At 34.1% G+C, this 72,089-nt stretch overlaps 1 protein-coding gene across 1 annotated transcript; it reads left to right on the top strand.

Moving 5' to 3' along the window:
* The first annotated feature begins 53,690 nt into the window (after window positions 1-53,690).
* On the top strand, window positions 53,691-54,431 carry LOC126883700 (uncharacterized). Its single transcript, XM_050649361.1, has one exon. It carries the CDS (start codon window positions 53,691-53,693, stop codon window positions 54,429-54,431), a length of 741 nt encoding a protein of 246 aa, XP_050505318.1.
* The last annotated feature ends 17,658 nt before the right edge of the window (window positions 54,432-72,089 follow it).

The raw sequence follows: 72,089 nt of genomic DNA, 5'->3' as shown, positions 1-72,089 counted from the left end.
TCTCAAACATATAACAAATGATAGCAAACAAGCAAAACAAATAATAGTTAAAAAATTAACTTTAAATCGTATTTGGTCAAGACTGTAATACTGGAACCTCAAATAATTAAACTTATAAAAAATATGCTACTTAGGGGGGCTTGCGTAACGCTTCCTAAATCAATTTATGCCTAAACGCATTTAATAATGTCATTGAATCTTTTTCTAATCCAAACAGATGACGGAGAAACAATAATTGCATTTTAATGCATTTACCCATAAATTTATTTAGGAAATGTTACACAAGCCGACCGTATACTTTTTATTAATCAGCCTTAACACTTTGACTTCTTATACGTTATAACATCAAAATGAAAGCAACCACAAATTATAATATACTCGTAATACTAATATTAATAACATAATATCAAAACAAAACTGTAGCAAAAATAAATTAAAAATCGCAATCAGGATCTTCTACGTCTGATTCTGGTAACACATCTTTCATATTCGCATCCCGTGGAATGTTCAAATATTCATGATGAAAACAAGCTGGAATGACTTGGTCAGTACAAAGTTTCTGAAGATCGTGATATTTCTTTTGGAAATGGGCAGTAGTGATTTATAGCATGACATAAGTGGGACCCTACTCTTAGGCTGGACTTCAACATCGAATAATTTGGCCACAGAATTCATAGATGTTTTTATAGAAACAATGTGTTTGTCTTTCTTAAAAGTTGCAATCCGAACTTTACTTATTTTGCCAGTAAGATTTCCTTTAAAATATTTGTCTCCAATGTTATCCCATTTTTTAAATTGATCATAAGATATTCGCTCAACATTAAATGGCGATGGATTATTTCTAGCAGTTGAGAAAATGGTGAACCATTGGGAAGGTGCATAAACAGTTGTATGTTTAAGGTTATTTTCAATGATGGCGTGAGACGTATCCACTGGCATATAAGTGTGTCCAGTTAGTAGGAAATTCAACTGAATTGTTTCAAGATTATTACATTCCTGCAAAGTTTGATGAATCATTCTCATAACATTGCGGTTCCGGTTTTGCCCTGGACAACAATCGCAGTATAACAGCAATCGTTTAACATTTCCTCTGGCATCAACAGATTTAATGTATTTATGCAAAATTGTTGCTACTTCATTTGCACCTCGTTTACCATTAGATTTGTCCCAATAATAACAGAATACTTTACGAGTGCCATTCTCGTAGAAACATAGGTTATAAACAGCCAGTTTTCTACTATAGTATAATAGCATTGAAGGTGAATATGGCGTATTCAAGACCTTTTGAAGACCAAAGCTGACGCATAATGTAAAAGAATCATCTTTATGGATCTTTTTGTGACTTTTGAAACGGGCGTAACTTTCTTCTTTTTCTTTCTCATGCTGTTCTTTTTCTTTCAGTTTGTCAGGATCAGTGTTTTTTGCAAACATAAGGCATTTCTTGCACTTATCTTTCTTCGGTATATGAAAGCCGACGTTAAACTGCTCATGAAATATTTTGCGAAAAATTCTCTCACTCACAATATCCATACCTTGATTAATGACATTATTTTTATAACTTCCGTAAAGAGTTGGTATGTTCTTGAATTCTTCTGGTAAATAAACTTTACTGGAATCTTGGCGGCCATAGTGCGATGGTAAAGCAGGCAAACTTTATATAAAGTTTATAACGGCATCCAGAGTAGTTTGTTTGGTTTTATTTGACGGCTCCATCTTTCCTCTCATGTCTTCCTTGGCACATCCCCACTCTGCATTTTTAACAATACTATAAATAGTTTTATCTGAAACATTCATAGTGTTTCTTCACTTCTCCTTCATTTATAAAATATTTTATAGTACAGTTGCGTTTTTCAGACTCACTGCGCTTGCGCTTCACACCTACTCTTTGCGCCAATCATACCAACCAATCTCGTCGTCGAGTTGTATCCAGTTTCCAGAAATGGTTAAATATGCTTTCTCTTCTTTCTTCTGGGATAGATACACAGTTATTCCCACATTTTTTTCCTTGACATGGATTCGGGAGAACTTTCTTGGCTGGTACTGTCACTCCCTTCTTAGTTGTATATTCTTCCCCAGCTCTCTTCTTCTTAGATCTTTCTTTTCTTTCAATTTTTTTTCTTTCCCTCAATCCAGCGTCACCTACAGTTTCTTCTTCTATGCCCGATCCATTCGTTATTGGTTTTCTTCTTCTGAAATTCTATTTCTTTTTTCTTGTTTTACCCGTTGACTCTGCATCATCTGTTTCCTCGTCGCTTGCACTTGCGCTCGACTGACTCGTTCCGAATACGAATACAGTATGCAGTACGTTATGCATAACCGACATTCAAAACATGGTTGCGCCTCCTAAGCGCCTATTATTCGTTTTGAAATTCAGATAAAATTATCTAAGCGACATCAAGTTGGTATCGTTTTTTATGTAAAATTATCTAAGTTCTTTTTTATACCTATTTCGCAACAAGCAAAAATGTCTAAGCACAAATGATGTCAAATACATTTTTAGGAACAAATGTATAAGGACACGTTTGGATCATATTTCTGTTTGTAAAAAAATCGGTAAGCGACTATGATAGCAAAATCTAGAACAGGAAAAAATACCGTACTGCTTGGTGCATATGATTTTACTTTCAGTAAATTTATCTAAGTTAACGGTTAATATAATTTTAAGACAGGAACAAATTACTATTCGTTTTTTTTTATAACTTAAACTGTCCAACCAACCGATATATAGAAAATTAGGACATTTTTGTTGCTTAGTCAGTTGAAAATGTGAGAATACTTAAGATTCACGTACTTCCTAAGCGACAACAAATCTCAACGCAGCGCTACGAGACCCAGACCAATCGACGCGGATTTTTATGGCGAGTCGAATGATATGTATATGTCGTTTTACCAAATTTTGTCGGTTAGGGAGCTTTGCCTTTCATGCGTTGATATCAATAAAATCATCAACATTAAATATTCGTATTAACAAGGGTCTACACAACCCATCTCGATATTTGGCTAAATGGCGCTACATAATTTGTAGCGCCATGCCATAAGCACAATGTATATTCGAATGCAAAGATTGCATTTATCTCAAAACTTCGATTTTGGGGTTAGGCCACTGTTGTTCTGAGCGCCTCATGTAATCAAACTCTTCGGGTAATTTAATGATTAATATCATGTTTCTTTACATTAATTTTTCAAATTTATTGTTGGACAATTAACATTGAATGTTAAGAATATTTTGAGAATGGATTAATAATTTTCTCACCGGTGTTTCTCTTTTCTTTACAGGGTGTGTCCAAACTCAGGGCATCAAGTGACGAAGGGACGCAGAGACGGAGAATTCCAGCTATTCAAGAAAGATACAATCTATAAGCACCATGGTAGATAGAGAAGTGATTGATATGGATGCTATTGCAAGAATGACTGAAATAGCCATGCAGGATATACATCTTTTTGCATATCAAGGATTTGACCCAGCTAAAACAAGAGCGGCCATAACAAAGGTTGCTGGTTTCGCAACAGAGGATGTAATAGAGATGGTGCAACTATTTTTCACGCGAGGAACTAATTTAAGCTACATAAAAGCCAAAAGTTCTAGAAAAACACAGTTTTTATTAGATAAGCTAATAAAGAAATATGGCCTAACAACAAGAGTAAATGGATCGGTGGACAAAATTAGTCTCTCGAGAGTTGCGGCATCATTCCCGGAAATCTCTTTGAAGTTTTTACTCACAGTTGACATTGAAAAGTTTCATAGACCTATGCCACTTCAAAAGGTATACAATATGATCAACTGTACTTTCCCACCGGTTTTATCCACAAATATCCTCTTATCAGTCCTTCCTCCTACCATGTCTACTTCTGATAAAATCAAAATTTTCACAATAGTAGTATTTTATTCTGCTTTGGAACTTCCTGTATTGAACCCAAAATTAAGATGTCTTAGCTTAAATGAATGCATGAACCAAACCACAAAGTATGCTAGGGCTTCTTTTAAGTCAAAATTATTTAACGAAAATGAGAGAAAGGAAATCTGTTCTAAACTTTTGATATTTGAGGAAGGGAATGGAGAGATGAATTTGACACAATCAGTTGAATCACTTTATAATGCTGTTATGGAATACCTTAAGTCCGAGGGAGTGGACATTAACTTCAATTGGGTTTTCTGGTGTTAAACAAGAGCTTATTTTATTTTGCTTTATTATTTAGATTTAATTTATACAGTGCACTGGAACAGGTGTTATCCTCCGTATTAACTTATTTATTTTTAGCATATAATCAAAACGCTCGGACAGGTCGATTTTTAAAATAATCATAGTGTATTATAACATCAATGTTTCGAACTTTACGCGATCCCTCTTCAGGTGACAGACATAAATTTGATTTTTTTAAATAGGAGAGTACATAATGTGACACCTCATTAAATTTAAAAGCTTTTGATATACTGATTACAAAAATATATAACACTTAATCCTTTTTGAGAGCGTACGTGCAAAATTTCGATCGAATTATTTTTAAATGCATTCATTTTTTTAGAGTCCTGAGAAAGCTAACAAGTATTTCGGAAAAATTGAAAAACTCAGAATAAAATTTTACAATATTATCGAGGGTCAAATGCCCCTGAGAACTTCTACTATTATGTTTATTTTAATAAGTCACAGGGGTGAAAAAAAGAGAAAATTTAGTCTGATATTTAATTTCACATACATCATTCAAATGAAACTTTTTGTTTATTCTAATGGACTTTCAGCCCTCTGTAATAATGTAAGCTTTCATTCTGCATTTAAATTTTTTAAAAATAGTTTTTAGTTTTCTCAGGATTTGAAAAAAAAATTAATGCGTTTGAAAAGATTTCGATCGAAATTTTGCGCCTACGCTCTCAAATTGGATTAAAGGATTATACATTTTTGTAATCAGTATTTCAAAAGCTTTTAAATGAGGTATCATATGATGTACTTTCCCATTTAAAAAAATCAAAGTTATGCATGTCACCTGAAGAGGGATGGCGTAAAGGTCGAAACATTGATGCTATAATATACTATGATTATTTTAAAAAATCGACATGTTCGAGCGTTTTGCTTATGCGCTAAAAATTAATAAGTTAATAAGGGGGGCGGTAAGACTTATTACAGTGCACTGTATAATACTAGTACACTCTAAAAATCAACTAGTACCTTCGAATTCAGTGAACCTACATCGACTTTCATGAAAATTAACGGGAAAAACAATGCATTGTATAACATATACTTTCTAAAAATTTTTTCAAAAAAATATGTTTTTTTTCATTATCATTCATCAATCCACTATCAGCCATCTATTGACATACATTTAAACTACTGATACTCATGCATCCACATACATAAATTCCTATTAATTAACAATAATTTTTTTCACCCATATTCAATTATTTCCCCTTAATTCTCCATATGACCAACTTCACCCCATCTATTCAATCTGCCATTACCATATAACACAATAAAATTACATCACAACCTTCAGTGTTATTATTTTCTTTCAATGGTTCATTCTTGTACTTGGTATTTCGTATACGTTTTCTTTTCCACCCTCCTACCTCCTCTTTCAGCCGCCGCTTTTGAAGGTTTCTTGTCAAATCCTTGGGGTTCTCAGTTGTCTGGGTACTTAGGAATTAGTCGCCTAAGTATGAGTTTTGTTTTAATATCTGTTCTTCGGATTAACTGAGATAACTTTATGTATCCATCACCCTTGTTGTGTTTTACTCTTGTATTTTATATAAGTTTCAATATCGACCAACTTTTTCAAACAAATTCAACGACTAAGGAATTTACACCAACATAAAATACTTTCCCAATCCTAGGTGTGGCCAAACACAAACGGATTTATTATTAGCTTTCCTAGTTTATTGATTCTATAATCCATTACATTTCATTCACAACGAGTATTGTTGTGTGCCTACCCTTATCGTAGATAAACATCATGTTTGATCAACTTAATTTTACAACCTTTTTTAGGTTTCACCTTTAACAATCTGGGTATTTTTACTTTAATAAATTTTTAAATCACAGGAGAGTGGTGTTTGCTACTGTTGTCTTAACTTCAATAAGTCTTATATTGTTGGCTACATATTAAAGGACCAATAGGTACACATTGGTACTTCCGGTTGCACTGACAGTTTAGTTCTGACAGTTTTCACGATTTCCGTTACTATGATCAGATGCAATCGACCGTTCAAGGTATGAGGTAGCTAAACCTCTGAACGTGTCCAACTCAAGTGAGGGTCAACTGGTCCCCGGGGCCTAATCATGTAATATTTACAACATCCATGTTATTTAAAACAATTTTAGTCAATGTTTCCATGGCTGTATAACTTTAAAGGGTCTTTACCCACATATATTCTATTTTGGTGGCTTAGCATGTCAGCATCCTGTGAGTATAACCTAAACTTTTTTCAACCTTAGTCAACATTTAAAAGTTTTGCTCTAACTTATGAGGTTATACCTACCTATTTTAGGTTCAGCACTGATGATGATCTGTAATCAGATCGAAAACGTTCTGCATATGTGATGTAGCCCTTTTGAGGGAATTTTAATAAATTCTATACCTGTTGTAAACGATTTTACTTTAATTTTTTGTGATATATGGTATACAGCTACGGGAAAACCTTTTTCCTTGTGAATTATTGTTTTATTTCAGGTAACTCCGTTAATTTTTTAGAATCAGATTCATTCAAAAACCATTTTAAAGGTAATTTATGTCTAGTTGCACAAACATATCTTAAGCTTAAGACATAACTTAAGCTCAGCGTTTCAAAATATGCAATACTTTTGTCCGTGACTGTATATTATAAAATACATAATTTTCCCTTTATTACAGCTTTAATACTAGATTTGGGTACTCTCCGAAAGAAAATAATACATTATTCAATTATCAAGAACTCAATATCAATTAATACTAAAAGGTTTTTCAAATAAAACGTTTGTTCAGCTTGTTTATCAGCTTTAATTTTTATAATATTAACTTTTTTGTAATAATTTATAGTTTTTGAGTCATTTATGAAAAACTACTTTAAAACAGACATGCATATTTTTCGAGAAAAATTAAAATATTTGATCTATTGATTTATTTTAATAACCAGATATAACACATTTTGCTTAGAATTTGTCTATCTATCGTTTATGAGGCTGTTTTTAATAAAATAATTTTCATCTCGAGTAGGGGTGGCATCCAACTCCAGGATAAAAGCGCAAGTTGGCATCATGTTGGTTTTGTTTCTTTAGGTATCATATAATTTCTCACCAATTTTCATGAAAATAGATGGAGATTCAACGAAATCGGAGGTGAAAGCCTTTAGTGATTGAACTATGGGGTTAGTTTATTTGCTTTTTGTATTTTAATATTTCAACTTTGAAGTAAATTGCTTTGTTTTAAACGGATGTTTTTGTTTATTTTACTACCAACAAGTTTCCTGTGTAAATATTAAATTTGAACAATGTGATAGTTTTATATCGATCAGAAAGAAAGAACAGGCTGTGTAGGTAAGTCTTAGGAAATAGTATGAACATATTATATTTGTTATATTTATTTTTAGAGTGTATTGGAAACATTTAAATGAATGTAAGTTCCATATCTTTTAATTTTTGGTTTTATAACGCAGTTTGTTGGTATACAGGGTTAGTCACCACTAACGCGACGGAATATTACAGCGAAATGGTAAATGATTTGAAAAAAAAATTTAATTAGTGGTTTGTAAGTTGATAAAATATACATTTTAAAATTATTTTGAAATATACAGGGTGTCCCAATAAATGGCGGCGTATCAAAGTTATATTTTTTCTTACGGAACACACTATATTTTAGTGCATTTTTTAATTTTCCGCAGAAAATAAGGTATAGTTTCATAAGGCTTCCCTATACCTATGTACAGAGTGTTTTGAGTTATGTTGACTTTTCTTAAAATGTAAAGTTTTAAAAGAAGGCTTATTCTCAAGTTATTTAAGAAATTATAAAAAAATACTTTTACGTCTAAATAGTTGGATATTGGTTGAATGTATTCCATGATTGATTATTACACATTTATTTACAGGGTGTTCAACATTTACCGTTCCATTACTGGATTATTCAATGTGTCATATGATGCTTATTTTAAATTGAATACCATGTATGTTAATTATTAATTATATTAAACGAAGTCACCTCTTTCGAATGGTATATGTATGTCCTATACCTAGGTCTAATAGTTTTTGCGTAATTTACAATTATTTAAATTCTTAATCTGTAAATCGATTTTAAAATTTTAAAACAAAAGATTGTTACTGGTTAAAAGTCGCTAAGCAACTAGAAACGATTTTTATAAATCAGATTGTCATAAATTTTGGTTTATTATTACAAGTACAGGCCTAAATAATTATAAAAATCAAGCTTCTATATTGTTTTGAATATTAGCTGCTATCAAACCATTTTTCGTCCATCAAGTCCGAAATCATATAGGAAATCAGGCATGAAGTAGGCTTTAGGTATAAATTACTAACTGTCTAACTGTCTAGTAAGTGTCATCTCTTTGTCTTTACCTGTCTAGTGTCATATCTTGTTCACTTTTGATTTATACTTCATGAGGACAAGTGTTGTCCTATGAAACTCCTTGAGGATGTTTAATCAGAAGTCATCCAGATAATTAATTAAGGAATATTCAATTTTATGAAGTTGAAGATTGTCGTATTTAAAATTTCTGGATATTTAGGTCCTCAAGACCTTTCTTTTTGGCCACACGCTATCTTTAAGGTATGCTTTGTTTTTAACACCTGATTCGTGGTCTAAAGGGAAACCTTTAGTAATTTTAATTTATCCTTCTGCTCTTCTTGCATGCTGATGTATCTATTCATTTCAGGTCAACAATGTTTCTTTCTCTCCAATTCATTTTGATGTTGTGAGTTTTTTTTAAACACCCTTGTCCAGGGCCGATATATATACTTGGAAAAACTATTAAGTGCCCGGGCAAATAGATAATAAAGGAAATTAGAGAGTTGTGTGTTTTTCCCGTACGACATTGTCCACGTGTATAACATCGACAAAGAACATAAGGTAGGATCAAATCAATTCTTATCTTAAGAGAACGTTGTTTTTGCCTGTCTAAGCCACCACAGCATACAGCAGTCTGACAAATATCTTGGTTTTGTTTTTTTTTTTGTAAATAGTACCTAAATATATTACATAGTTTTAAGAATAATTATAATATGGGTGTACGCTGAAAAGAATATTCTTAGACACAAGCATAAACTTTATTTAAGCTTTTTACCTCTTTCTTTTGGTTTTTTTATATTTTCAATTATGATTAATATGAATTTTATAGTTTTATTTAATAAGAATAGTTTGTGATTCTCCGATTTTGATTTCTTATTATTATTTTTTTGTTTGTTAGAAAATAAAAGTATTTATTTACCTTCGCATACCTTCTATACAAACTGGTAACATCGGCGAAGATTAACATTTGGCGCTCCAACGTAAAATTTTTTGTTAAACTATTTCTTTATTTTATAAAGCATTGAGTTTTATTACATATTTAACAGATATTTTGATATATACTGCTGTACATAAATATTACTAGGCATAAAATTTTTGGTCTTTGATATGGCATAGTGGCATGATATTAATAGTCTGGGCTGATTATCGGAGAATAGGCCATTTTTGGGAAAAGTTATTTACCAGCAATTTTATTGTTGGAATCGAATTATAAGATACTATATATTAATAATATAGGTATGCAAAGTCCTCAGATAGTGTGCTACTTTTTTTATAAACAAAATAGCGCCCGAAAATCGTGTTTTTTTCAAATATTGCTCTATAACTCCGAAGATTTTAACTTTACAACAAAAACACTCAAATAAAAATTCACCGTGATTAAATTCTGCATAGAGACGTGTTTTTCCCAATCTGATCCGATGAAAATTTTCCTCGGAAAATGCGGGTTTTCCCAACAAAATCTTTAATTTTCAAATAAAGTTTTAGATAAGTAATTATCTACCAATATTTAAATAATTTGGTGACTTAAAATCCTTCTTGGTTTAGACTATAGTTCCAGAAGCTGATGAAAAGTAAACAAATATTTTAGCAACAATTCAATTGTTAATTAAGAGGATCGGTACGTATTTTCGGCTGCAATGCTATTCAAATAGGGATTCATTTTTTTCAAATCCTGAGAAAACTAATAAGTATTTTTGAAAAATTTCAACGCAGAATGAAAGATTACGTTATTAGCGAGGGCCGAAAGTCCCTGAGAACTTCTATAATGTTTATATTAATAAATTACAGGGGTGAAAAACTAAGAGAAAATTTAGTGTGATTTTTAATTTCAAATATCTCATTCAAAATAAACTTTTTATTTATTCTAAGGGACTTTCGGCCCTCGGTAATAATTTAGTCTTTCATTCTGCGTTTAAATTTTTCAAAAATATTTATTGGTTTTTTCAGGATTCGAAAAAAAATAAACATAATGCCGTGGTAATATTTTCCAAATCTATCTTTGTCTTACAACGCACTCAGCCGAATATAATATTGTCAGCATATATTGTCAGTCAGACACTGACAATCAGTGACAATTTTAAATATTTGACATTGCATCGGGAATATTTTGAGTTATTGATGAAATATTATTTATATATTATAGTGTATTTGATAAATTATTGATTTAAGACGTGAACTTAATAAAAAGTTATTTATTGTGTATTATTTGTGGAAGATCCAAGCAGAGAATATATCAGGATAATATATTCTGTGATCCAAGTATTTTGTTGTTAAAGATGTTCAAAATTGTAAGCGTTCCATAACAATATATTATTAAAAAATCACTTTAACACTTTTCCTCTTTTCTCGATTGAGTATTAGTTTTTGTTGTACAAATAAATTATTACAATCACTGAATACATAGTTAGTGAAAAAATTATCACATTTATTAACTGAATTAATAATTTGCAATTATAAAAATAACAGTTATCCAAGAAAATTCAAAAGCCGTCTCTTTAAATTAATGATGACATTTTCAAGTAGAATGACATTCTAGTAATGTTTACATATCCATATCAGTGTGAATTTTACTACACGTAATTGGCCGTGTAAAGACAAAAGAAGTAGGGATTCACGTAAAATATTTGCGAATTATGTACCCATAGCCTTAATAATTTACGGTCGCAATAATAACCAAAATAATTATGATACACTGATCAAACTTTGAAATCTTATAAAGATGAGATAGCTATTTAACATTTTGTCGACAAAATATAAATTTTTTATTTTTTTGCATAATCTTTAAATGTTTAAAAACATTAGTTATAAACAAATTAACGTTTTTCAGAAAGTTTCTATTATAATGTAATTTTAAAAATAGCTAAAATGCGCATTTCAAATATCTTGAAAATGAATGATTTAAAACTTTTTTGCAACCATTTGCAAAAAAGTTATGAAGAAGCAAAATAAACATACGATTACTAAGGTGTTTATAATTTTTCTTAATTCTTTCAAAGCGTAGAAGTGAGTTTAAAGTACAAGCTAATTATTTACAAAAAAATATCGATTATCATCTTAATAGTTATATTTTAATTAAAGGTTATAATTATATTTTTTTGTAATTTACACGCGCGAAAGTAGAATAATAGAGCACTGTAGCTAAAATTTTCACTCGGAGCAACGACCGGCCGCGCGAGACGTACACTTTTATAAATAATGTATGCCGCGTGTCAGTCGCTTCGAGTGAACATTTTAGCTCCGACTCTGTATCAGGCCTAATTTTGCGCTAAAAATTACAAAAAAAAGTATTTTTAATCTTCGATTAAAATATGTATAACCATTGCACTAATTTTTGACATTCTTTGTGAGTAATTAGATTGTACCATAGACTCACTTTTAAACTTTGAAACAATTAAAACAAATTATAAACAGCGGAGAATTCGTATATTTATTTTGCTGTTTCATAACTTTTTTGCAAATGGTTGGAAAATTTTTTTAAAGCATTCATTTTCAAGACCTATAAAATACGCATTTTAAGTATTTTATAAAATTAGAATATAATAAACGATTTCTGAGAAATGTTAATTTTTTTATAACAATTTTTTTAAACATTTAAAAATTATGCAAAAAAATTAAAAATTTATATTTTGTCGACAAAATATTAAATAGGCATCACACCTTTATAATCTTTCTAAGTTTGATCAATGTCTCATGTTTATTTTGGTTGTTATTGCGACTGTAAATTGTTAATTAACAATTGAACTGTTGCTAAAATATTCGTTTCATTTTCACCGGCTTCTGAATTTATAATCTAAACCAAGAAAGCTTTTATTTCACCAAGCTACATAATTATTGATAAATAATTATTGGCTCAAAAAATGTATTTGAAAATTCGAGATTTTGTTGGGAAAACCCACATTTTCCGAGGAAAATTTTCGTCGGAGCAAATCGGAAAAAACATGCTTCTATGTATAATTAAATTGGGGTGAATTTTTATTTGAGTATTTTTGGTGTAAAGTTAAAATCTTCGTAGTTATAGAGCAATAATTTAAAAAAATACGATTTGTCGGCGCCATTTTGTTTATAAAAAAAGTAGCACAATATTCGTTTAATTTTCACCGGCTTCTGGAATTACAATCTATACCAAGAAAGCTTTGATGTCACTAGGTTATTTAATTATTGATTAATAATTACTTACCTAAAACTTTATTTGAAAATTAGAGTTTTTGTTACGAAAACCCGCATTTTCCGAGGAAAATTTTTGTCGGAGCAAATCGTGAAAAATATATCTCTATGAAGAATTTAATTGCGGTGAATTTTTATTTGGGTGTTTTTGTTGTAAAGTTAACATCTTCGGAGTTATAGAGAAATAATTGAAAAAAATACGATTTGTCGGCGCCATTTTGTTTATAAAAAAAAGTAGCACACTATCTGCGGACTTTGCATACCTATATTATTAATATATAGGATCTTATAATTCGATTCCAGCAATAAAATTGCTGGTAAATAACTTTTCCATGAATTTTGCTAATTAGCCCAGATATTTCACAGATATTTTGATATACACTGCTGTATGTACATAAATATTATTAGGCATAATATTTTTGATTATTGTGATTTGTGGACACTTTCTAGATTTCTTGCAGAGAAATATTTAATTTTATTCCTTCATTTCCGATATACAGGGTGGCTCAAAATTTTTGTACATCATAAAATATATATTGCATAGTATTTTATTGGTTTTAGTGTTCGGATTTAACCCAATAATTGTGTATTGCCTTACTACATGCTTGCATAACTTAAAGTAGTAGTTGAAGTTATTTTTTTTTGTACCATTGGGTAAGGGTTGCGTGTTGCTATTCACGCAAAAATATTTAAGAATAGGATACTATAATATATTGTTAAGATTTTTTTGTCTTTACTTTATACTTCATCTCTTATTTTACCTTGTTTTTTTATCTCTAACCGAGATAGGGTTAATCCTATTTCTGTTTACTTAATATGGAGGTTAATAGACTTCTGGGTGATGAACTCAATTATGAGTTATCAATAAGGAGTTTACCAATTGATGCTAATGTACACACGAAAAGAGCTACGTTGAGAGAAGCTCTTAAAGCAGAAAGAGAGGGACAAAGAGATTCTTCGAAGGTGGTTAACATAGACCCATCTTTTAAGTTTTCGTTGTGCTCGGGGAAACTTAGCGATCTGGAAGAAGGTATAGAACATTTCAATGAACAGAACAGAACTAATGAATTTAAAAGAATTATTTCTCGTCTAACACATGTTAAACTTAGACTTAACAGACTTCAATGCAACGAAGAAGAGGAAGCTCAAAGGAATCAACTATTGGATTGGCACCAACGGTTACTATTAGAAGTCAACAGGATTTATGAGAGCTTTGGGAAAGATGATCAAGTAGAGCACATCTCACTTTTGGATACTTCAGTTCCATTATTGCCTGAAATTGTTCATTCCGGGTCTCATGAATGTCGTTTGGTAAATTCAGAATCCTTAGCTGAAGAGCATCCTATTGTAGCTCCACTGTTTGGAGCTACTAATAGTTCACCAACTGCAGGTAATAGAGTTTCATTCTTAAGGCAGGTTTTTGAAGAAAATCAACATGATACCACGATACAACCACAAGTACATTCTCAAAGACGTTCTAGTTCTCAGATGGTTTCAAGCAGAATATCAGATGAGAATAAAGATGCGAATCAAGATATTTCCAATGCTATAAATAGACCACTTAATTCAAATAGAGAAATGAATTCTTCTGAAAATCACAATAGGCATATGGAACCACAAACTTATACAAGATTATCACGTCACAATTTTAATAATGGAAGTTGTGCAACAGTACGTACAAGGGAGATTGATAATACTTTAGCTCGACATTTTAATTCACTAAGTCTGGAAACACCTTCATCTAACTTCAACAGTAAAATAATGGATTCGCTAGATTTCTTAAAGCATGATGTTCAGAACGTTGATATAAGTAGATGGAGATTACAATATGATGGAATCTCGAGCGTTACTAGTTTTCTAGAAAGATTGGAGGAACTCAGAGTTTTAAGAGGAGTATCTAAAAAGAGACTACTTCGTCCGGCTCCAGAACTTTTTACCAAAGACGCCTTACTCTGGTACAAAATCGGAAATTTTACGTCGTGGGATAATGTGGTCCAGGAACTTAGGTCTGCTTTCCAGCCCCATGACTATGAGAATTCCTTATGGGAGGAAATCCGAAGAAGAACACAGGGCTCACAGGAACGAGTTATAAACTATATTTCAGTCATGGAAAATCTATTCAACAAACTATTGATCCCTCCTAACGAAGAAGAAAGAGTAAATATCATTCGTAGGAATATGCTTCCTTACATTCAGCAGGGTTTAGCATTAACAAAAATTAGCAACATCAGTGATCTTTGTTCATTAACCAAGGCTATGGAAGCAATGGAAACAAGAGTTCGACAATTTTGCCCTCCTTCTTCAAGCACCAGACTTTTGGTAGAACCTGAATTAGCTTATAGAAAGCTGTCAACTCCTATTTTTACCAGTGCTGTTACACCTGTGTTTACAAAGGAAGTTGCAAACAGCGATAAATCTGAACATTTGAATAAGGGTACATGCTTTAATTGTGGGTCTGAGGGACACAAGTTTAAAAATTGTAACCAGCCTAAGAAGTTGTTTTGTTATAAATGTGGATGCAACAATGTATGTATTACACCGTTCTTAGGCGTCAACGCCCTTCGGTAGGGATCTATGGTGGAGTATCACCGAGCCGCAAGCCCTTATCCCTTGCCGTACTGCTCCCTCATAGGTCGATCAGATGCCCGCATATTCCAGTCTAAGCGCCAAATTCATATTTATAATTTTATACTGGCGCGTTAGCCTTTTTGTTTTTCCGATGGCCTGGGCTGGGGGCTTGAACTCACATACCTCAAGACGAAGTGAAGTGTGGGTCCGCCGCTAGTCGCACTGAGCTATCCGATCGACATGCAACAATGCGACAACAAAAAATGTCCCAGATGTTCAAAAAACGCAACTTCTCTCCCTCGGTAATTCGGACGAGTGGAGTGGAATGTAAATCAACTCCGACAACTGATAATACAGCGGTCCTCGAATACATTTTAGCTCATGCTGAAGGTGATCAACGACCATACCTGAGTGTCTCAATTCTTGGAAAAGATATACTTGTGTTGGGATGTGTTTAAAGACATTTGCCCATTAAATGAACATGACAAGAAATCACGTACAGTTGCTTCAGGCGATTCATGTGAAAGTATATGATCTATTACAGTAACTGTACCAGTACGGTTAAGAGATCGGGTTCGTATTTTGGATATTCTAGTTATCCCATCTCTTATTTCTTCACTTATTTTAGGAATTGACTTTTGGTCAGTTATGGGGATAGTCCCAGACCTTTTTAAGGGAGAATGGTTTTTTTAACCGTGAAGAAGAGTTAAACAGTGTATTAATTTTTGGAATTCAGGACTTTGATTCTTTAAATAAAGAACAATGTCATCAATTACAAAAGATTGTAGATAAAGCATTTTTAGGAATGAAATCTCAAGAGACAGGATGTATAAAGGGCGTGGAACATGTGATAGATACCAATTCACCACCCATTAAACAGAGGTACTACCCATTATCACCAGCTCTACAAAAGGTAGTTAATACCGAACTTGACCAAATGTTAGAAAAATGCATAGTAGAACCTTCAACTTCACCGTGGTCGTCACCCATAGTCATGGTACAAAATAATGACAAATGGAGATTTTGTGTTAACTATAGAAAGTTAAATGCGGTAAGCGTTCCGGATGCATATCCAATTCCTTATGTGTCATCTATTCTAGATAAACTTCGAGATGCGCCATATTTAACTACCTTGGATGTCAAATCAGCATATTGGCAAATAAATGTAGCTCTGGAATCTAGACCTTTAACTGCTTTCACAGTGCCTAATAGAGGTTTATTTCAGTTTCGTCGTATGCCTTTTGGGCTACATTCAGGTCCTGCTACATGGCAGCGTGCAATTGACATTATTTTAGGTCCAGAATTAGACAGTTATAGTTTTGTTTATCTTGATGATATAATAATTATTTGTCTATCAACTTAAACGTTTTAGAGACAGTATTTCAGCGTCTAACCGACGCTGGTGTTACTCTTAATAGGAAGAAGTGTTTAATATGTCGTTCAGAATTGAAGTATTTAGGCTACGTAGTAAATAAATCTGGATTACTTTTCGATCCAGAAAAGGTAGAAGCAATACTGGGAATACCGACACCGAAAACTGTTCAGGGTGTTCGTCGGATTGTAGGTATGGCATCATCATCATGGTATAGGAGATTTATTCCATAATTTAGTACTGTTGTCTTACCGCTCACTCAACTTACTCGAAAAAATGTACAATGCGTTTGAAATAAGACATGCGAGGTCGCCCTGAATAAGGTTAAAGAATATTTAGTTTCGGCACCCATTTTGGAGTGTCCAGATTTTTCTTTACCATTTATAGTAGAGACAGATGCAAGTAACTATCGATTGGGGGCTGTTCTTTCTCAAAAACATGGAGATGAAGAACACGTTATAGCTTACTTGAGTCGTCGATCACTGACTAAAAACCGAGAGGAAGTGTTCTACTACAGAAAAAGAATGTCTCACCGTTCTATTTTCTGTAGAGAAGCTAAGGCCATACTTAGAAGCTACTAAATTTGTGGTTATTACACACCATTTTAGTTTAAGGCCATGAGTACATAATTCGCAAATACCTTTTCTATCTTTACATGGCAAATTACGTGTAGTAAAATTCACACTGGTATGGATATGTACATATTACTAGAATGTCATTCTACTTGACAATGTCATAACTAGCTTAAAGAGATGGCTTTTGAATGTTCTTGGATAACTGTTATTTTTTGTATAATTGCAAATTATTAATTCAGTTAATAAATGTGATAATTTTTTCACTAGCTATGTATTCAGTGATTGTAATAATTTATATGTACCTACAACAAAAACTAATACTCAATCGAGAAAAGAGGAAAAGTGTTAAAGTGATTTATTGTTAACATATCAAAGACTGGCGTTGCCATATGGCAACGGAAAACACTATTTAAAATATTAATTCTTACACGAAAATTTGAGACCGAAAAATCGAGATGGCGCTACTAGTTAGTACGTTAACGTTGTTAAATTGGTTGTCTAATTAAGGTTGATATGAACCCTTAATTAATTTGTTTCTGATCCTAGAGATGGCTGTACTGTAGCATGTTACTGTGGTAACATTTTCAACTTAATTGTAGATTTCTACATGATGACTCGGTAATAATGTAGAAACCTGAACACTATTCTGTCCTTACACCCATTGGCTCAATTGGCCCTGTTGCCAAATTGTTTAGACAGTAATTTTATCAAGGCCTAATAACAATGTAATGTTAGCAAGAAACATTTAGTCCATGATGTGATGCCGCTCTCGTCTAAAAAAAATTATGGTTCGGTTTCTCTGCGGATTCCTATTCAGAAATGTTCTCTTTAAGGAAATATGAGGTGCGCAGGGCGAAATTTTTGGCCAGAAATTGTTTAAAAAATTTTTTTTAAGAAATTCAAAAGATCATCCTTTTTGCTCGGGAAAATATTTTTTTAGGTTTTTTGGGCCATTCTAACAAGAAAGGTATGTTGTCATTTTTCTCAAAAGTTGATAGATTTCGAGTTAAGGGCGATTTAAAATCTGAAAAATGCGATAATACGTATTTTCGAAGTTTAAAAACTTAGTTTTATGTATATTAATATATCTGAAATAGCCAAGTGCTTGAATTCAAGTTTAAACATTTTTTTTTTCAAAATTATGAAGAGTAGTCGGTTCTATCTTAAATTTAGACCGTTCTTTTTAAAATGTATCAAAGAATATATAGTGAGTAGAAGTTTACGGCCCTGTAACGTTTTAGCATAGGATTTTGCGTTCCAACTGAGTAGGTGCTATGGAGGTGCATAGATCTGACAACGTCCGTAGTCACCGTCATCTCACCACCGCCCGCTCTGCGGCCGTAACATCCCTCGTCAACAAGCCTCCTTATAAACGTGACCATCTGTTTTATATAAAAGCTTCCTCTATGAGCTATATTATATTCGTTCAATTCGTTGATGTTATTATGCGTCCATCCAATTTTAATGCCGATGCGGCAGGTTATATTTCAACAATCTTCTATTTTGCACGGGAAAATATTTTTTCAGGTTTTTCGGGTAATACTAAATAAAAAAGTTTGTTTTCATTTTTCTGACAAGTTTACAGTTTTTGAGTTATAAGCGATTTAAAATCTGAAAAATGCGAACATACGCATATTCGAGTTAGAGGCTTGAAAACTGATAATTATTATTATTTTTGTAGTTGATAAGTGCCTAAAATCGAATCTTAAACATTTAATTTTAAGATTTTGCTGGGTAACCGGGGCTTATTTCAAAAATAAATCGTTGTTTTTTACTTGTTAATTATGCGCGTTAAAAATAAAATTTAATAGTTATTTATGATATAAGTGTTAAAAGTTTAAAAGTACACGTTTAAGGCAGGCATGTGAAAGTTTGCAGAATCAGCGAAGCGAATTCTGCAATTCACATGAGTGCCTTAAAAATGTACTTTTTAACACGTATATCATACAATATTTTTTCTACAAACGTCTTATAATATATCAACAATTGTAATTTATTCATTCTCATTTACAGGACAATGACAATACCTACAAAAACTTTTACTTGAACTTGACTGACATTCCATTTTTATATTTTTCTTGACATTACATCAAAGCCGTCTATACTGTCAATACGTAAATCATAACATAACTATACGCTGTGAGCCCGTACGTAGAGGGGATATTTACACATTCGCGAGCGCCAGTAGTGACAAGTCTGTAAACGTTTACCGGAAATTTGACATAAAATGTCAAAGTGATTAATTTAAAATTAAAATTAAAAACATTAATTATAAAAAATATTAGTTGGTCAAAGCTGTGGTATATATTTTTACCTTAAATATACTTATATTTTAAATACTGAATTTAAGTTTTTTAATGTTCCTTAATATTTAATTATAAATTATTCTATTAATCTTAGCGCCATCTACACGATAATTGTGAAAGTATCCGAAGTAAGAAATTAATATTTCATCAACAGAACGTCAAAATGATTAGCAAAATCTTAAAAAAATCTATTACAATTTAATTACTTTTTAGCGTTGTAAATATTAAGCGATAACAATTAAATAATAAATTTAAAAATTACCGGTGAAAGTTGAATAGTAATCCGCTAAGATCGACACCAGCGAAGCTCAGAGCGTATAGAATAACATCTACTTTTATTGTGGTAAGTATATTCTAACAAATTTTAATAGTTTTTTCTACAAACGTGTTAAAAATGCAATAATACAGTTTAAATTAAATTTTAAAAAACCTTTTAAACTACCTTTTTCAAATTGAGCAAGTTGTACTATTAATATTAATGTTAATAAATGAAATATGAAATATAAATATTTTGACGTTTCACAATTTGACATTTCACTTTTAACTGCAGTGCCTTAAAATTTTTAAAGCACTAGTGCCTTAAAGTAGCATTTTTAACGCTCGTATGGAGTGCTAAAAATTGCATTTTTAACACGGTTGTAGAAAAAAGTTATTTAAACAATTTCTGGCCAAAAATGCCGTCCGGCACCCTTCTCATAATGTAAAGGAGACATTTTTGAGCAGGAATTCCAGAGAAACTGAATGGGAAGCATTTTTCATGCGGGAGCTACCACACAACCGGGACTACTTCTCTTTAAATTTTGTATATTACTATTACCATAGTTTTTTAAACAATTTATTTATTTATTTAATTATTTACAATGTACCAATTACATACGCCAATCATATCGCACGACAAAAATATGGAAAACCAACAACCACCCTACAGTTTACAGGACTTAAGCAGTCACCATATGTAAATGGGGGAAACTCCTGGAGTTGGCCGAAGAAATCAATATTCACCTTATTCATAGTCTAAAAGATAAAACTACTTTCTTTTATAGGAGATGGCGCAAAGGCGCAACCTCGATCAATGCTGGGTTTCGAGTAACTCACAGTTGCAACTACTCCCAAGCTTCCGAACCGTACTCCATAGTTTCCCCCCGCAGCCAACTTCAGATTGCGTTACCCGTAAGATTCAGATTGAGTTACACTAAATACCAATTACCAATCTTGTAATTTGTTTAGAAACATTGTTTAGACAATTTCTGCCCAAAAATTTCGCCGGCACCCTTCTGATTTATTTAAAGGGGACATTTTTGAATAGGAATCCGCAAAGAAACCAAATCAGATTTTTTTTTCAGACGAGAGCGGCCTCACATCATAGACTAATTGCATATTATGTTTCTCGGTAACTAAATATTCCAGTTGTTAGTCATCTCTTATCTCATACTGAAAAATGGTAATAAAATTTTATGACCGCTTGCAATCTTGTGAAAAATGTATTAGCACAAATTTTGTTTATACATAAACGTTTTAACACGTTGACGGACTGTGCGTCAAATGTATAAGCAAGTGTTGTGACACTATATGAATTTTGCAAAGTAGAATAAATATACACTGGCGCGCAAAAAATTTAGGTCACTAGATGAATTATTTGATGCCTCGGATTTCCTAAACCTGTTGTCCGATTTGAATGATTTTTTAGTATGTTATAGCTTTATTATTTAAGAATCTTAATGTGTTAATATTGTTGCTAGACAGGTAAATGTCATTTTATACCGGGTGTAACAATCATACTGTGTTTTTCCTTAAAGTTCGGAAAACTCTGTGGAATATTATAGCATAGATAAAATGAGGCGCTCAGAGCAACAGTGGCCTAACCCACATCCCACAATTTTACCAAAACGATATTATTACATTAAAGTTATTCTTTATTTAAGTGTTTTCAGATGCAGACTAGTTCAAGCAATGGTTGCTTCAGCCACTCTGCATCTGAAAACACTGAAGTAATGCATAACTTTATTGTATTAAAAGCATTTTGGTAAAATTGTGGGATGTGGGTTAGGCCAATGTTGCTCTGGACGCCTCAAATATTGAAATTAGAACTCAATTGTAGCCTTAGGCTTTCTTAACACTTTCTTTTTTTATTCATTTGCTTATGTTGGATAATAAAAAAGTTAGGTATTTTAACAACTAGCCATGTTCTTCATCAATACAGGGTGTTTCTAAATAAGGGCGACAAACTTTAAGGGGTAATTCTACATGAAAAAATAATGACCGTTTGCTTTATAAACATTGTCCACAAATGGTTTATTTCCGTGATACGGGATGTTGAATTTTTTCTTACCAACTGACGGTTTATTTGTTGCTCTAAAACCGATTGAGATATGCAACTGAAATTTGGTAGGTTTTAAGAGGTAGTTATTGCGCATTGTTTGGCATACAATTAATAATTTTATATTCGCCATTGGCGTGCATACGGGATGTATCTAAAATATTTATACCCGTATGCACGCCAATGGTGAATATAAAATTCTTAATGGTATGTCAAACAATGCGCAATAACTACCTCTTAAAACCTACCAAATTTCAGTTGCATATCTCAATCGGTTTTAGAGCAAGAAATAAACCGTCAGTTGGTAAGAAAAAATTCAACATCCCGTATCACGGAAATTAAGCATTTGTGGACATATGTTTATAAAGCAAATTGTCATTATTTTTCATGTAGAATTACCCCTTAAAGTTTGTCGCCCTTATTTAGAAACACCCTGTATTGATGAAGAACATGGCTAGTTGTTAAAGTACCTAACTTTTTTATTATCCAACATAAGCAAATGAATCAAAAAAGAAAATGTTAAGAAAGCCTAAGGCTACAATTGAGTTCTAATCTTAATATTTTATCTATACTATAATATTCCACAGAGTGTTCCGAACTTTAAGGAAAAACACAGTATGATTGTTACAACCGGTATAAAATGACATTTACCTGTCTAGCAACAATATTAACACATTAAGATTCTTAAATAATAAAGCTATAACATACTAAAAAAATCATTCAAATCGGACAACAGGTTTAGGAAATCCAAGGCATCAAATAATTCATCTAGTGACCTAAATTTTTTGTCCGCCAGTGTAATAGCGAAATTGCTAAATTTGTTTTATGGAAACAATATACGACGACCATGGATGTCGTATTATATTTCATATGCATCTGTAGATGTAATGTGACAAAAAAATCTACAAAAATCTGCCGATTTTTTGTCATAACTCGTTATTTTAAAAATGTCGTCTATACACGTTCTGTTCATCAACGTGTTAAGAACTAAAAATATCTGAGAGAATAAAGTCAATGTATGATAGAAAAAGAATAGAAGAAAAGAACAGGATTTTGATTTTAAATTCGGCAAAATATGTTTAAGCAAGGCGAAATCATCGTGTTTCTTGGGAAAAATATTCCCATGAGATCTTTTTGCGTAATCAGTTTCATGAGATACCGCAGAATAAGGTCCAAAAAGGTTATAATAAAGATATTAAAAATGGCTGTTAACAGAAAAAAACACTCAAAACTATTTCACTAACACCAAAACTAGTTCTTCTCTGTCTTGCTCGTCGATTTATTGCATTTCGATTTAATGTCCATGATTCAGCTCCTTAGTAAAGCACACTGTGTACATAACATATAATTATTCTGAGGGCCAATATCAGATCTTTGCTGCATAAAATCTTTTTCATTTTCACGAAGTTGGCACGTGCTTTTTCAATTCTCTCACTTATTTCTGGAGTATAATCGTTATTTTCTGTGATTATCGTTCCCAGCAAATATATTTTTTACTCTCTCTGACTGCTGGCCGCCTACCGTTAATATTTCATTTGTATTGTTGTTCTTTCTGTACAATGGGGCATTCGATTCCATAGAACTCTGGACCGTATTAAACGGAATGAATAACGCAAGGAAGTCATCTAAGATTTGCCGATGACATAGTGCTCATAAGCAACAATACAGAAGAACCAATCTACATAGGTACCAAAGATGCTTAAACATGAATCTGAGAAAGGCGGTTTAAAAATGAATTTAAATAAAACAAAAGTGATGACAAATCAAAATACAGTGGAACCTCAATAACTCGGATTAATCGGGACCGCGGCCGATCCGGGTTATCGAAAATCCGGGTTAGCCGGACAATATGGTAAAAATTAATAAAATACGGTATACTTACAGATAAACTCCGTTAGAATTGAAATAACATGAAATATATATTATATATGCACAGTACCTACACATCTAAATTACTAAAAACAGGCAAACACAACCGTAAGCAAACAGAAGCGAATAATACAAGACTCTGTATTACACACAATACAGTCACAACCATGTTATGTTATTTAAGAACAGTGAAAACTAAAGACCATTGCCTGTTGTGCCTGTTGTTTCTGCCGGCGTGTGCCATGAGTCATTTTTACTATCGTATAGTTTAAATTACACAAATACACGTTATCTCTCAAATATTATATTATATACATTTTATCGTTGAAATGTTTGTCTGATAATTAACGATTTTGATGGGAAATAAGTCACAATTAAATTGAAAAATAATTTTATTAACGTTTCGACGCCCAAATCGGGTGTCGTTGTCAAAATACAAAATATTGAAAATCAAAATGTTTATCTGATGAAAATCGGTCCGGGTTAGCCGGACTTCCGGGTTATCGGGGGCCGACTTATCGGGGTTCCACTGTATCAGAATCGACTTAGTTGCAAGTGAGATCGAAAGTGTCGAAGAGTCACACGATCAAACTAGGCCATCAGAATCAAACGGACGAGATAGCTATAAGAATCTGAATTAATTGGGCAGCAGTTGCAAGACTCAGTGATGTGTTGAAAAACAAAAAGATACCAATAAATCTAGAAAAAAGGGTACTCAACAGTTGTATTCTACCAGTTATGACTTATGGAGTGGAGACCGTGACACTTACAGGGTTATCAGCCAATATATTAAGAACAACACAGAGGGCCATCGAACGAGAACATATTCGAAATGGGACGTACGAAACAGGACGAAGGTGGAATATGTTATTGGAAGAATTGCGCAAATGAAATGGAGCTGGATAGGACAGGACACGTGCCACGGCAAAACAACGAAAGGTGGACGAGAAACATTTTACATTGGAGACCACGCGAGCATAGTCGTAGCAGAGGAAGACCACAAAGACGATGGCTAGATGACTTCAAAGCAAGAGTGGGGAGAAACTGGTACCAAATAGCACAAAATAGAGAAGAGTGGCGAACTCATGGGAGGCCTTTGTCCAGGAGTGGATGCAACCAGGCTAAAGAAGAAGTTATTGTTTTCTTTAGGGACATTCACTTAACAAGCTACTTGTTTTTATGGATTCGGCTGCCTCTAGAGATGTATATTCTCGGGATGAATACAGTCACTTAACTTCCACAATATTATTGTCACTTACTGACCCGTCCGGACAAGCTCGTAAAAACCCATAACCTTTTTCAAACACAGAAACAATCCACACTGCTTTACTATATTTTTTATTTTGATAGCAATTTCTGGCTGTTCTTCGTTTCTTATCAGATAAAACAATTGTTCCAGATATCGTTATCGCGTTTCCTCTTTTTACTTCTTTATCGATGATTATTCTGCCGCGCCGTTTTCATTTTCTAATATTCCATAATCTTTCTCTTCCTGCTCTTAAAGAAACTGTTTATTAGATTTTTTTTCTTTCTCATTTAATTTATACCGATCCAGATTAGCTCCATATAACAGTTTTAAGTTCTACTTCCATCAGACTAATCAATACGTTTATTTAACATACCTATTATTGACAACACATTTTTTCTTTTTGTCTTATTTATTTCTGTTGTTTTTGTACAGAGAAGAAATCAATATAGATGTAAGATTTTTAAAATTGATTGTTACCTATTATTCCTTGTATATTGATCCTTTTTTATTTTTAATATGAAGGTGAAAATATTTTTAACCTCTCCTCAATTAATTTTAGAAGTGGTTATTTACTGCTCTTACTCCATATCTGTTTACATATTATCGTCCAATTGTTTTCCCTTAAATTTAGCTCACCACAAATGCAAAAAGTAATGGACAATGAAAATTTTAAAGACAAATTAATAATTTCAATTAAAATCTTTAATAAACATAAAAGTGCGACAAAAGAGAAATACCATGGATGGTAGTTATTAGAAACACTATTTGACAAATGAAGACTATGCTCCAATTCCAATTCAAAATATAGTCAAATACAAAGCTTCAGAGATACATGAAAAAATGCAAATAAAAAAAGACAACTTTATGGTACTTAAAAACATTAAAATGCCAATTGCCAACTAGGGTTTAATCGAAACAGAAAGTACCGGCCCTAAATATATCAAAATCTAATACGACCAAGGGGACTGAAAATATTTCAACAAAAGTAGTTAAATTAATTTCAGAAGGTCACGTTGATGCGTTATAAATAGACGTTATAGTAGTAGGCTTATATTACCTACTAACATTAAAACATTTTGTTGTACAAAGTAATTGATATGGCAACGCTGTTAGGATAAAGTTCTGTGTGACGCGATTGAAGCAGAAGGCACTGCTATCTATCGAACATAAATATTACCGATGGTGTAGATGGCGCTATGTCATGGCGGCACAAATTCTTAGCGGTAATTCAAGATATAATTCTTGTTTAACGAGATTTTTCATATGTTTAGGAAAAAATATTCAACATTTTATTGGAAATCTTTTCCATTGTTACAGTTTTATATATGTTGTTATTGAAATTTTATCCAATTTCTTACCGGTAGCTTTATTATAAGCCGAAACATATTATTTTTTCCTACTGTGGCAAAACTGTACATTCAAAAATTTTAAAAAAATTCATAAGTATTTCCTAGGATTATATCTTTATGCTGTAAGAAAATTAACAAAATTGTAGGTTTAGTTTTCCCGCTTTATACTTGAAAAAAAGGAGTTTTTTTGAGTTTCTTCGAAAACGAAAACATGAAGTTTGCTCAAAATTTGTCAAAATACTTCTAGTGATCACATATACCTTCTCAATTTTTTTCAAATTTTTTGAATGTGTAGTTTATTTTTGGGGGGGTTCAGATCAACCTTAATGGTGTCGCTAAATCCAAAATTAGTTTCGTAAATCAGTTGTTTCTGAAATCGTTTGTGAAATTGTTACTTCAAGATGGACGTTAGATTGGCGTAAGTAAAATAATAATATTAAAATTCCTTGTAAGTGTTTGATTTTTATATAATATAAAGTCAAAATAACGTGTTTAAAATACTTCACATTGTGAGACTGATTCTTTTTGTTTTTATTTGTCACATTACATCCTAAATATCAGTGTTGCCATATGGCAACGCTAGGGCGCGCTATTACCGACTTTTGTAATATTATACTGTTTTTTTTTAGAAAATGCTTCACACTTGAGGTGGCATTACAAATTGCGTACGATGATGACATAGACGTGAACCAAATCTACATTGAGCCTCCAGAGGGTGATCTGACAGATGAGGACTCTGGCGAGGAAGACGGTGGTGGACTTGTCGATAACTTGTCAAGAAATCAACTTCTCGCACAGGCCGAGGTTGTTCTTTCTAGCAAGGATGACACAGACGAAGAGCGAATGGGGATCAAAGATGATCTGTTTGATGAGATAGATTTTGAAAGTGTCGAGAATGAAGAATACTTAAAAGTTGATTCGACAAAAGTCATTTGGATTCGTGGCGATATTAAAGCGACAATCAAACCTTTTCCACAACCTACTTAGGAAAACTTTAAAACTTTAACACCTACGGAAATGTTCGAGCTATTTTTCGACGATGACTTAGTAAAATTTTTGATAACGGAAACTGAAAGGTATGCAAAACAGACAAATATTTTCGATCTCAACACCAGTATTGAAGAAATGCGAGTTTTTCTTGCCATTCTAATTCTATCAGGTTACAACACTCTTCCTGGTAAAAATTTTTATTGAGACTCCTGTGGAGATATGGGTAACATGTTGGTCAAAGAAGCCATGAGAAGAGACAGATTTCTGACTATTTTCCGGTACTTCCACTGTGCGGATAATGACAATTTAAATCCTGGTGACAAATTTGCCAAACTACGACCCCTAATTAAAAAGTTACAGGATAAGTTTATGCAATATTATGTTCCTGAACAAGAACTGTGCTACGATGAATCCATGATAAAGTATTATGGAAAGCATTCATGCAAACAGTTTATTAGGGGCAAACCTATAAGGTTTAGATATAAAGTCTGGAGTTTAAACACAAAATCTGGCTATTTAGTAAATTTTATGCCATATCAAGGAACTGATCCCAATATTAATCCTAAATATCACCCAGTGATTGGTAAAGCAGCTTCTCCTTTAATTTGCATGCTAAAAAATTTGCCCGAAGACAAACAAAAATTGCGCTATTCCCTGTACTTTGACAATCTCTTTACAGGTTTCAGTTTACTTTGGCATCTAAAACAAATGGGATATGCTGCTACAGGTACCATTAGAGATAATCGTCTACCGAAAAATTGCCCTCTGATGTCAAAGGCCGAGATGAAAAAAAAGAAAAGAGGTGAGTTTGATTTAGCAGTTGAACAGGAAAACGGGATAATATTAGTAAGGTGGGCAGATAACATCATAGTGACCGTCGCATCAACCTTATATGGGGTTTCACCTGTGAATGAAGTAAAGCGCTGTTCCCAGGCCGATAAAAAGAACATACAGATAGGCAGACCTCAAGTTATTGCAAAATATAATTCCGCAATGGGAGGCACTGATCTTATGGATGAAAACATATCCAGATATCGTATAGGAATTCGTGGAAAAAAATGGTGGTGGTGCGTTTTTACTTGGTTAATTGATTGTTCAGTGCAAAACAGTTGGAATTTAAAAAGAAAATCAGGTGATACTATGACGCAACTTCAGATCAAGCGAGATATTGTGAAAACATATTTGTCAAGGGTACAGAATCCGGCAAGGCAGGGAGGTCGTCCAAGTTTAAGTATCTCGAGTAGATCGTTTAGCAGAGTTTCCGATGACGTGCGTTTTGACAATATAAGACATTTATTAACAAACCTCCCTGATGGAAAAAAGAAGAGATCTGCCGCTGAAAACTGCAAATCCATCATGCGCACAATGTGTACTAAATGCAAGGTTGGACTATGTATAAGCTGCAACGTTAATTTTCACACACGATTTTAATTTAAAATTTACTTTTGTAACTAATTAAAATAAATTCATATTTTTTGGCATGTGATTATTTTTTGCTCCTACAGAAGACTAGCGTTGCCATATGGCAACATACTGTTTTGAGAAAAATAAATAAAATACATTTCTTGTTGTTTTATGCATAACTAATAATTTACTTAATAAATTTGTTTAAAATTATTCTAATTTCAAAAAATTTTAAACTCCGTCCTTGATGTATTCAGTATGATAGCTATGTACTCAGTGATTGTAATAATTTATATGTACCTACAACAAAAACTAATACTCAATCGAGAAAAGAGGAAAAGTGTTAAAGTGATTTATTGTTAATATTGATTATATATTGTTACTATGGAACGCTTACAATTTTGAACATCTTTAGCAACAAAATACTTGGATCACAGAATATATCTTGATGTATTCTCTGCTTCTATCTTCCATAAATAATACACAATAAGTAACTTTTTATAAAGTTCACCTTATAAATCAATTATTTATCAAATACACTATATATCAATTATTATTTAATAAACAACTTAAAATATTCCCGATTCATGTCAAATAATTATTTAAAATTAGGTCAAAAAAATTAAAATTGAACTGCCAAGTTTTCATTATCGGAAGAAAGTTTTTATACTTTTTCAGTAATATTAACACTTCTGGAGATATTTGGAGGTCAGTTTTGGAGTTGTTCAACGTCCATCTACCAGAGAAAGGAAAAAAGGTTGGTGGAGGGTTAAGTGATTACAGAGTGTGTAAACGGTAAATATTCAGTATTAATACATCCTAAATTTAACTTATTCTTTCTCTTAAATAAATTATAAATTACTTAATTGAATTTGAAGTACGTAAAAGTAAAAGTTTCTACTAACTGAGGGGTTTAAGGGGGTTTCCATTATGGCAGAAACTAGCGGGGGAATTTCCCCGTTAGACAAACTTGAAAATCAAATTAAAAAAATATCTTATAATCTAGGCGAAAAGATGGAATCTGAAAATTTAACCTCACGTGGTGAGATAAATACTGAAAAACCACTTAAAAAACCTTTACAAAAGGTTTCTGAACATAGTTATAAAGATAAAGGTCCCTATGAAGTATACATTTCCAGCAATACTGACAAAAATATAGGAAATTATAATTACTTGGCTATTGCACGAGAAATTTTTGATCTTCAATTAAATTCTATTAAAAAAATTAATAAAAAAGGTAAAAATCGAATTAGTGTGGAATTTATAACTAGTTCAGAAGCCAATAAATTTTTAAAGAATGAAGCGGTTATAAAGAAGGGTTATGATTTATTTATTCCATATAAAAATATTACCTGTAAGGGGGTAGTAAGATTTATCGATAAAAGTTTTACAGATGAAATGATTGTCAAATATTCTGAAACAAAAATTGATAATTGTAAAATTATTGAAGCTAGAAGATTAAGTACGAAAAAAAAGAATTCCAATAGAATCACCACATCTAATCAGGAAAGTTCATTAGAAAATAATGCGATCACTACTAAAAATATAGAGGCTGAATATATACCTACAGGTATCATAAGTATCGCCTTCTCGGGAACTACTTTACCAAAAAGTATATATATTTGTGTCATAGAACATAGGGTTCTTCCTTATATATTACCGGTTGTTCAATGTTATAATTGTTTAAATTATGGTCACGTAAAAAAAATCAACAAAAGTAAATGCTTAAATTGCGGTTCTTCAGAACATGAGAGGGGGTCCATAATTTGTTTCACTAAATGTATACATTGTGATAGTAATGAGCATAATAGCACAAACAGGAGCTGTCCAGAGTATAAAAGACAAAAAAATATTAGGGAATATATGTCACTAGATAATTTATCATTTTATGAAGCATCAGAATTCTTTCCTAAAATAAATAAAAACCAAGAATTTGTAAAATACAAACAGGATTTTCCTGCATTAAAAAATATTAGATCTGAAGATAATGAGGTAGCTATTAATCGGAGAAGGGGCATACATAACATTGACGGGAGTCGTAAGAAAAGTGCATACAGGGAGACAGTAAGTAATAACAAAAAAAAGAAAAAATACAGATATAAAACAAACATATGATAAAAAATCCTATCAAGAATGTTTAATAAGTCCACACGGCAGATTATATAATACATCTCCAATAATAGGAACAAGTACAAATAATACATATCACGTTTCTGATTCTATAGAAGGATCTAGTAGGGGAATGACTTCTCAGCGACTGGACTCATATCGGATTGATAGGGACCACTCTAATATGTTAGACGATATAATAAATCTAGCAAGAAAGCTAGAAGATTCTGATAGATCTCATGTTTTAAGTTTTATGACCCGGCTAAATAATGTTACAAATTTAAATACCTTAAATAAAATAAATGATGACGATTACTCAGAATATTAGTAACTGTAAAATCAATTTTACAATGGAATTTGCACAGTGTTAATAGTAATAGAGATAGCTTGTTAATTTTTATCAAAGAAATTGACCCGGACATAATTATATTAAATGAAACCTGGCTGAAACCAGATTTTTATTTTACCATTAATAACTATATAATACATAGAGATGACCGTAATGATAATTATGGGGGAATTGCAACTTTAATAAAATCAAAAATTATACATAGCAGAACTAACATAGATAATTCAAGGTCTCATAAAATTTTTCAAGCCATTGGTATTCTCTTAGAAGAATATGATATACAGATTCTGAATGTATATAACCCATCTGGCATTAAGATACAGGAAAATGGTTTTAAAGATACTACATTCTCTTCACCATCCATTCATAATCATGGGAGATCTGAATGGCCATCATCCACTGTGGGGAAGTAATCATTCTGATATAAATGGTAAAATTTTAATAAAAATTATTGAAGAGGAAAATTTAGTAGTGCTTAATGATGGTACACCTACAAGATTGGGTCAACCAGGTCAAAATCCATCCGCAGTGAATCTGACCATTTCGTCTGCTGTATTGGCTATGAATAGTGTATGGGAAGTATATGAGGATACTGGAGGTAGCAATCATTTTCCAACGATTTTCAAAATTAATATAAATCAACAAAATTTAGATAATGTTAGCCAACTAAAAATCTCTAATGAAAGAAATTACAAAAGGGCTAACTGGGGTCAATATTTTCAGTATATAGAAAACTCATTAGTAAATAATTGTAGGGATGAGGTAGATTATAAAGAGTTAATTAATATTATTAATGATGCGGCTTCTAAAACTATTCCTTTTTATAAAATTAGAACATCCACTACAAAAAGTAATCCCTGTGGGGATGCAGAGTGTGATGAATTAATATGCTTAAGAAGGAATGCTATCAAGAATTATCAAAGTAATTCAACCATAGAGAATTATATAGAGTATAAAAAAATAAAAGCATATGTCAAAAGGAATTTAAAACGCAAGAAAAAGGATAGTTTTAGAGAATTCTGCTCTTCTATTAACAGGGATACTCCTACTAGTAAAGTTTGGAAAACCGTTAAAAAATTTAAAAATAATCAAAATTTGAGTAATACAAATAAATTAACAAATCCAACTGTAGCATTACAAATATTAGATAATATGTCAATCACTAATATAGATCCTAGCTTTAATATTCTCCCTTCAACAGTAATTACTAAACCATTCTCTATGGCAGAGATACAAAACATTTTAAACATAAAAAAGGATAAAGCCTCTGGTTTAGATAAAATTTCCTACTCAATGATCAAAAATCTTCCTAATATTGCTTTGTCATTACTTTTAAAGTTTTATAATAAACTTTTATTAACAGCGACTAGTCCATATCAGTGGAAACAAATATTCATAATACCTATATTAAAACCACTGAAAAATATAGGATTGTGGGAGAATTTGTATTGTCATCATGTGTGGGAAAAATAATAGAAAATCTTATAAAAAATAGGTTAGAGTGGTTTATAGAGGGCAATAGATTACTGCCTAAGTTACAGATAAGTTTTAGAAGAGGAAAAGGAAGTATGGAGGCAGTAAATCTACTAACACATAAAGTATTGGAAGCCTTTAGTAAGAATAAAAAGTTAATTGCAGTATTTTTGGATATCAAAGCAGCTTATGATAATGCTAATATATATTTGATGTATGAAAAACTAATAGAGATGAATATTCCGATCGATTTAGTAAATCTTATTTTTACATTTTTAAATAATAGGGAAATTTTTATTAAAGATTGTAAGAATAATATAATTGGCCCAAAGGTATCCAATTTAGGTTTAGCGCAGGGATCCCCACTAAGCCCCACATTATTTAACATCTATACCAAAAATATTCACCAAATTCCATTAGGTAGGGCTCAATTAATTCAATATGCAGATGGTATAGTTATGACAATAGTAGGTGAAGATCCAAATAAACTAATAACAGAGATAAATGATAATTTAAAAGAGATTCATGCTTGGGTAACTGAGCATAATTTACAAATTTCTATTAATAAATCATCAGCTGTATTGTTCAGAAAAAGGAAAAGTTACAATTATATTCCTTATATTATGTATAATAATAATATAATTCACTGCTCGGAATCAGTTAAATACTTAGGGGCTAATTTAACTGGGTCTTTAAACTGGTCAGAGTTCATTCAGAATACTTGCAATAAATCGGAGAAGGGGCTTAATATAATGAGAGCATTATGTAGAACCTGGTGGGGATCGGATCCTAAGACCCTAATAACCATTTATAAAGGTTTAGTGAGATCACATCTAGACTATGCTGGTAGTATCTTAACACCTGGAAACAAAACGGTTTTAAAAAAATTGGATTCCATACAATTTCAAGCTTTAAGAATTGTTACTGGTTGTATGCGTTCAACTCCTACAAATGCATTATTATCTGAATGTGGTGAAATGTCTCTAGAATATAGAAGAAAAATTCTTTCTATAAAAATGTTACTTAAAATTAGAGAACTCAAGGGTAATCCATTAGAGGAAATAATTAATAATATTACAAATTATTGTAAATCAAATATTGGCTATTGGAAATATAGACAATATCCATATTTAATAGAAGCAAACATTAATTCCCAAAATGAAATTATAAATATTAAACAATCAGAAATAAATCCTATTTATGAAATAGAATTAAAATATCTTGTAGAACCAGTCAATATTATATCATCTAAAGTTACCAAAACAGAAATTTATAGCCAACAAAAGTTTTATAATGAATTTTGTGAAAAATATCATACATATACATGGATTTACACTGATGGTTCAGTGGATCCCATATTAAATACTTCAGGTATGGGTGTACATATCCCATCCTTAGATTATAATTTTTCCGCCAAGTTATTTAGCCATATTCAAATTTGTAATGCTGAAATAATCGCAAAAAATAAAGCAGTATCAATTTGCATAGAAAAAAATATTAACAAAGCTATCATTTTTACAGATTCTCAAAGTGCTATCCAGAAAATTAATAATAAAACTTTAAAGGTAGTAAACGGTTGTTCAGGAATGACAAAAAGACTTATATTAGAAGCAAAAAATATTAATTTAAATATTATCATTGCATGGATCCCAGGGCATTCCGGAGTATTAGGAAATATTAAAGCTGATTCACTTGCTAATGTAGGTCGTTGTCTCAATTGTCCAGTAAACATAAAGGTGGAGAAAGATGACTATTTTCCCTTTTTTAAAAAAATGTACTGGGATGAATTTAAAAAAGAGTGGAAGGAATCTTTTAAATATAAAGGTATTTGGTATCAACAGCTACAACCAGTTTTCAAAAATAGTCCTTGGTATCTCAATGTTCCTTACATAGATAGAAAACATATAACAACTATTATCAGAATGCGTACAGGTCACTGTTTGGTTCCAAATCACCTATTTAAAATGGGGATAGTAGAACATCCTTATTGTGAATGTGGTCAATTAGCAGATTTACAACATGTGATTCTTGAATGCCCTATTAATACTGTGCAAAATTTTGATTTATATAATGAATTAGCTAAAAATGGGTGCCCAACACCCATATCCCTTACAACCCTTCTTTATAATCCGCAGTTGGTTCTTATTAAACTTTTAATACATTTTTTGAATATACACAAAATTAAGTTATGAGGAAAGTAAAATATTGAAAATAAATTGACATAAATGAATATATTATAAATAATTTGAAAAATATGTCAAAAGTACATGTGAAAATATAATTCGTATAACCGAATAATATAATCTTTTGTTTCTATATAAACATTCTGTAATCACCTGGGTCTTTCACTATACCTATCTGAGGCAACAACATGGGATTGTGTAATGGTCAGGTGTTGCCCTGTATAAAAGAAGTTTGTGCCTTTGTTGTATTTATTCCATGCCAACTCAAAATTGCCTGTAAATAAGATATAGAAGAATAAGATTGTGTATTGGTCGGCAGTTACCCTTGAGAGAAAAAAGTTTGTGTCTTGTTATATTTGTCCCATGCCAACTCAAAATTGCCAGTAAACTCAAAAAAAAGTAGAAGAATAAGATTGTGTAATGATCGGCAGTTGCCCCTGAGAGCAAAGTTTGTGTCTTTGTTGAATTTGTCCCATGCCAACTCAAAATTGCCAGCAAACTAAAAAAGAAGTAGAAGAATAAGATTGTGTAGTAGTCAGCAGTTTCCCTCGAGAGAAAAAAGTTTAATGTCGTTGAAAAAAAAAGTTAAGTTTTTGTATTTGTCCCATGCCAACTCAAAATTTCTACTAAATCAAAGAAGAAAAAGAAGATTGTGTATTGATAGACAGTTGCCCCCTTAGACAAGGAAAGAGAGGTTGCCCCTAGCGTGAAATTTTTTTTATCTTGTCATGTTTGTCCCACACCTACCAAAATTACTAGTTAACTAAAGAAGAAGAAGAAGAAAAAGATGAAGAAGAAGAAGAAACAAATTGTACAATGTACTAACTCCAAATTGTAAGTGAATAAGGGATTTTTCCCTTGTTCCAAGACGATGAGCTGGCCAAATACCCAAGTAGGTGGAGGCCAATAAACTGAAGAAGAAGAAGAATTATTTAAAATTGTTACTGATTGTCAGTGTCTGACTGACAATATTCTATTCGACTGAGTGCGTTGTATGACAAAGATAGATTTGGAAAATTACCAAGGACATTGTGTTAATTTTTTTCGAATCCTGAAAAAACCAATAAATATTTTTGAAAAATCTGAACGCAGAATGAAAGACTAAATTATTACCGAGGGCCGAAAGTCCCTTAGAATAAATAATAAGTTTATTTTGAATGATATATATGAACTTAAAAATCACACTAAATTTTCTCTTAGTTTTTCAGCCCTGTAACTTATTAAAATAAACATTATAGAAGTTCTCAGGGACTTTCGGCCCTCGCTAATAATGTAATCTTTCATTCTGCGTTTAAATTTTTCAAAAATACTTATTAGTTTTCTCAGGATTCGAAAAAAATGAATCCCCATTTGAATAGCATTGCAGCCGAAAAAACGTACCGATCCTCTTGAAGTGGTTGTTTTCCATTAAAGACCCCATAGGCAGAATTGCTCGTTGGGTTCTGCGTTTGCACGCATATGACTTTGAAATCATACACCGGAAAGGAAAAGATCATCTAGTGCCCGACGCACTATCTCGTGCAGTTCCTTGCGTAAATGTTTTGGATATAGACTGTTCTACTTCTACACAGGTCAGTTTAGATCGATGGTACTTGGGTATGATTTCCAAGGTCAACAAATTTCGTAGAAACTATCCACTTTGGAGGGTAGAGGGAGGAAAACTTTTGAAGAATATAAAACCGCGATAACCTTAACTAGCTTCATCAGAGTGGGTAACGGTAGTTCCAAGAGAACAAAGACTAAAGCTTATAAGAAATCATCATGCAACATTATTTTCCAAAGATGCGATCAGATATATGACGCTATATAAAGAACTGTACAACATGTCAACGGATAAAACCAGAACAGCAACGTCCTAGAGGTCAATTGTTATCTCAGCAGCCGACTGCCAGTCATCCATGGACTCTCATCGTTATAGACTTATTTGGACCTTTACCTAGGACCACTTCAGGATTTTATTTTCGTATATTTTCACCGTGTTAGATTGCTTTTAAAAATTTATTTTAGCTTTCCCGATTAGAGCAGCGACATCAGCCAACATAGTTAAGTTGCTAGAAAATGAGGTGTTTCTAGTCTGTGGTGTACCAGAGAGAAATTTGTTAGATAATGGAGCACGATTTCGTGGCCATACATTCCAACAACTTGTCTCAAACTATGGTATTGAATTAAAGTTTACAGCACTATACCATCCACAAGCTAATCCCGTGGAAAGAGTTCATAGAGTAATAAAAACTATGTTGACGGCCTATGTCTCTCAAAATCAAAGACACTGGGATCTTCTTTTGCCAAAGATTACATGTGCCTTGCGATGTTCGGTTCTGAAGTCACCGGAGTCTCACCGAACCTTATTAATTTTGGTAGGGAAATCAATGTGAATGGCAATAAAAATAGACATGCGTTTGAACAAGGTCAGTATATAATATCGGAACAGGGAAGGAATCTCTGGATAAACTGTTTTCTGATGTTCAGAAGAAACTTAAGTCAGCGTATGAGAAAAGTAAAGTTCCATATAATCTGCGAAGAAGGACAGAAACATATAAAGTGGGGGACATGGTTTGGAGAAGAAATTTCGTTCAGTCTGATGCTACAAGATATTTCAGCGCAAAATTGGCCCAAAAGTTTGTAGGACCATTTAGTATTAATAAAGTGGTTGTCATGTCATTAGATATATGGCAGTGTCTGTGTTTGAAAGATATTCCTGCTTTACACATACAGCGTGCAATATGGTTTGTTTTTCGTTGTTTTAAGATGAAGGGGTGTTGGACTTACTAGCCCTCTTGAGATTAAAACCTTTGATAAGAATGTATCGCAGTTTAAGGAATGTGTAGATATTGTATTATGTTTTTAAAGTCACTCGAGTTTGTAACATTCTTCGGATAACATCCAAATAAAAACTTTGTTTTAAGCTACACTTGCGTATTTTTAATAGGGGTAATTTTTTGTAATCGAAATTTATTTTCTATAACTTGATTTCGAACCTATAGGGATCTTTGCGTAAAGTAACTCGTGGACATCCCGACGTAATATTTGGCGACCGTGATAACACTTTTATACAGGTGTGCTTAAAAGTTAGTTGCTTCCGCTTATTTTAGTGTAAACTTTTTTCGGCGAATAAGTTCTTTGTCGTGAGGCTCGGCCGAAGTTATTACCTTTTTAAGCGAGAAAATATGGCATTAGAATCAGAAACAAAACGCCGAACAGTGCTTCGTACTGCTTTTACGAAAGCTGCTAATGTTTTGGACAATTTGTTATCTGAAACGGTGGACACTCGACCCTGGCAACAAATTAGTGTACAGTGGGAGCTTTTACAAGTTAGTACAGTGAGATTTGTGTCGTGGAAAGTGCGGTATTTGAAGCTATGGTCGAAACGGCTTCCGAAGCAGAATTAATCAGTGAGATGGAGGCAAAGGATATATACAGCACACGCTACTATGAACTTAAGTATAAATGTGATAACAGACCCAGTTTAGTAAGTTCAGAGTCATCAATTAAAGGTAAGCGAATTTAAATTACCTCCAATCGAATTCAAGACATATTCTGGGGACTTGATAGATTGGCTTTCATTTTGGTCGCAGTTCAAAGTAGTGCATGGTGATCCATCAATTAATTTAAACGACAAAATAGCTTATTTGAGACAAGCCACTGTAGACGGTAGTAAGGCCAGACGTTTAGTGGAGAGTTTTCCTGCAGTAGCCGATAATTACTCAAAAATTATAAAGAGTTTGAGGTCTAAGTTTGGCAGAGAGGATCTCCAGATTGAAGTATATATTAGGGAGCTCTTAAAGTTAATTTTAAGTCGAGTTTCTAGTAGTTCTTGTAATGTTTCTGCACTATATGATATGATAAAGAGTCAACTTCGTTCACTTGAGACCTTAGGCATGACTCATAACTGCTGACCAGACTATGGCATAGATGTTCACAGTTTCTAAGGCCTTTTGGTTCCGTATCCATGCACAATGTCGAAGAATCTGCAGAAGTTACAACTTTGGAGACAAGATTAAGTGGGCTAATGAGTTTTCTACAAAATGAACTTCAAAATGAACAAAAAATTAATTTAGCAACGGAAGGTTTTGGTTTATCGACTGAAAATAAATATAAATCCAATAACCTGGTTGAAAAGAAGAATATAAAATTACCAAAGCAAGGAACTGATTAGCCATCAGCGACCGCTGCTGGGTTGATAAATTATGAGGTTGGCAAGTGTATTTTTTGTGAAGGACAGCATGACAGTACCAATTGTTTTAAAGCACAAAAATTGTCTATGGAACAGAAACGACGAACATTGTCAGAAAAGAAAGCCTGTTTTCGATGTTTGAAGGTAGAACATTCTTCGAAGAATGTAGAGGACGTTTGAATTGTATTTTGTGTTGTATATCCCATGTTGTTTTGATGTGTCCTGATTTACCTATTAACAAAATTGATACATCGACCTCCAGTATTAGCCGCTCGGAAGAAAATAGGACTGAGGATCAGACGCTTGCGAATTTGAATAATACACAGGTTTTTTGCAAACTCTGCGAGTAAACATAAGAAGTGTACATAGTACTAAACAAGTAAGGGCACTTATTGACACTGGATCGCAGAGAACATATATTTTACAGCGTACCGCACAAGAAATGAGTTTTTCTGCTAAAAAAACGGAAAATATCGTACATACGTTATTTGGCGGTAAAAGTACTTCTGAACAACGATATAAATTATACAAGGTAACTGCGAGTGAAGGAGCTTACTCTTGTTCATTTGATGCCTTAGATCAACCAAAAATTTGTGCAGATGTCTCTCCTGTTTATCACGGCCCTTGGGTTGAGGAATTTAGTGACATGAATATTTCGCTCAGCGATGTCGGACATATAGCACCAATTGAGATTTTGTTTGGAGCTGATGTTGTAGGCAAATTGTATACAGGGAGGAAATATCAGTTAAAGTGTCGTCTTGTTGCAGTTGAAACTTTGTTAGGTTGGACTCTTATGGGCAAGGTGCCGGCAGTTGCTTCTAATTTCAGCACATCTATGATGTCGATTGCGTTGCTTGTTGATAGTTCTTCTGTAGCGAAACTCTGGGAGCTTGATATTTTTGGGATAACGGATCCTGTAGAAAAATTGACACGAGAGGTGGCGGTCAAGAAGGCTAAGAATTTTTTCTATGAGACTATCCGATGTGACAACGAAGGTAGGTATGAAGTTATGTTACCTTGGTTGAACAAGCATCCTTTAATTTCAGATAATTTAGTTGTCGCTAGAAGAAGGTTAGATATTACTTTAAATAAGTTGAAAAAGTCCAATTTGTTTGAATCGTTTAATAATCAATGAGTGGTTGAACGAGGGGGGATCGAAATAGTAAATAATCCCGAAGAGAATAATTGTGTGCACTATTTGCCTCACAAGCCCGTTATTAAGAATACTAGCAAAACCACGAAAATTAGGCCAGTCTTTGATGCATCATCTCATGAACAGCGTCGTCCTTCTTTGAACCAGTGTTTAGAGGTAAGGCCTAATCTTATTGAACTTATTCCTTCTGTGTTATTACGATTCAGACAACAAAAAATAGGTATTGTGTCGGATATTCGAAAGAATTTTCTTCAAATTTCTATACATTCGAAGAACAGAGATTTTTTGAGGTTCCTATGGGTAAACAATGAAGGAAAGGAATTTGTATTTCGACATAAGAGGGTTGTTTTTGGAGTCAACTGTAGTCCATTTCTTCTGGGTGTTACTATAGAATTTCATTTAATAAAGGCGCTGGAGAAATGTAATGATATGCCGTACTCTAAAAATTCGATTGAAAGGCTTATGAATGGGTTCTATGTAGATAATTGTGCGACTAGTTTACCGATGAGAATGAGTTGAGAAAGTTGTTATCAGAAGCATCTGCCATCATGGAGGAAGCTATGATGGATGGGCTTCTGGTAGTACAAAAACAGTTGTCCCTGTTCTTGGTCCTCTCTGGAACTCCTCAAGAGACACCCTAAAAATCAATGGTGAAATTTTTCAGGGAGTGGTCGGAAAAGAACCCATAACTAAGAGACTGATGCTTTCTATAGCTTAGAGTATATTTGACCCTATTGGTTTTACCTGTCCAGTATCTCTGTTCCCTAAACTGTTGCTACAGAAACTTTGGAAAAAGCGCCTGGGATGGGATGCACCAGTCGAGAATGACATGGCTGACATATTCCTGAACTGTTGAGTATTGAGATTTCACGTTGGATTCAGGCTGGGACCATTGAAGCTGACCATTGGAGTTTGCACACCTTTTCAGATGCAAGTAAGAAAGCTTATGGGGCCGTAGTGTTTTTGAGAGTTCTTCGGAATGACGGTGTTTCGATATTTCTTGTAGCAGCTAAGAGTCGTGTGGCTCCTTTGAAGAAGATTTCTATACCTAGATTGGAACTGTTGGCAGCCACTATTAATGCTAGACTTTATCAATCAGTCCAAAGAAAATTTTCTCAGCATGTTGAGTCTTATTTTTGAAGTGATTCCACTACTGTCCTTTCTTGGATTCAACGTAAGGAAGACTGGTCTGTTTTTGTTTTTAATAGAGTTCAGGAAATTAGAAATTTAGCCAATGCTGAGTGTTGGAAATATGTGCCTGGTTCTCTCAACCCTGCAGATCTTCCATCAAGAGGCTGTGGTGTTCGGCAATTGTTCGAATCGCGTTGGAGGGAGGGTCCGGAATGGTTGTACAGAAACGAAAATGATTGGCCCCAACAAAAAGTAGAGGTTGATGAAGGAAAAGTCGGCACTGAGAAAAAGAAAAAAGCCATTTCGTCACTATTGAATATGACGTCCGACCATTGGCATCTGCTTTACTTTTCTCAGTACACAAAACTTTTAAGAATGATGGCTTGGCCGCTACGAATTTGTTACAATACAAGAAATTCAAATGGAAAACTTTCAGGCGAATTGGTCGCGGAGAAAATCGACAAAGCCGAAATGTTTGTGTTGAAGCTAGTGCAGAACGAAGCGTTCGGTTCAGATACGAAACGAATTTCCTCGCTAAACACGTTTGTCGATGAATTTGGACTTATACGTTTAAAAACTCGCGTTACCGAGAGAATGGCCACGGAAGATTTTCGTCTGCCTATCGTACTTCCGGGTAAATATTTTATAGTGCGCAAGTTGATGTTGAGCTTACACAAAAACTCTTGTCATGTTGGTTCACAGGGAATGGTTAGTTTGCTCCACGAAAAATATTGGACTTTAGGGGGTAGACGGATTGTGCGGTCCATTTTAAAAGAATGTGGTGTGTGCAAGAGGCAAGAGGGGAAATCGTTCGAAGTACAAACGCCTTCATTGCCGGCCGATAGAGTTTAAGATGCTGCAGTGTTTGAGATTTCCGGGGTGGACTTAGCTTGTCCTCTTTACTTGAAATCGGGTGAGAAGGCATGGATTTGTTTGTTCACTTGTGCCGTTTATGGCGCAGTTCATCTGGAACTCGTTACCTCCTTGTCAACAAATGCATTTATTCAGGCTTTCCGTCGCTTTGTTGCAAGGCGTGGACGCCCGAGAACGGTTTATAGTGACAATGGAACAAATTTTACGAGACTTGAGAACGCGCTTAAGCAATTGGACTGGAACATGATCGCGGAATGTAGTTCCACACAACGTATTAAGTGGCGTTCCAACCCCCCTACACCTGCATGGTGGGTTGAATTTTGGGAGCGATAAATAGGTGTTGTGAAAGGACTTTTGCGAAAAGTTTTGGGTCGAGCGTCTCTCAATTGGGCCTTGTTATGCAAAAAGCAACCAACCCACATTTTTGAGGAAAACAAGATAATGTCACATATCGATTTAAAAATGTGTATTCTACATTGTGTAAAAAGCAACCAAGCCATTCTAAATATTAAACCATGAAAAATACTACTCCAAATTATTTCTGTTTAATAATAGTTCACTTAAGATTTCGCATAAGACAACCAACCCACTTGGACTGTTTGTGTGACTGAACATATTATTACATTGCACTGTCGAAAAGTACCAGCCAAGTGGGTTGATATTGTTATGCCGATTACGGTTCCTGGAATGTTGCATCTTTTTGTTTTTACGTGTAGGTACTGACCAATATTAGTTCGTGCTTAAACATTAAAATATTTGTTGTGTTATATCTATTATATGAAGAAATCTTTGAATCTTTAATGCAAAGAATATGTTTAAATCAAGAACTGTTAAAATAATTAAAGCCGCTCGCGAAATTGCAGAAAATGGTAAGTTTTAGGATTAAGGCTATGTTTATCTTACTTTTTAAATATTATGGTTTGTTGTTTTGACTGATTATCGCATATTTTTTATTTGTATTGATATTATGTTTAATGGTAGAAATTCTACTGTATGGTATTACTGAGTTGACTGAAATTATTCGGTTTTGTTCATGGATTTTGTCGGTTGATTGGATTTTGCAGATTGCATTTTATTAGATATACCTATTTCCAACAGCAAAAAGAAACTAACCCTTAATATGGCTATTTTTTTGTACAAATTTATTAGGATAATTTTGATACTACTACGATAAAATTGCTCTAAAATTAAACTATTGATTAGTGAAGTTATCGTTTAAAAAAATATGACGGAAAATTAAATATTTAGAAAAACATAAAAAGTTAATTTTCTCTTAATTTACAAATTGAGGGTTGGTTGCTTTTTGTTTAACATGGCCCAATTATGAAGACTTATTGACATTGTTGTGTGATTGTGAGAGTATAGTCAACTCGCGGCCGTTGAAGTATATTTCGGATGATCCTACTGAGTTAGCCGCGTTGACGCCAGGTATGTTTTTACGTGAGCAAGCCAGTTACGAGTTGCCGGATTGTGATTTTCTAGAGCAGAATTCTCTCTAACGCAAAATACGCCGTTTGCAAGAGTTGAGAAATCATTTGCGAAAAAGATTTCGTGCTGAAAGTGTCTAAAGTATTTATCGGGGATGTCGTTTGAGTAGGCAACGACAACATCAAGCGTCTTCAGTGGCCTTTAGGAAAAGTTATTGAACTTTTACCCGGCACAAATAATCAGATGCGGTTAGGTCGTCTTGCGACGGCACAAGGCCAACTTCTGAGACCATTGCAAAGGCTTTACCCAGTGGAAGTCGTGAAGGCAGTTACTGCTGGCGAGAATATCCAGGTTATTACCCTACGGGATGCGGCTCCAGAGACAGTGCCCCAAGAGAACGGTTGTCAGCTCCAGGCTGAGGAAGAATCAAGTGAACTAAGTGCGGGAGTCAGAAAAAGCAGAGCACCCGATTTAAATGAAAGATGTACGCGAAGTGGCCGTTTAGTTAAAACTCCTGTAAGATTCAAGTGACATTTTGTTGACTTGATTTTTCATGACTGTTTGTTTTTTGATATTTTACTTTTCACTTTATTTGATATTTTGTTGTAATTTTTCGTGACTGTATTTTTTGAGAAATTTTGTCAAATTCCCCAAGGTGGGAGAATGTCGAGTCGTTAGATATATATGAAAGTGTCCGTGTTTAAAAGATATTTCTGCTTTATATATACGGCGGGCCATATGGTTTGTTTTTCTTTGTTTTAAAGTATATTTGCGTAAAGTAACTCGTGGACATCCCGACGTAACAGTGGTCTCCCCATGTAGGCGAGCGGGAGATACCCCTAAAATGACCAGGTACTGACCACGGACAGGTGAATGGCTAATTTTAGATAAACTTTATGTTTTTGACGGTACTGAAAACGAAAATGAGATTTATTTTGAATTTCATGTGGGGGAACATTGCCAAAATCGCAATTTTACCATAAAAATAAATAAAAATAAAATTTTTTTTTTGCGTTTACCTCGCTACAACTCTGTTCGATTTTTATATTTTTCTTTTTCTTTTTCACTGCCCAACATTCAGTTCCGTACATCAGAGCCGGTTTTTGGCTGTTTTATGGAATTTTCCTTTCAGCTTTATTGGAACTTTTCTGTCACACAACAGACCACTCGCTTCCTTCCACTTCATCCATCCAGCCCTAATTCTACTGCATGCATCTCCATCTATTTCGCCATTAGAATGTAATACCGATCCCAGTTACTTAAAACTATTGCTTTTTACAATCAGTTCACCATCCAAAGATACTATTTTCTTTGTAGTGACTCCATCTTTAAATGAACATTCCAAATACTCTGTCTTATTCCTACTAATTATTAAACCTTTTTCCTCCAGAGCTTATCTCCACTGTTCCAGTTTTTGTTCTAAGTCTCTTTCACTATTTCCTACTAACACGACATAATCAGCATACATTAAGCACCATGGAATGTTACCCTGTAGTTTCGCTGTTATGTGGTCCAAAATTAATGAGTATAAATATGGACTAAGCACCGAGCCTTGGTGCAATCCTACTTTCACATGAAATTTATCAATCTCTCCCTCACCTGTTCTAACACTCGTCGTTACATGCCTATCCCTCACAATCTTTACATATTCACCAGGGACTCCTTTTTTATTGAGTGCCCACCACAGAATCTCTCGAGGAACTCTATCATATGCTTTCTCAAGATCAATAAATACCATATGAGCATTTGTTTCTTTACTTCTATATTTTTCCATCAAGTGCCTGATTATGAAAATTGCGTCTGTTGTTGATCTGCCCTGCATAAAGCCAAATTTATTCTCGGATATTTCGGTCTCTTTACGTATCCGTCTATCAATTACTCTCTCCCATATTTTCATGATGTTGCTAAGCAGTTTTATAGCCGTGTAGTTTGTACATTGTTGTATATCTCCCTTGTTTTTGTAGACAGGTAGATACTGCTTCTCCATTCGTCTGGCATTTGTCCAACTTCCATAATTCTATTAAATAAACCTGCTAATTACCTTGTTCCTGTCTTTCCCAATGCTCTCCATACTTCCCCAGGAATATCATCTGGTCCTACCGCTTTTCCTTTCTTTATTTTTTGAAGAGCTTGAGCCACTTCCGCGTTTGTTATATTGGTGACCATTGCTGTTATTGTCTCCGTTGACTCCACTCCACAAGCTGTCTGTAAACTTCTTCATTTAATAAACTGTCAAATTACTTTCTCCATCTCTTTTTGACATCCTTTTCCTGAACTAGTATTTTATTATTTTCATCTCGGATACATCTATTTTTTTTGACATCAATTTTATTGCAATCTATTTTATAAAAAAATAATAAACAATACATATGAGTGTTAAGAGTGTGACACAGTCAGTATTCACCCAGTGGTGAATACCTAAAAGAGTACAATAATGATTGAATTAGTACAGTTATTAATAACATAAAATCCTTTATAAAAGGTATATTTGTTAAAATCCCTATGCAGGGCTACATCAAAGACAGAACTAGTTTTCGATCGGTTGACCGATCATCATCAGTGCAATCCTAAAATGTGTACAACCAGATAAAATGATGCAAAGTATTTAAAATGTTGACTAAGGTTATAAAAAGTTATAGGTTATACTCACTTAGAATCTACATGCTAACCACCAAAGTAAAAATATCTGGGTAAAAACCCTTTACAATTGATCCGTCATCGGAACATATGAAAAAGATATGAATTATAACATGGATGAATAAAATATCCAATGTTTTTCGCCCTAGGTACCAATGAGCTCTATCTGACAAGTTCACATCATGACTGTACGGAATGTGAACTTGTCAGATAGAGCTCATTGGTACCTCGGGCGAAACACATTGGATATTTTATTCATCCATGTTATAATTCACATCTTTTTCATATGTTCCGATGACGGATCAATTGTAAAGGGTTTTTACCCAGATATTTTTACTTTGGTGGTTAGCATGTAGATTCTAAGTGAGTATAACCTATAACTTTTTATAACCTTAGTCAACATTTTAAATAATTTGCATCATTTTATCTGGTTGTACACATTTTAGGATTGCACTGATGATGATCGGTCAACCGATCGAAAACTAGTTCTGTCTTTGATGTAGCCCTGTATAGGGATTTTAACAAATATACCTTTTATAAAGGATTTTATGTTTTTGTAATGGTATACAGCCAACTAAAGGAAATTTTTCCTCGTGGATTAGTTATAAATAAATTAATTGAATTAATTTGAATAGTACAATAGTAATAAGTGGGAATGATTAGTTAGTGTTGAGGTCAAGAGTGTCTGTGCTTTTTAGTCTTCTGTTCTGTAAGGGTGTCAGGAGATTGGTGACCAATATGTTTGGATGAACGTGTAGTCTATTATGGTACTTGGAGCACAGAGAAACAATTTCTTCTTTGACGGTTTGGACTTGGAGATCCCTACGTATATTATCATTAGAAATGTACCAAGGAGCTTGGCACAGTTGCCTTAGAACTTTTGATTGAAAGCGCTGTATTTTGAGTAAATTTGTTTCACTGGCAGTTCCCCAGATTTGGATGCCATACGTCATCGGGTTTCAGTAAACATTTGTAGATCAGAAGTTTATTGTCTAGACTTAGGCGTGATTTTTGATTCATGAACCAGTACATCTTTCTATAAACGAGTCCCAGTTGCAGTTGTTTGTTCCAAATATATGCTTTTGCCATGTTAGGCGGCTGTCTAGGTAAATCCCCAAGTATTTGACGTCACTTCTTATTGGCAGTGGTGTGTTGTTAAAGGTTACAGCTGGATTGATCCCCTTCCTTAGTGTAAACGTAATGTGTGTTCACTTGAAGCTATTAACTTTGACTCTCCACAGTTTAAACCATATTTCAAGTCTATTTAAGTGATTTTGTAGTATCTGTGAAGCTAGGGCCGGATTTTCGTGGCAAGCCATTAGGACAGTGTCATCAGCATATGTTGCAATTGTTGTACGATCTGAAGTTGGTATATCTGCTGTGAACAGGAGGTACAGTGTGGGTCCAAGGACACTTCCTTGAGGTACGCCAGAGTGGATGGGATATAGAGTAGTGCGGGCCTCCCCTAGTTTTATCTGATACGATCTGCCGGTGAGGTATGATTGTAGGAGCATGCAGATTGGATGAGGCAGTTGTCTTTTAAGTTTTGATATTAGATCTTTATGCCATACCTTGTCGAAGGCTTGGTAGACATCCAGGAAGGCTGCTGTACAATATTTCTTGTTCTCCAGTGCATCTCTTGCGGTTCTGACTACCCTATGGACCTGTTCGATTGTGCCATGTTGTTGTCGAAATCCGAATTGGTAATGAGGTATTAGGTTTTTTTCTGTAATGACAGTGTCTATTCTTTTCAGGATAAGCCTCTCAAGCACTTTGGAGGGTAAAGGCAAAAGGCTAATAGGACGAAAGGATGACGGTTGGGTTCTGTCTTTGTTGGGTTTATGAATTAGAATGATTTGTGCTACCTTCCATTGGGAGGGGAACTAGCACAATCTTAGGACAGCATTGTATATGTACATTAGTGGCTTTATTGCTTCTTCAGGTAGTTCTTTGAGAATTAGTCCTGTTGTCAGATCGTATCCAGGTGCTTTTTTGTATTTAGGTTTTTGATCACTTCTTCAATTTCGGTAATTTTGACTTTTCTGGTGGGAAGACACATCTGGTAGGGTTCATCTGCTATATCTGTAATAAATTTCTCTTCGTTCTCTGGAACCTCTCTCTTGTGCGATTGGAAAACTGACTGAAGATGTTCAGCGAAGGTGTTAGCCCTCTCTTCGTCACTTTGAGACCAGGTGCCATCATTTTTTCTTATCGGTGCTTTAGTTTGTGATTGTTTTTTGAGTTTTTTAGACAATTTCCATAACGAGTAGTTCTTTTTTTCAGAGCTAGACAGATTATCTAGAAAATAGTTTATTTCTTCTTCTTTGTGTTCCTGTACGACCTTTTTTAATTGACGGGTTGCTCTGTTGTATTTGGTTTTGTCTTCTGGAGCACTTGTGATCTGCCATCTTTTTCTTAATTGTATTTTCTCGTATATCTTGGTTTTTATATAGAGCGGGTATGAGCCCGGTCTCTTAGCATATGATATATCAGGTGAAGCTTCCCATGGGGCTTGTCGAATTTTTACAGTTAGATGTTTGACTGCTTCTTCTATATCTTGCTCAGATTTTAGTGGTAGGTTTACATTTATACTATTTTTTATTATATCTCTGAAGGTATTCCAGTTTGTCCGGCTGTTAGATAAAACTAGTGGTTTTGTGATGTGGTGCACCTGTGTACTTAGGGTAATAATGAAGGGGGAGTGATCAGACGAGAGATCGAACACAGGTTGAACTTTCAAGTAGTTTAGAGAAATACTTTTGACAATACAGAAGTCGATGAAATTAGGCACTTTTCGTGTATCGGTTGGCCAGTACGTCGATTGACCCGTGGATGCCGTTAGTAAATTATTGTTTTGGACACTTTTTAATAATTTTCTACCTCTAGAGAATATGAGTCTTGATCTCTAATGGAGGTGTTTAGCATTATAGACACCAGCAACTATGAAGCGATTTCCGAGCTTGTTAAAGTATGTCGTGAAGTGTTCTTCTTTAATAATTTTATTTGGTGGACAGTAAACTGCAGATAGTATAAGCTGGCTATTCCAATCAGTTATTGAGATAGACGTGGCTTGTAAGTTTACTTCATTATGCTTGATTATTTCATGGTGTCTAATGCTGTTTTTTATAATTATAGCAGTGCCTCCATGTGCTCTTCCTAGATGGTGTTGTGTTATATATGTTGAGAATTTGGGTATGTATATTGAAGTAGCTTTTGTCTGTCATATGTGCCTCAGATATTAACATAACGTCCAGATCATGCTCGGAAATAAAGGCTTTGACTTCCAGACTATGATAAGTCAGATCATTGGCGTTCCATGTACCAATTTTTAGTTCAGTATTGAAGGCTAAACTTTGTGACCAGTGTCATTAGGATGTCGAACATTTTGTCCATTCTCTCCATCAGTTTTGAGAAGACCTGTTCTAAGTTGTTTGTTGGTTGAAATGACATAGGTGGTAAACCCTGTTGTTGAGGTGGGTTGAGTATTGGAATTTGTTGGTCCTGCATAGCTGAGTGTTTGTTGAGGATTTTGCTGAATTGTATCATCTGTTGGTCTCTGTGGTGCTTTTGCGCGTAGTGGAGGAAATTTACTTTTTTGTAATTCTTTGTAAACTGAGCAACCTCTGTAATTTGCAGGGTGATTTTCTTCGCAGTTTACGCATTGGATTTCATTATTTCTTATTTTTCTTGGACATTCTTTGGTTGAGCGAGCGCCTGTGCATTTGACACAACGGAGGCTTATATGAGAGTATTGACGAGTATGTCCAAATTGCTGGCATCTTTGGGAGGTTCTACTTTAACTACGGTCTTAAGTATTTTAGTTATTTGGTACACCTCTTTATTGTTTAAATTAGTTTCAAGTTCGATACGAAACAGAGAAAGGGATTCTTTCGTGCCTCTTTGTCTTATGTTCGAGATATTTATGACTGAGTGTCCGAGCTCTGTGAATACCATTTTTATGTCTTCCAGATCAGCAGAGGGGTGCAGGTTTCTAACCATGACTCGGAATCCTCGGTTTTGTTTTAGCTGATAAGTGTGGAACTGCGTTTTTGTTTGGTTAATGCTTTAACAGTTTATTTATAATGTTCTGCTGCGTCTTGCTGTACTTTAACTTGATTGTTTTTCAGGCTTTTTAAGGTATACTGTTTGGATGCTGTTTTGTCTAGTGAATCTTGCAGAGGTTTGATAAATGTTACATGTTGAATGAATATGGGAGGAGGCCTCCTTGATTCTCTGCCAGTTGTTCCGCTATTAGCTTCTTCTTCCGGCTCTTTGTTAGCTTCTTCTTCAGGCTCTTTGTTAGCCTCTTCTTCCGGCTCTTTGTCTAGAGCTGAGAATCTATTTTCTGTTCGCAGCTGTTTTGTTAATGACTTTAATTCGATTGTCATGACTTTAATTGTTTCGTAGACGCTTTTTGTACTGTACTGTCTCCCATATTTCTTGATCTTTTGAAGTGCTGGGTTGTATTGATTCAGGTGCTATAATTGGGTTAGATTGATGTTGATAATTATTTAAAGGTTGGGATAATTGTAGTGGGATTGTACCATAGTTTGTGTTTGTTGCTAATATACCTTGAGAGAAGCATAGCCTTTGCCCTGGTATTTGACTGTAGATCAATGGAGTGTTGGCACCTGGAATGTTTTGGTAGGTCGTATGCTACATGTGATTTTACATTTTACGACAATTTCCTAGGTTACTTGTTCTCGTAGATTCATGTCGCAAAATAGTTTTTAGTTCCTGGACTATAAGTCAAAACACTGTTTTGTTGATTTGTACAAACAACTAAACTATCATTAGGTTTTATTTTTACGTTCTAAATCACTTTCACATTAAAGAAAGATAAATTAATTTAAAACGATGGTTTTGTTTCTAATTTAAAACACCTTATCGAAATCAAGTTTTTGCAATTGATAACGGAGAGCCGATAATGACTGTCTCTTTCGAATTCTTTGCTCTCTGTTTGGCTATTTTATATATCTTCGTTTCGCCTTCCCTGGTATTGTTGATCGTATAGGTTTGAATACACTTCTGCTTTAGCTTTTGCTACTGCTACTTTCGCTTCCTTTTTCGCGACCATATAATTTTGAAGATCTGTGTCGGATCTGGTTTCTTGCCACTTTTTATATAATTTCCCTTGTCTTTCCCTTGTCTTTTATTTTTCCTTGTACTTCGTTTGATCACCACCAAGTCTCTTTATCCTCAAACTTTTTTTCCTGATGTTTTACCAAGTATTTCAATAGCAGTCTCTCTAATACTCCTGGTCTTTTTCTACAAATTGTATTAGGGCTTCCTTTCATACTATTCTTTCCCTGAATATACCTTTTTTCTCATGTTTTAGCATCCACCACTTGATTTTTTGTGGTCCTCTCTGATATTTTTGTTTAGCTTCACTTTTTACTTCGATGTCCAGAACAAGCAGCTTATGTTGTTAGCTTACTGTCTTACTAACTATTACCTTGCAATCCTTGCATTCACGTAGGTCTTCTTTCCTTATCATGAAATATTCTATTTGGGATTGATGTTGTCCAATTTTGTAGGTAATAAGTCAAGTTTCTCTCTTTTTAAAGAATGTGTTAACATCCGTTATATTATCTAGTGCTGTTGCTAATTCAAGCATATCATCTCCAGCTTCATTTGTAGTTCCAAAGCCTAATCCCCTAAATGTTTTTCTTCATATCCTGCTTTGGCTTGGCGACATGTGCATTGAAATCACCTCCTATTATAACTTTCTCCTTTTATGGAATATCACTCAGGACGTCTCCTAATTGGTCATAGAAAGCTCTTCTTTCATTCTCACGCAGACCTTTTTGGGGAGCATACACACACAGTAAATATCTGCATTTGCATGTAAATGAAAAAATATCACGCCTACGCATATATTTTAGTAACTTTATTTCTTTATCCAAATTAACGATGTTACATTCGAAAGATGTATTCGAATTCGATTGAATTGCCTTTCTTTCTTTCTTTCTGTCTTTGTCGAACAATTCTACAACAAGCAATGCTTTTTCTTCCTATAGATCGTACATTTTATGTGTATTCCACGAATATACGACTGTTTTGGATTATCGCGACGACGAATATTTTAGTGTGCAACATAAGAAGTACGAAAGTTTTTTGCCCTAATAATTACTCCAATAAACAACAGTATAATTTGCAATTTACTTTCGTCCTTCATATTTTGCACAGTAAAATATTCGTTGTCGCGATAATCCAAGAAAGTCGTATATTCGTGGAATGGGGTATATGTTATATATACCCCATATATGTTATAGTCAAAGCCCGAATTTCAGGCACTCTTAGGTTTGACTAGGCAATGCTTAGGTCTGACTGACGGTCTTAGTCAAAGCCCGAAGTAAATTATAGCTTCGGCCATTGACTAGTCAAACCTAGGAGAGACTAAGTTGGTCAGGCAAAGGTCGAAATTTAATTTTATGAAATCGGGGTTTGACTAGTCAAACCCCGATCAGCTATTGAAATGTTGTAATTTGTTAGATTAGGTTTAATAGAACGTCATTATTTAATTTTAATGTTTAGTATTTTTATATTGTCGGAATTAAAATAAAAAAAAAATGTGTATATTCTCACATATTGAGGCATTATGGCATTTAGATTTGCACAATGCCTTAGGCTTTTTACACTTACATAATTTTGAAGAGCATTTCTTATTACACTTTATAGAGCATTTTATAAAACCTTTTCCTCCAAATTTAGAATTTTTTGTACCAATTTCTCTTATAGACAGCTTAACGTCTGAAACATCTTCGAAATTAAGGAAATTCTCTTTGCATTCTCTTATTTGATTTCTTGAAAAAAATGTGTTGTTCCGTATTTCGTACCAACTCTATATAAACCGTGAGTTGTTTTATCTTGTATGTTACCCAAAATATTTCGAACAATCAAAGCTGGGGATAGGTATAGCATTACGCTATAATTACTATTTCTGCTAATTTTATTTTCTTATTTTTTTTATTATTTTTTCTCAAAATCGAAACGACGTTAGTCATTCGAAAGGCACATTCAAATACAAATGTTAAGAGAGACATGGCTTTACCCTGTCTACCATCTGTTTTTCTCATCCACATAAATTATTTACCATATCAGATGCTTGTGTCAACAACTCACTATGCATTCGAGAGTGTTTTTTGTTGTAACTGCGAAAGTATACACCAGACCTAATAAATGATTTATTGCTCAGTCATCTGGTCAGAGGGAAGAAAGATAACAGTAATCGTTGTGGTTTTTCTATTCAGTAACAGCTCAGCAGGCAAAAGCGTCGGACCACACCCAACGCTCTCATTAACAATCGACGCTCCTTCCTAGTGTCTTAAGCGAAACACATTTTTGTTACAACAATAAATAAAATATTTACCGTTCGTTGTGTAACATTTATTTCTAGGATTAAATTAATTCCGCCATCCACCAACCGGAATATTGGTGACCCCGCGAGTATTTAAACCGCCCCGAAAATTTAAAAAGTTAGTGTTAATAATATTATACTTTTGCCGGTTTTAAATACAGTGTACATCGAAAATGACGGACGCTAACATCAGTGCCAATACCAGTGCTTCAGTTGATCGGATTTCAGTTAAAACCCCACCTTTCTGGCCCAACGATCCTGAAATATGGTTCCTGCAAATAGAAAACCAATTTACACTGGCAAATATAACAAGTGACGCAACCAAATTCAACTATATAGTTGCCAATTTAGACACAGCCTACATATTAGAAGTTAGGGACATCATTGTTTCACCACCAGCCACAGAGAGGTATGCAAAATTAAAGTCAGAATTAATTAAGAGACGTAGTGCATCACAGCAACAAAAAATTAAAAGACTACTTGAGCATGAAGAACTGGGCGATCGAAGACCTTCGCAGTTCTTACGACATTTACAGTCTTTAGCAGGCACAACGGTACCAGACAATATTGTAAGGTCTCTGTTTTTAGGTAGACTGCCAGCGTCTACACAGGCTATTCTAGCTACTCAAGCTAAAGCTAGTTTGGACGTAGTTGCCGAGCTAGCTGACACAATATCTGAAGCTATAGCTTCTAGGGCCCAAATTTCAGAAGCTTCTAACACTCTCGAAAGTACTATTGATAAAATGACAGCCGAATTAGCTGACATGAAAATCCAGCTAGCTAGCTTGACGCAGGCTCAAGCACAAACAAACACATACCGTCGCAACCGCAGCAACTCAAGACGAAGACCATATCCTAGAGACAGTAGCTACAGTAGGGAACATAATAGTGACATATTATGTTGGTATCTGTAATATATCTTAGCACTAATTTGAGGGTGAATATTACAAACTATAAATTACTAAAATAAAACACATCTTTCTACAAAGAAGGTTCATTTAATACTCGTTTGGCGAATGTACTTTTTACAATAATAAGAAATATGTTACTCTGATAACAGTTGTTAGGTTTTACAGAGTGGTCTACTAAAACTATCTTGACAATATCCAACATCTCCCCCTTAAAAAAAATTATTTTTTACTAGTTAAACAAATATAAGTATTTACAAAATAATAAAAAAGAAATTACTCATACGTTAAACGATCTATGGGTTTGACCACTCTTTTAGGCCGTTCAGTACTTTCTTTATTTAAATTCTCTTTATTTACCATATTTACATCAGTATCTACAATAGGAGAAACTTCATTTGAACCACTCAGTAGTGAAGATTCCACTATATGAAATTTTTTAATTTGGTTCAAATGACGTTTCCAGTTAACATCATTTAGTTCAGGAATTTTAACAATATATGTTACTTTTCCGATTTTCCTTAAAACTACGGCTTTTATCCACTCAACCGTATTTTTTTTTTACGATAGTCGCGCACAGTCACTTGTTCACCAGGCTGAAACACTAAAAATCTCTTACCGCTAGAATACATTTTTTGTTTATTTTGTATTGTATTCTTAAATTTGTTCGATCACTTGGTAACAAAGTGTCAAATCTTGTCCTTAAGTTCCTATTTAACATTAATGTTGCAGGACTTACCTTAGTTGTGCAATGAGGAGTGGAGCGATAATCGAAGAGAAAATTATTTAATGCTAAATTAAGGTGTACATTTTTTTATTACCTAAAAAATTTTTTAAAGCATTTTTTACTGTTTTCACAGCATTTTCTGCAGCGCCATTAGATGAAGGATCATTTTTATTCAAAAATGGACCCATAAAATCCAAGTGAAGTCTTTCCCAAGGTCGTTCCGGCCAAGGCCACGATTGAATTTCGGTTTTTTTTAGGTACATTCTTAAATTTTAAACAGTTTTCACAAGTTTTACATATTTCTTCAATTTGTTTTCCTAATCCAGGCCACCAAATATAAGATCGCGCTAAGCTTTTCATCTTAACTATGCCCATGTGTGATGAATGTAAACTTTGTAAAATTTTTTGTTGTAATTTAGACGGAATTATAATTCGATTATTTCAAATTAAACAATCTGACTCGATACATAATTCATTCCTAATTTTATAAAATGACTTAAATTTAATATCTTTTTCAAATTTTTTGTTTATAGACCAACCCACATCAATAAATTTGCGAACCGCAGATAAAACCTTATCATTTTTGGTTGCCTCCCTAACTTCTTACAATTTAATAGGAAAATTACAATTTTCTGAAAAATACTCAACATAATTAAATTCAACATTTTCAACTGAATTATTTTCAATACATTGCGGAAAACGTGACAACATATCCGCTGGATTATTTTCACTTTTTACTACTTGTACATCATATTGATAACTAGATAGAATTATGGCCCACCTTCGCAATCTATTAGCTGAATATTCCGGTATATTTTTATTTGGATGAAAAATATACGACAATGGTTTATTATCCGTGACTAACGTGAATTTTCTTTGATATAAATAGTTATGAAATTTACATAACCCAAATACAACTGCTAATGCTTCTTTTTCTAATGTACCAAATTTTTTCTCCCTGTCTAATAGTGTACGTGAGGCGTATGCAATTACTTTTTCCGTACCATCCTGCATTACATGAGAGATTAACGCTCCAACCCCCTGCTCACTAGCATCAGTCATTAATTTTAGGGGTAGTTCGGGATTATAATGTACTAAAACCGGTGCTGACACTAAAATTTGTTTAACTTTTAGAAATGCATTTTGGCAGTCAACTGACCAATTCCATGATACCTTTTGTTTTAATAAATTATAAAGAGGATTTAGCACGGTAGATAGGTTTTTAAAAAATTTGCCGTAATAATTTATTAACCCTAAAAATGACTGTAAACTGTTCACATTAGTAGGCGTCGGCGCCTTGACATTTGCCTCGATTTTAGATTCAGAGGCATGTAAACCATCTTTGTCAATATCGTAGCCTAAATATGTAATTTTTTCTTTAAAAAATTCGCACTTATCTACAGATAATTTTAAACCTGCATTTTCTAACCTAAAAAGAACTGTCTCCAGCCTTGATAAATGCTCTTCCCTATTTTTACCAGTGACGAGAATATCGTCTAGAAAACATACCACACCATCAAGACCCTGTAAAAGTGATTCTAAAATTTTTTGAAATTTAGAAGGTAAACTTGCAATCCCGAATGGTGTTCTAGTATAACGAAATAAACCTTTATGTGTCGAAATCGTTAGAAGCTCTTTCGATTTTTCATCTAAACATATCTGCTGGTAAGCATTAGATAAATCCAATTTTGTAAAATGTAAAACCCCCCGTTTAGTTTTGTAAACAAGTCTTCAATTTTAGGTAAAGGATATGAATCTATTTCTATTAAAGGATTTACGGTGACTTTAAAATCACCACAAATTCGAACAGACCCATTTTTTTTAATACAGGAACAATAGGCGTACCCCAATTTGAAAAATCTACAGCTTCAATTACACCTAGTTGTAGTAACCTGTTTAGCTCATTTTCTACCTTTTCCCTCATCACGAATGGTAAAGGACGAGCTCTAAAAAATTTAGGACTTACATAATCAGATTTTAATTTTATTGAAATTACACCTTTAATAAATTTACCCAAACCAGGCGAAATTAAATTTTGAAATTTATTTAATATATCATTCAAATCTGACGGAAATGCTAAATCGTTTACGTTAAAAATGGTAAGATCGAACAGATTATAGAAATCTCTACCTAACAATGGAGGTCCTCCTTTACTAATAACATACAAATTTAACATAGCATTTTTCTCTTTATATTTAACCTCACAATTAACGAAACCTAAAGGTTTTAATTTCTTCCCATTATAAAGATTAAAAATTTTGGAGGTTGCCTGCAAAATTTTATTGCTAAAATTTAAATTATAAAAGCTTTCTGAAATAACACTATAGCTAGCGCCAGTGTCCAACTTAAATGTAAACAACTCATTATCAATTAATAAATCTATTAACACAGGATTCGTATTATATTGTAAACTATATAAACAATATTCTTCAGAATCTAGAAAATTGTTTTTATTACCTGTTTTATTAGATTTATTATTTTTATTTGAACACATTGGTGGTAGATGCCCTTTTATATTGCAAATGTGACAAAAACATTCTCGATAGGTACACTTATCTGAATTGTGGTTTTTACGTCCGCATACCAAACATCTAGTTTTGGTGGAAGTTCCAGCTGTTGAAGATTGGCTCCTCCCTCCTGCGTCGAAGTTGCTTTTCTGAGATGTAGATGCGCGAACATGCGCCGACTGTTTAAATTTGGAAGAGCTTCCGCCAGCGAAATGGATTTCTGGTTCCTTTTTTACAACTTGTAAATTTGAAAAACTTACAGATTTTGCGGAAGCTATTTCCACCACCTCGGAAAACTTTACCGTGGATTTCTCCTCGTAGAGACGATCTTTTACTGTGCCACTATCATAGCCTATGATAAATTGATCCACTAACGCCTGTTCTATTTCACGGGCGCCACCAAACTCACACGACACTACCAAACTGCGTAGACGTGCTGCCCATTCTTTGGCACTTTCGTTGGCCATTTTGCGTGCTATAAAAAAATTTTCCCTGTTACTAAACACTGATTTAATCGGTTTAAAATGTTCATCCATCAAATCAACCAACTCTTTGAACGTTTTTATCTCTGGCTCGTCTGGAATACACATATTTTTTTTTTTTTTTTTTTTAACATCCCATTTATTTACAATCTGTAATAATGATTACAATAAGTAAATTGTTTAACAATTAAAAGAGATTTGCAGGAGACTGTCCAGTGACAATAACCTATAAAATCATAATTTTAGTACTTAACAAAATTATTTGTGACTAATAAATAAAACCCTATAAATAAAACTCTATAATAAATAAAATATTTTTGAAAATTTTAAATTTAAAATTTAAAATCTTGTTCGTAGATCGCTTGGAGTGTGGCGCTTTAGCCTTCTGTTTGCCTGGGGTCTCATTAGGTTCTTCGCTAGCCTGTTGGGGTGGTTTTGTAGTCGGATGTCGTATTTTTGGGCGTAACTGGCAATTTCTTCTTTGACAGTCTTCATTTGGAGATCACGATTGATGTGTTCATTGGGCATGTACCACGGTGCATTTGTGATAATGCGCAAGGTTTTCGATTGGAATCTCTCCAGGATGTCGATATTGGATCTCGACGCAGATCCCCACAGTTGGATACCATAGCTCCATATTGGCTTAATCACTGCCTTGTATACTAAAATTTTATTGTACAAACTCAGTTGTGACCTTTTTCCTATCAGCCAGTACATTTTATTGAGTTTCAGACCCAACTGTTTTCTTTTCGTGAATATGTGTTTCTTCCACGTTAATCTGCGGTCCAAGTGCATACCTAGGTATTTTACGTCATCCTTTTGTTGTAGTACTTGATTATTTATTGAGACGGTTGGGCACGTATCTTTTCGATTAGTGAACGTTATATGTACTGACTTGCTTTCGTTTACTTTAATTCGCCATGTTTGTAACCAGATATTTATACTGTCAAGATTTGTCTGGAGCAGTTGCGAGGCGATGTACGGGTTTGAGTGAGCTGCAATGATTGCTGTGTCATCTGCATATGTGGCTGTGATGATGTTTTGGCTTGTAGGAAGATCTGCTGTGTAGAGTAGGTAGAGAACTGGTCCAAGGACACTACCCTGAGGTACTCCAGCGTTGATTGGATATAAGTTAGTGCACTGATCTTTAACTTTTACAAGGAAATGGCGGTCGGAGAGATAGGACTTGAGGATTAGAAAGTAGTTGAGAGGAAGGACTTTTCTTATTTTGTATAGCAAGCCAGTGTGCCAGACTTTATCAAAAGCCTGCGAGACATCCAAAAAGGCTGCAGAGCAGTATTGCTTCTCTTCTAAGGCTTTGTTTATGGAATTGCAGACTCGATGAATTTGCTCGGTGGTAGCATGTTGTTGTCTAAATCCAAACTGGTGGTTGGGTATTAGCTGCTTTTCCACGAGGATTGGCTGTAATCTGTCTAGTAAGAGTTTTTCAAAAACCTTTGACATCACTGAAAGTAGACTGATAGGTCTATAGGACTTAACTTCTTCTACAGGCTTGCCTGGTTTGGGTATTAAGATGATTTGTGCCACTTTCCACAAAAGGGGATAGTAACCAGTTCTTAAGATTGCGTTAAAAATCTGTGTCAAATATTGCACGCCTTTCTTGGGAAGTTCTTTTAAAATTCTTGCAGTGATTAAGTCGAACCCTGGGGACTTTTTCGGATTCATATCTGTTTGGATTTTGTTGAAAACTTGTTTGGCTGTGAATTTCTCCAACGGTGCTTCTAGTTGGTATGGATATTCTAAATACAATTGAATATTATCTTCTGCATCAGAGTTGTTGTTTTGGGCATGTGGTTGGAACACTTCCTCCAGGTATTTGGCAAAGACTGTAGCTTTTTCGTTGTTACTTGTAGCCCATCGTCCGTTACTGGCCCGGATAGGCGGATTAGAGAGTTGTGGTCTGTTAATCTTTCGTGTTGCCTTCCATAGCGAGTATTCGGAGGTTTCCGTAGCAGATAGATTTTGTAGATATCGTTTTATGTCGTTGTTTTTATTGTTGTTTAACAAAGTTTTTAGTCGCGCTGTAGCTTGGTTTAATCTATTTTTATCCTGGGGTGCACGGGTTCTTTGCCATACTTTCCTTAGTCTTCTTTTTTCTGCGATTTTTTCTTTTATTTCGTTGGGTAAATCTTTGTGTATGATTGTTCTTGGTTGTTTAGGTGTTGACTGCCAGCCAGCTTCCTGAATTATCCTACTTAATTGATTTACTGCTTCGTCAATTTCGCCATCCGATTTTAGTGGGATGTTTAGGTCCAGTCTCTCATGAAGGATAGCCCGGAATTTAATCCAATTGGTATATTTACTACTTATATATGGTGGAGGTTGTGTTTCGAGGATATTCGTAGATATCATGACCAAGACAGGAGAGTGGTCGGATGAAAGATCGAAACAAGATTGTGCTGTCTGGGATTCAAGTGGTATTCCTTTAGTCACACAGAAATCAACCAAATCTGGAATTTTGTTTGTGTCTGTGGGCCAGTATGTGGGTTCGCCAGTAGATATGTATTTAAGGTTGTTGGTTTCCATTGCCATGTATAATTGCCTACCTTTCGGAGTTATTGGCCTGGATCCCCAGTGAGTGTGTTTTGCGTTATAATCGCCGCCTGCTAGAAACCTGTTTCCAAGTGTGTTGAAGAATTCTTGGTATTGATTTTTGGCTATAGTATGTCGTGGTGGACTATATATTGCAGTTACTGTTAAAGGACCGTTCCAGTCTTCTATACTAATACTTGTTGCTTGTATATAGTCTCTTTTAAACTTATTTAACTCGTGGTGTTTTATAGATGACTTAATTATGATTGCAGTTCCTCCATGTGCAGTGCCATCTGGATGTTTGGTGTTATATATTGCATAGTTGGGAATTCTCAGATAGCTTCTATTTGTAAAGTGTGTTTCAGATATTAACATTATGTCGATGTTGTGTATTAGTATAAAAGCTTTAACTTCTTGAGCATGATTTGTTAGCCCGTTGGCATTCCAAATAGCTATTTTCAAGAATTTGATCATTTTGTTAATTTAGTGACGACGGTGGTGAGAAGGTTTAACAGTGTACCCATTTGTTCCATCAGGACTTTTAACATATTCTTTAGTTCAGCCATGTCATTTGAGGCGGGAGTATTGGTAGTAATTACTTCTGTTTGGTTTGTATTACTATTCGTAATTTGTTGTGAGTTATTAACGATTTGGGCGTAGGTAACTCCTGCTTGGACATGTTGTGCATGATTAATTGGCATGCTAGGCCTGGGTCTAATCGTTGGGAATTTTTTCGTTTGTAGCTCCTTGTATACCCTGCAACCTTTGTAGTTTGCTGGGTGGTCTCCCTCGCAGAGTACACACTTGACGTTGGCACTTCTTTCTTTATTAGTGCATTGCTCTGTTGCATGATCCCCTGTGCACTTTACACATCGTGGTCTAAGGTGGCAGTATGATTTGGTATGTCCGTATCGTTGACATCTAGAACATTGTGGTATCTCTCTTTTCTGGTACGGTGGTTCAATTTTAATCTTATGGTTTAATAGGAACTCAATGTCATATATATTTCTATTATTATCAGAAGGTTCCAAGTCGACGAAAAATAGTGATAGCTGATCTTTAGTTTTAGGGTGTTTGATGTTCCAAATGTTTCTAATAGTGTGGCCTTTCTCTTCTATTTCCTTTTTTATAAGATTTTTGTCCATCGAGTAATGCATGTTCTTAAGAACAACCCTGAAACTGCGCTCGTTTTTTATTTGATAAGTATGAAACTCTGTCTTTTTTTCCGATAGGGCTTTTGTTATTGTACTATAGTAGTCAGCAGATTTTGGCTGAAGTTTAACTTGATCGGAGCTAAGAACTTTTAATTCGTAATTATTTTCAGCAATTTGGTTTAGTAATTCGATAAGTGGGGGTATGTGTTTAACCCCCTTAATAAATATTGGAGGCGGTTTGGTTATTTTCTCTTTTTCACTTGTGCTTTCATTGTCGTTTATTTCATCATCTTTTGACTCGCTATTTAGTGCCTCGAATCTGTTAGAAGTGGTAGTCGGCGAGTTCAGCCAGTAATCGTTTATTTTTGTTTGCTTTACAATTCTTTTGTCTGGACTAGTTCGATGTCTTTTGTTGGAGTTTTCGACTGTTTTACATTCGGTTTGATTTAATGAGGTGGAAGGTGGGTTAGTATATTGGGGTTGCTTTAAGGGTTGAGAGTAAGATGTGTTTAATGGTTGAGAAATTTGCATATTACCTTGTAATTGTTGATCAGTGCACATTTGGTATTTTGGAGCGTACGCCACTGGCTGCTGACTAGTACCCATTGCGTCACATTGCATAGGTTCGTTAGATTGCAGAATATTCCGATTTATCGCCGTCGAAGCGGAATCCATTTTCGCTTTTTGGGTCCCATTAACAATCGTTTAATTTGTTTCACCACAAAAACTGGATTTTTATTTTTGTATTTATATTTAACTATAGATAAGCAAACTGGTAATATCGACTGTCTCGTTCGAAATTCAAATAAAGACTATAAATACACATATTGAACAACAATTTATACGCTTCTTCATTTAATAAACTTAAGAGAATAGCGCGTTTCCGATTTTCGTCACTAATATCATTTGCAGCAAGGTAATTACTCAATCGTTTCTTATACACTGTCTAATCTGCGTTACCGGGCACGAACTCTTGAATGGTACCGGTAAACGGAACATACGATGGCGTTTTTGGCACGTCTGGCATTTTTAATATAAAAAATGCGTTAACTACGACAAAAAGTCACTAGTCTCGTTCGTAATACTAGAACAAATGTTCATAAAACTCGTCGCCACTTTGTAATATATTTTAGCCCTAATTTGAGTCTAACCCTAACTATAAATTACTAAAATAAAACACATCTTTCTACAAAGAAGGCTCATTTAATACTCGTTTGGCGAATGTACTTTTTACAATAATAAGAAATATGTTACTCTGATAACAGTTGTTAGGTTTTACAGAGTGGTCTATTAAAACTATCTTGACAATATCCAACAGTATCACTACCGTTTTGGTGACCAGGCTCAAAAGTGCTCTCCTCCGTGCAAACATCAGGGAAACATCGCGGGCAGTCGGTGAGTGCGGCATCCGATCCAAGCCCAAAGTCTCGCCACCTTTATGTAATAGACTGTGACACTAAAAAACAATTTTTAATCGACACCGGTGCCGATCTGTGCGTTTTCCCGCGGAAATATGTACGGGGTGCACGCGAAAAGACTTCATACGAACTATACGCGGCCAATGACACTAAAATCGCGACATACGGTTATGTGAACTTTACATTAAACATCGGACTACGGCGTGATTTTACGTGGCGATTCGTAGTGGCGGACATTTCAAAGCCTATTATCGGAGCCGATTTTCTTTCCCATTTCGCTCTCCTAGTGGACATTGCTAACCAGTGCTTAGTAGACAGTACGACAACCCTTCGAAGAAAGGGACTCGTTAAAGAGTGTTTCGACGACAGCGTAAAGACTATCGCAGAAGCGTCGCGTTACCACGAAGTGCTGCTACGATTTCCGGAAATAACGCGACCCGCCGGTATCGTGAAAGACATTCAACATCAAACCAAGCACCACATCGATACAACACCAGGTTCACCCGTTTTTTCGAAGCCTCGACGATTAGCACCTGACAAACTGCAATGGGCTAAAAAAAGAGTTCGAAAATCTTCTACGACTAGGCATCATAAGACCATCAAAAAGTAACTGGTCTACTCCACTGCACATGGTCCCGAAGAAAGGTGAGGAATGGAGACCATGCGGAGATTATCGACGTCTAAACCAAAAATCAGTTCCAGATCGATATCCAATTCCTCACATCGAAGATTTCGGTCAGGCGCTAGCTGGTAAAACAATTTTCTCTGCAATAGATTTAGTGAGAGCATACAACCAGATACCATTAGCCACCGAAGACATACCAAAAACCGCCGTTACCACACCATTTGGGCTGTACGAATAGTTATATATGCCTTTTGGTTTACGAAACGCAGGACAGACATTCCAGCGTTTCATAGACGAGATTTTACGTGGTCTAGACTTCGCCTACGCCTGACATCCACCTTCGACATCGATGACATTCTCATTGCATCAGAATCCGAAGAGCAGCATATGTCGCATTTGGAAGAGATTTTCAAAAGGCTCAAGCAGTTTGGCGTTGTGATAAATCCCGCGAAGTGTCAATTCGGCAAAAACGAGATTACCTTTTTAGGCTACACAATATCAGACGGAGGACTAACACCTCCACAAGAAAAAGTAGCAACTGTACAAAATTTCACTCAGCCAAAAACAGTTTAAGACCTACGCAGATTTCTAGGTATGTTAAACTTCTACCGAAGGTTCATACCCAATGCAGCTGAGCTACAAGCACCACTACATGATGCCCTTAAAGGTAATGTCAAAGGAAAAGCACCAATCGAATGGACAACCACAGCGAATCCAAGCCTTTGACGTCTGCAAAAACAATTGAGATAACGCTGCTTTACTGAGCCACCCTGTAAACGATGTTGATATCTCCATCACTTGTGACGCTTCCGATTTTTGTGAGGGAGCCGTACTACAACAAAAAACGGATACAGGTATGAAACCTTTAGCTTTCTTTTCTAAGAAATTCTCACCTAGCGAAAAGAAATATAGTGCATACGACAGAGAACTATTAGCTATATATCTAGGCATAAAACACTTCAGACATATGATCTAAGGCAAGGACATAACGATATACACAGACCAGAAATCAATCACCTTCGCCTTTACTCAAAAGCTAGATAAATGTAGTCCTACATTTTAGATATTTAGACTATATAGGACAGTTTTGCACTAACATTCAGCACATTTCTGGATTAACAAATATTGTGGCAGACGCACTATCTCGAGTCGATAGCATCAAGAAAGATATCGACATCACTGACTTAGCTCTCGCACAAGAAACTGATCCAGAACTGCAAACTTTTTTAAGTGAGAAAACATCACTACAAATGAAGAAAATACGCTTTTCCGAACAAAACGTGAGTTTGTACTGTGACATATCAACATCTACAGCCAGACCATTTGTACCGAAACCACTTCGAATGGCAATTTTTCGCACCATGCATAACCTAGCACATCCCGGAATCAACAGTTCTGTGAAGATGATCACACAATGATATGTTTGGCCATCCATTAAATCAGATGTGAGGAAATGGACTCGAGCGTGTCTACAGTGCCAAAAATCGAAAATATCGCGCCACATTGTTTCACCTACTGGAAGTTTTCTACCAGCTTCCAGCCGATTCGAACATATCCACATAGACAATAGAGTGATGCCGGTCTCAGAAGGAAACAGATACTGTCTAACATGCGTTGACCGTTTCACACGTTGGCCAGAAGCTTTCCCGATGCCTAATCAAGAAGCAGACACAGTAGCCAGAACATTTTTTTCTGGTTGGATAGCTCGTTTCGGCACCCCCAAGTGCATCACAACAGATCAAGGTCGACAATTCGAATCGCATCTCTTCAAATCAATATGCAAATTAACTGGAACTACCCATTTAAGGACAACCGCCTATCATCAACAAGCAAATGGTATGGTAGAAAGGTTTCATCGACCGTTAAAAGCAGCAATTCGATGTCATGAAAACATCCGATGGACCGAAAGCCTACCTTCAGTGGTACTGGGCATACGAGCAGCGTCGAGAGAAGATTTAGGTACTTCAGCCGCCGAACTCGTGTACGGAGAACCATTGTGTTTGTCAGATGAACTATTGTTTTCGTCACAAAGAAACACCGACGACAATGCTCACATTAATTTAAAAACGCTTCGAAACCATTTCGAAAACCTCCGTCCTACGCAACCGTCGCATCATTGATCCAGAAGTACCTTCATTTTCAAAGACATGAAAACCACCTCTCACGTTTTCATCCGCCGTGATACAATCAAAAGCAGCTTAGAAAACCCATATCACGGTCCTTTTCCGGTTGTTAAGCGAGGTGACAAGACTTTTGTCGTCCGGGTAAATGGAAAAGAGACAACAATTTCCATAGACAGATTGAAACCAGCTTACGAGCTTCACGAAAGTACCCATAACGAAACAAAAAAATGACAATATCCAGCAAAACAAACAACAGATCGAAGAGGAAAGCAAGATTTACTGGAAGTTACCAAGAAAGTGTCAGTTCACAGTGAATCAAGTGATTTTTTCTTGCTCCTCGTATAAACTTTGCATTGTTTTTTTTATCTATTTTCATTTTTCATTATAATATATATATATATATATATATATATATATATATATATATATATATATATATATATATATATATATATATATATATATATATTATGTATTATTTTATTGTGTTGGTCACTCGGAAGGGGGGTATATAGCATTACGCCATAATTACTATTTCTGCTAATTTTATTTTCTTATTTTTTTATTATTTTCTCTCAAAATCGAAACGACGTTAGTCATTCGAAATGCACATTCAAATACAAATGTTAAGAGAGACATGGCTTTACCCTGTCCACCATCTGTTTTTCTCACTCACATAAATTAGTTACCATATCAGACGCTTGTGTCAACAACTCACTATGCATTCGAGAGTTTTTTTGTTGTCACTGCGAAAGTATACACCAGATTTAATAAATGATTTATTGCTCAGTCATCTGGTCAGAGGAAAGAAAGATAACAGTAATCGTTGTGGTTTCTCTATTCAGTAACAGCTCAGCAGGCAATCGCGTCGGACCACACCCAACGCTCTCATTAACAATCGACCCTTCTTCCGAGTGTCTTAAGCGAAACATATTTTTGTTAAAATCATAAATAAAATATTTACCGTTCGTTGTGTAACATTTATTTCTAGGATTAAATTAATTCCGCCATCCACCAACCGGAATATAGGTAATGTTACAGTTTTTTAAATAATTAGAATTTATTTACACCATAACAAATGAAAAAATTATTTAACATTAAATATTTAAAAATATTAAATTTTTTACACTGAATAAAAATATTTTGAGGAAATAGATTCCATAGAATTCTATGAGTTTAGTATGCACTCCCAACATTTCCAATAATCCTTCTTTTTTTTTAATGAAACCACATTTATTTAAGCTGTTAATATTGTGAGGTGGGAAATTTTGTGTTGTACATTTCCTACTCTGAATCTCTCAAAATGTGTCTGACTTAAGCGAACGGAGTTTGATTATTATTTACTCGTAATTTGGTTTGACCAAGTATTATGGTCAAACCAAAGAAAAGTTACATGCATTCGTTGTGCACAGATAGAAAAGATTAACATAAATAAAGGAAAATCGATTGAATGTGTTCACGCACAGGCTAATGCTATGAAACAATTAAGTGAAAAAAATTTCCTCCAATTTCGATCGGAAAAACTGTAACAATACATATATCCCTAGCTTTTATAGAGCCAAAGGAGACGCTAGAAATATTTTGGGTATAATACTACAATATAAAACCACACTTTTTTTAAGAAATCAAATACGAGATTGCAAAAAGAATTTTTTTTATTTAGAGGATGTTCCAGATGTTAAGCTGTCTCTAAGAAAAATTAGTACAAAAGGTTATAACTTTGGAAGACCAGGCAAAATGCTACTGCAATAAGAAATAATGCTCTTCAAAATTATGTAAGTGTAAAAGGTCTAACGTGTTGTGCAACTCTAAATGCCATAATACCTCAACATGTGAGAATAAACACATTTTTTTGAAGTTATACTTCTTTAGGCGCGATTAAGATTGAGGGTGAATTTATTGCTGATCCGCGCGCATGCGCACACCGACAGTATGGTATTGTATTAGTCGTTATACGGGCTCTGACTGGATGTTGAAATGATCTGTCAATAATAAATAATTGTTCAATATGGAGGTAAACAAATGTTGTATAATATATTAGTTTTATTGTTGTGAGGACAGAAACGAAAAAGTTTTATAACTGTAGTGACTTTTAAATAGTTTTTAAAAGCAACAGGTACGTAATAATAATTGTTAAATGTATCAGTATCCTAATAAAAAATTCCATAGATAGGTACCTATACCTATTTGAACCTACCAAAATACATAGTATCTATGATTAGTATGTAATACTTTTATTTACATAATTTGATTACCATCAAAAATTCTATCAATATTCACCTAATATATTGTTTTCTTACTCTATGTTTTGTTGTATTTTTTCAATTCTAAATCATTTAAATTCAAAATCAAAATAATTTACCTAATTCAAAATGTCAAAAGTTTAATCCGTTTAGTTAGTCGATCTTCGCAAATAATGACGCATTGCCTCCGTGGCGAAGCGTTCAAGGCGAATGAACCCCAATACCAACCGCACTGATAAAAGTTGGTTCGAATCCCAATGGAAACTTTTATTTTTTTTATACATTTTATGATTGTAAGTATATTTATTATATAATTTTATTTTCAGAAAATACGTATTTTTGTAGTTAAAAAAATTTCCGACAATTAATGTTCAGAAATCATTTGTGGCATTTTTCATGTGTTAGTGTGTGTTTTATTCTTTTATTATTTTAATTTTTGGCACTGTTTTAATAAAAATGTTTGAGAAGTAGTAAGTATAAATTAGTTTAGTAAGGGTTCCCCATACTGACGCGAAAGCCGACGCGACTATTCGCCATACAAATGTGAACAAATTATATTTTTAAATCGGCCAACAGGTTTAGGAAATACAAGACATCAAAAATGACCAAATTTTTAAGTGGGCGTAATCTCTATGCACGCAAATTAATAATAATATTATAATATATAATGAAAATTTATCATTTTCTCCTAATTCTGACCCTATACTATTCCAGACTTTATCCTTTTTTCTTATATTTTTATAATTTTCGTCCGTTAAATCATATATTATAGGATATTGTTTAACAATTTCAATGAGTTTTTCTGTAACAACCATTTTAAAACACGCGAAACTACAACGGTAGCGAAAAAAACCGTGCATGTAGCGTTTCATGAAAGGAACGCTGTTCTGCCGCGACCGTTGCGGATTACGCGCAAAGTGGTCTGAACACGTTCATAATCCTCCGTGCCTATCGATTCGCCGCGATTCCGCTTAGGTTGCGGTTGCGAAAGTTTCGCGTTGGTTTGGGGGATCCTTAAATCGCTCACTGATTTCTATAGTGGCACAACCGCAAAAATGAAGTTCTGAGATAATTGACCATGAAGTTTCGTAACATCATAAAATACCTTTCAAAATTACAATTTATGGAGAAGAGGTCGACAGAAGAAACCAAATACTTGTCAATGAATGGTTACATATTACTTTTTTCCATTGTATGAATTTCGAGAACTTTGATATACATATATATTGAATTCAAGTTTTATAGTCTTTCGGCAAAGATGGTCGGTCGTAAGTAGTGGCATAAAAAGTTCATAAAATAAACGTTTTTATTTTTTAATTTATTAATCATGTTTTTATTCGCAATAAAGATATACTATATATGAACACAACAATATTTTTCTTACTAATAACTAAAAAAGAATTTTAAAATGATTATGAGTTATAGAAAAACCTTGTTTATAGAAACAAGAATAAAATCGTGGAACGTGAGTTGATGTAAAATTCACTGTGACTTTTATTAATTGCATTATATCGATTAAGATACATTCGATCTTCATACTTTTTTCTAAAAATTGGAATTTTATTTTGATAGACCCTATTAATTTCAATATCTTCAAAAGAGAATATTTTGTTAGGATTTATGGTTCGTATTTCTTTGAATAAGTTGACCATTTTAAAATAAAATTCGTTAAAGGAAGTTTTATGCAGGAAAATGCTATGATTATCCTTTTCGACTTCCAGTATTGAAACATCACTTAACAAATACTTCTCCCTAAAGACCTAAAGTATCTAATACATAAAGTCGAAATGAAAAAAACTTTGCACACTCTTACTTTTGTAACTTGTTTAACAAAATAAAAAGCATTGTTATTGGTTGTTCCACCACTCTTTGCTACATTAACCTGTTCCATCAATGCAATTATAATATTTAGCTGATTGGAAATGTCTCCCAAATCCCAGTATAACTTAAAAATCATCATCTCTCTTCTTCTGTGCATATCCGGTACATATTTGCCTACATTTTGTGATGTCACACGGATCTTTAACTGGTCTGGCTGGAAAGTCTATCTCCCTGGTTTACATTATACATTTGATAAGATTGTCCAGAGTTTCAGAGGCCTTTAATTCTGTTTTGTATCCACTTCTTATATTCTCCTTTTACTTACATTCTGAGTGAAATATAAGAAAAAGTAAACCTATACTGACACAAATTTGTTCTTCCATGGCATACATTAAAGTATTTATATTAAAGTAAACTCTATACCGACACAACTATATTTTCTATATTTTGGTGACACAAAGAGTATGTTTTTGCCAAAAAGTTCATTCCATACTAGCACAACTTTTAATGTGCCGGTATAGACTAAAAAATTAAATATTTTTATTGAAGGTTATAAAAATTAAAAAGTGGCATAACATAGGTTTTATGAAAATGTGCCGGTATTCCACGTAGAAGCAACACACACACACACACACACACACACACACACACCTTAATGCAACGTCATATTAAATATGTGACGGTATAGTGCTGAAATGGAGGGAAATATGCACGTGGTACAACTCTATCTAGGGGATTCTATGCAAGCTACCTTTATGACGTAGTGATGTTGAAAAAGTAACTATTCGTTACAAAGTTCTCGTTACTTACGAATACCGAAAGTAATGATTACTATTCAGAGAGGCAAATCGTTACAAAGATTACTCTTATTACTTCGTTACTTCGTACCAATCGTATCAGAGCGAGTAACGACTATTATATCTACTTCGATCTTTGATTACTCTGATTACTTCGTACTTCGTGAAGATCGTTATTATATCGGAATACCTATACAAAATAGCTACCTACTGAGAAATACGATTCTAGATATGATTACCGGTACTCAAATATAAAAGTACCAAAAGTAATCATAGTAATCAAAGTAACGAATACTGTAAATGATTACTTTATACAAAATACCTACCTACTGAGAAATACGATTCTCGATATGATTACCGGTACTCAAATACAGAAGTATCAAAAGTAATCATAGTAATCAAAGTAACGAATACTGTAAATGATTACTTTATACAAAATACCTACCTACTGAGAAATAGGATTCTCGATATGATTACCGGTACTCAAATACAAAAGTAACAAGTGTAATCATAGTAATCAAAGTAACGAATACTGTAAATGATTACTTTATACAAAAGTAACGATTTGTAACGAATACTCGAAATAACTATAATCAACATCACTCTTATGCCGGTTTCTTTCAATTATAAAGTGAAATTTCCTGATTTTTAAGTAGTGGTTATCACAAAACACCATTTTCTAAAAACTATAGAACTCAGTGAGCGAAATGTTCAAGATTCCAAGAGGCAGAAGACGCAGTTCGAGTTCTCTGAAAAGACCATTTTTATTTAGTGTGGTTAAGCTAAACATCTGAATAGAGGATACCTAATTACCATTTGCGAAAAAATTTATGTTTAAGGGATTATTTCATGATGAATTCTGAGGGGAGCTTTTTTGTCGGGACTATTTTTTCGGTGCTATTTTGTCGGGGCTATTTTGTCGGAGCTTTTGCGACGGGGCTATTTTGACGGGGTATCCCATTCAATAGCGGTCGCTTAGATATGTCCTCAACTTTAACTGGTATGGTAACCTTTAGAGAATGCCTGAAAATACATGGCAAAAAAAAAGAAAAATGAGAAGAAAACGAGGTAGACCCAGATGAATCTGGAAAGAAGACGTCGAAGAGGCAATGACCGCCGGAGATCTGAAATATGAAGATTGCTTCGACAGAAAACGCTGAAAATTTGGATGTGAGAAGCGGCGTCAGTTGTAGAAGATTTGCTTATTATTATTA

This window comes from Diabrotica virgifera, chromosome 4 (genome assembly GCF_917563875.1).
Source record: "Diabrotica virgifera virgifera chromosome 4, PGI_DIABVI_V3a".
Classification (NCBI taxonomy): Eukaryota; Metazoa; Arthropoda; class Insecta; order Coleoptera; family Chrysomelidae; genus Diabrotica; species Diabrotica virgifera.
Note: the sequence above shows the minus strand (reverse complement) of the source record. Positions and strands in the feature narration are given on the sequence as shown.

What these genes read in the sequence shown, in the direction of transcription:
- LOC126883700 (XM_050649361.1), top strand. Translation starts at nt 53,691, where the DNA reads ATGACGGACGCTAACATCAGTGCCAATACCAGTGCTTCAGTTGATCGG.